General features: G+C 41.2%; 1 protein-coding gene across 4 annotated transcripts; it reads left to right on the forward strand.

Moving 5' to 3' along the window:
- The first annotated feature begins 16,869 nt into the window (after positions 1-16,869).
- ppm1aa (protein phosphatase, Mg2+/Mn2+ dependent, 1Aa) lies at positions 16,870-47,177 on the forward strand. 4 transcript variants are annotated; one of them, XM_078234218.1, is made up of 7 exons: positions 16,870-17,025; positions 21,103-21,142; positions 23,144-24,002; positions 28,358-28,475; positions 32,332-32,443; positions 36,138-36,192; positions 44,809-47,177. In XM_078234218.1, exons 3-7 carry the CDS (start codon positions 23,166-23,168, stop codon positions 44,836-44,838), a joined length of 1,152 nt encoding a protein of 383 aa, XP_078090344.1. In that variant the 5' UTR covers positions 16,870-17,025; positions 21,103-21,142; positions 23,144-23,165; the 3' UTR covers positions 44,839-47,177. The 4 variants fall into 4 exon arrangements, with proteins under 4 accessions (XP_078090344.1, XP_078090341.1, XP_078090342.1 ...); XM_078234217.1 differs by having other exon boundaries at positions 16,878-17,025; positions 44,731-45,693; XM_078234215.1 differs by lacking the exon at positions 21,103-21,142.
- The last annotated feature ends 24,912 nt before the right edge of the window (positions 47,178-72,089 follow it).

Below are 72,089 nucleotides of genomic sequence, written 5' to 3' on the forward strand. Positions count from 1 at the left end.
TTCTCCTGTTTTGCAAGTCTCAGTCCTGAAAGATGAAGCCTTTGAGAATCAGTATTTGTTGCCCTTCGGAAGGTGGTACTGAGCTGCCACCTTGAACTGCTGCAGTCCCTGAGGTGTAGGTACACCCTCAGTGCTCTTATAGAGGGAAATCCAGGATTTTGACCCTGTGACAGTGAAGGAATGGAAATATATTTCCAAGTCAGGATGGTGAGTGACTTGGAGGGGAACCTCCAGGTGGTGGTGTTCCCAGGTATCTGCTGCTCTGTTCTTCCAGATGACAGTGGTTGTGGGTTTGGAAGATGCCACCTAAGGAACCTTGATGAGTTCCTAGTACATCTTGCAGATGGTACACAGCTGCCACTGTTTGTCAGTGATGGAGAGATTGAATATTTGGAAGAGGTAGCAATGAAGTGGGCTGCTCTGTTCTGGATGGTGTCAAGCTTCTTGAGTGTTGTTGGAGATGCGCTCATCCAGGCAATTGGGAAGTATTCCATTACACTCCTGACTTGCGCCTTGTGGATGGTGGACAGGCTTTGGGGGTTCAGGAGTAGAGTTACTTGCCGCAAGATCCTGCTCAGACCAGCTCTGACAGCCAAATCATTGATATGGCTAGTTCAGTTCAGTTTCTGGTCAATGGTAACCACCAGGATGTTGATAGTGGGGGATTCAGCGATGGTAATGCCAGTGAATGTCAAGGGACCATGGTTAGATCTTCTTTTGTTGGAAATGGTCATTGTCTGGTACTTGTGTGGCATGAATATTACTTACCACTTGTCAGCCCAAGCCTGAATATTATCCAGGACTTGCTGTATTTGTACATGGATTGCTTCATTATCTGAGAAATTGTGAATGGCGCTGAACATGGTGCAGTTAGCTGCGAACATCCCCACTTCTGACCTTATGATGGAAGAAAGGTCATTGATGAAGCAACTGAAATGATTAGTCCTAGGACACTATCCTGAGGAACTCCTGCAGTGATGTCCTAGAGCTGTAATGATTGATGCATAGAACTGTATTTGTTTTTTCTAACAGATTAATTATTTGAGATTTAAAAGCTTTGAATGGGTTTCACATATGGAGGATTTTGTTCACCATCAAGTGTGTACAAGTGAGAGCTATATTAGATTGACGTTTGTTTTTATTTCCTTGCCACATGGCGCCTGAGGTCAGCCTTGGTGGATACTGGGTCAGTGGCTATGGAGGTGTGGGTGGGGAGCAGAGGTTGCTATAAAGATGGCATGGGGGTACGAAGAGATATTGACATGGGTGGGATATGAGTTGGTATAGAAGTGGCATGGGGATCTGAGGTGCATGAGTTGGCTTGGAAGTGGCATATGAGCATGAAAGGGCATGGGAATGGTGGGGGCATAAATTGGCCTGGGTGGATGAGGGGAATGGGAGTGGTCAGAGGCATGAATTGGCATACAGATGGCATGGGAGTATGAGGGAACATGGTGGGGAGGGCATGAGGGCTAAAGTCCTAACAGTTTCTAAAACTGCAACAAAATCTCAGAGAACTGAACCAGCCTTCTAACTCCCTTCCATGGTTGTATACCATCTACTTCCAGAGTTGATGGGCCTGGTCTATCTTGTCCCTGCTTCCTAGGATGAAAATTGGATCTAATAGGGCCCTTGGTGGGTGCGCTGAATTGGGAATTTCCTGATTTGATAGCGAAAATCGCCTTAGTAGTGAAAATCCAGCCCATTAACTCTTTTCCTCCCTCCACAGATGCTGCCAAACCTGCTGAGCATTTCTATCATTCTCTGTGTTTATTTCAGGGAAAAGAATATTTGAAAATTCCTCTCTGGCCCCAGAAGGCAATCAAAAATTATTTCCAGAAGATAACAATGACCACAGAGTACATTACCCAACATCCTACCTATGTTTGTAGCTCTATCAGCTTCCTCTAGAAACCTTGTCCTGCTCACTTCAAAGCATTTGCAGTAAATCTGCACCTGCTTCACAAGCCAGCGGCAGTTTCCAAAAGATGAATACCCCTCTGGGAAAAGAAAAACCTCCTGACATCAGAGTGCTGTGCTTATGCAACTTGTATGCTTGTGCTCTTTGTTTCTCTCTGACTCATAAAATTCAAATAACCTGTCCACTTGAATGCAGACTAAGGGCAGAATTCTTCCAACAGGTCCTCAATGGGTTTGATGACAGGCGAGCGCAGAGACTCTGGTGAAAGGCATAAAATCACGTTGCAATTCTCCCAGTGGCGGGTTAATGGTGAGTCACGCTTCCTGCTGTCAGATGGTGCAAAAGCTATTTGCATATCATGAATGCTCATTAAAGCAGCTGGCCCCCAGAATCCCATCAGCCTTTCCAATCTTACATCACGCAAGTGGGCAATCACGTTGACATCAAACTGGATTGATAAAGGCTGGCGTGCACAAGAAGGCCCTCAGTTCACCAGAAACTTCGAGGTGAGTGCAACATAAAAATCCTACCTGCCATTGGGGCGGCACGGTAGCACAGTGGTTAGCACTGCTGCTTCACAGCTCCAGGGACCTGGGTTCGATTCCCGGCTTGGGTCACTGTCTGTGTGGAGTTTGCACATTCTCCTCATGTCTGCGTGGGTTTCCTCCGAGTGCTCCGGTTTCCTCCCACAGTCCAAAGATGTGCGGGTTAGGTTGATTGGCCAGGTTAAAAAAAATTGCCCCTTAGAGTCCTGAGATGCGGAGGTTAGAGGGATTAGTGGGTAAATATGTGGGGGTAGGGTGGGTATGTGGGGGGGATTGTGGTCGGTGCAGACTCGATGGGCCGAATGGCCTCCTTCTGCACTGTAGGGTTTCTATGATTTCTATGATAGTGCTGTACTGCTCCCGCTGTTGGGAGAACTGCCCTGTACACCAGCCTGCCAGGGCAAATCGGTTCCTGCCCTCTATTTACATGCATAGTTGGTCTTCATGGACAGCACCATGCTGCTGGATCCATGGACCCTCCTATGCCACAAACTCAGTTGAGTACTGCGCTTGGGGTTGGGGAGTACAGGCTGTCTCTCCACCTCCTTCCCCCCCGTCCTGGTGCCACACATCAGCATTTATCTCCACTCATGCACCCACTGCAACAAAGGTCCGAAGTTTGACTGGATTGCAAAGTGAGGACAGGGGCTGGGCAGACAAAGACAAGGGAGGCAATGTGGAAGGAGGGCTGTACAAGGAGGGGGTTAGCGGAAGGGCAGGGATTCACGATGGCAGGCAGAGGGGCAAGGAGATGGACCAAGAGGACGAACAATGGAAGGCAAAAGGAAGACTGGGGGGAAAGAAGCTGGACTCCGACATGGCTGCATGACAAACAGACAAACCATGAGACCATAAGAAATAGGAAAAGGAGTAAGCCCCTCAGACTCTCAAGCCTGCTCTGCCTTTCAATAAGATCATGGCTGATCCAACATTCCTCACATCCACCTTCCTGCCCTTTCCTCTTGATTCTTTTACTGATCAAAAATCTATCTATCTCAACCTTAAACATACACAAGGACTGTCCCCGCAGCTCTTTGTGGCAAGGAGTTCCAAAGATTCACAAACCTCTGAAAGAAGAAATACCTCTTCATCTCAAAATAAAGGGGCATCCCTTTATTCTAAGACAATGCCCACCAGTCCTAGATTCTCCCATGAGGGGAAACATTTACCCTGTCAAGCCCCTTAAGAATCCTATATGTTTCAATGAGATCACTTCTCATTTTTCTAAATTCCACTGAGTAGATCCCTCCATACCATGGGTCATGCTCATGAACCTTCTCTGAATGGTCTCCAATGAAATAATATCATTCAAGGAGACCAAAACTGCTCACAGTACTCCAGATGTGGTCTCACCAGTACCTTGTACAGTTGTAGTAAGACTGTCTACTCATATGCTCCAACCCCCTTGAAATAAGAGCCAACATTCCATTAGCATTCCTGATTACCTGCTGCACCTGTGTGCTGGCTTTGTGTTTCATGCACAAATACTCCCAAGTCCCTTTGTGTTGCAGCTTTCTGTAGTTTTTCTCCATTTAAATAATACTCTGTTCTTTTGTTCTCCCTTCCAAAATGAACAACTTCACATTTTTCCACATTATACTCTATTTGCCTACTTTTTGCCCACTTACTTAACCTATCAGTATCTCTTTGTAAACTGTTTGTATCCATCTCGCAACTTACTTTTCCACCTATGAAGGGCTTTAAGAGCTAACATATGTATTACTGGAAGAGAATGCATGCAGACTATGGATTATAGGGTGAGCGCCTGTTGGTGTGGCCCACTTGGGATGGTTCACATGAACACTAAACAGGTTGGGACTGCATGAACATAAAACAGTGCAGCACAGGAATAGGTCCTTCGGCCCGTGATGTAGTGCCAAATTAAACTAATCCTAACTGCCTGCCCTTGGTACATATCCCTCTATTCCTTGCATATTCGTGTGCTTATCTAAAAGGCCCTTAAACGCGCCTATTGTATCTACCTTCAATACCACCCCTGGCAGCACATTCCAGACACCTACCACTCTGTAAAAAAACTTGCCCCTCACATCTCCTTTGAATTTTCCCCCCTCACCTTAAGTGCATGCCCCCTAGTATTAGATATTTCAACTCTGAGGAAAGGATTCTCACTGTCAACCTTATCTATGCCTCATAATTTTATAGACTTCTATCAGGTCTCCCCTCAGTTTCTGCCGCTCCAGAGGAAACAACCCTAGTTTGTCCAGCCGCTTATAGCTCATACCCTCTACTCCAGGCAGCATCCTGGTAAACCTCTTCTGTACCCTCTCCAAAGCCTCCACCTCTTTCCTGTGATGTGGCGATCAGAATTGAATGCAATACTTAACCAAAGTTTTATAAAGCTGCAACTTGTACTCAATACCCCGACTAATAAAGGCAAGCATGCCATATGCCTTCTTTACAACCCTATCTACTTGTGTGGCCACTTTCAAGGAGCTAGGAACTTGAACCCAAAGATCCCTCTGTACATCAATGCTGTTCAGGGTCCTGCCATTGACTGTGTACTTATCCTTAACATTTGATCTCCCAGAGTGTAGTACCTCACACTTGCCCGGATTAAACTCCATCTGCCATTTCTCTGCCCATATCTGCAGCTGATCTATATCCTGCTGTATCTTTTGACAACCTTCTATACTATCCACAGCTTCACCTATCTTAAGTGCTTTGTGAAGGTCACTGTTGTCCATAGTCCTTTGGCAACATGAACTATGACAAAGCTCCTGTTTACCTTCAGGGGCTGGCAGACATGAGTCAGAGAGTGAAGTCATTCTTGCTGTGAAACGGAAAGGAGTCATATATGATGGGCAGTCCATAGAAGTTTGAGAAAGGAGAAAGTGCAGAAGAGCAGTGGCTATGTAGCAGGAGCAATTATTGGAAGAATGGTGTACCCAGCTGCAGGGAAGGGCAAGGGCTGAGTGCTTCAAAGAAAACATGCACACTTTGGTGTGCAAGGTTGTCCTACAGTCGATGTCCCTGGGTGTGGTGGCTCTGTACTGAGTTGCAGAGGGTATGGTTATGGTCGCAGGGGGCAGCTGTAGCTTGTAGATAGGGAACACGTCATCCAGGGGGAAGGGTGATATGAATCTTTCATGGTGGGTTGGAAACCCCTGTGATAGTGCCCACAGCCTACAAATGGGATGAGTACAGGTCCATGTGAGGCATTGGCACATCGTAGGTGATGGGCTCAGGTAGGTAGTGAGTCAAGGTCCACCACCACAATGATAGGATCCAGTATTAGTGTGGGAGGTTGGAGAATAATAGATGGCATCTCTACCTGTGCATCATGGGACTCCAGGTAGATTGAAGGCATGCGGACAGTGAGGGAGGGATGTTCAAACACTGTCCTGTAATAAAGGTGCAGTACTACCATCTTGGCACTCGGGTAAAATGGCATCTTCCAAAATCAAAAGTAGGATTGGTTCTGTCTGAGAGGGGTATGATGAAATGTGGGAGGACCGTGAAGCTGCGATCTGAGATTGCTTCTTGGAACGCATATCTACTTGTCGGGCATTGACAAAGGGCCATTTGAATTCGAAACGTCAGCTCTTTTCTCTCCTTACAGATGCTGCCGGACCTGCTGAGATTTTCCAGCATTTTCTCTTTTGGTTCCACTTGTTGGTGCCAATCCAGGTCAATTACACAGGACTCAGAGCCCGTTGCCCAGGAAGCAAAAGCAAGTCAGATTTCTAATTCAGCACTTTGAAGAGGATTGGCACAACTCAATAGACTCAATAGTCAAATGTTGAAGAAGTACTTAGTGAATGACAGGAATGCAGTCTTGGGGAGTGAAAGCTATAGCACATCAAATCTGCCATCTCACCAGTGAAGGGAGTCACAGGTTGACAATTAATGCCATTTATCAGTGGCCAAATGGATTCCATTCATTTACCATGAGCAAATGAATGCTTATGGTTATGCCATGTCATTGGGTGGAGTTCAGAGCCACGTTGGTTCAATGAAGTAATTCACAAGTTCTCAGGGCTCCAGATGTAACACCTGTGGAATGGAATGCTGCTCACCTCTGTGTGTGTGTGTGTGTGTGTGTGTGTGTGTGTGTGTGTTAGAGTCCCAGTGCTCTTTCGTTCACACCATTGTGCTGAGCACCCTATACCTATTCTGGTCCTCTTTTTTCAGAGAGGAGTCAAAAATGAGAATGGATCCAATGGCCCAGAGATCTTTTCTACGAATACTCATTTGAAACAGGAGGCGAAGGAGGGAAAGATGTCTGCACATGCAGGGAAAATGTGAAGTTGTTCACTTGGTAGGAAGAATAAAAAAGCAACATATTATTTAAATGGAGAACTGCAGAATTCTGAGGTTCAGAGAGTCTTCTAGTGCATGAATCACATGTAGATACAAATAATTAAAGAAGGCTACTGGAATGCTACCCTTTATTAAGAGAGGAATTGAATATAAAGTAAGGGTGTTTTGCTTCAATTATACAGGGCATTGGTGAGACCACATCTTGAACTCTGTGTGCAGTTTTGGTCTCCCTATTTAAGGAAGGACGTAAATGTGTTGGACACGGTTCAGAGGAAGTTTACTAGACTGATACCTGGAATGAGTGGGCTGTCTTATGGGGATAGGTTGGCAGGCTGAGCTTGTTTCCACTGGAGTTTAGAATAGTGGGGGGTTACTTGGTTTAAGTATATAAGATATTATATATCTTATATAAGATATATAGATCTATAAGATATATATATATAAGATATATATATAAGGGTGGCACGGTAGCATAGAGGAGCGGCACGGTAGCATAGTGGTTAGCACTGCTGCTTCACAGTTCCAGGGACCTGGGTTCAATTCCCGGCTCGGGTCACTGTCTGTGCAGAGTTTGCACATTCTCCCCGTGTCTGTGTGGGTTTCCTCCAGATGCTCCGGTTTCCTCCCACAGTCCAAAGATGTGCGGGTTAGGTTGATTGGCCAAGCTAAATTGCCCCTTAGTGTCCCGGGATGCGTAGATTAGAGGGATTAGCAGGTAAATATGTAGGGATACGGGGATAGGGCCTGGGTGGGATTGTTGTCGGTGCAGACTCAATGGGCTGAATGGTCTCTTTCTGCACTGTAGGGTTTCTATGGTTTCTTCTATGGTAAGATCCTGAACAGTCTTGACAAGGTGGGCGTGGAAAGCATGTTACTCACAAGAGGAGCACAGTTTTAAAATTAAGGATCACCCTTTTACGACAGAGATGAGCAGGATTATTCTCTCTCAGAGAGCTGTGCGGTTTTGGTGTTCTCTGGTCTGGAGGTGGGTGGGTCATTGAATATCTTTAAGGCAGTGGCAGGTAAATTCTTGTTCGGAAGGGAATCAAAGGTTATTGGGGGTAGATGGGAATGTAGAATTTGAAACACAAACAGATCAGTTAAGATCTTACCAAATGGCGGAGCAGGCTTGAGGAGACGAATGGCCTACTCCTGCTCCTATTCTGTATGTTCGGATGTAGATCCGTTATTGATAACCCAAATTACTGCTACCCTTCATATGAAAAGGTGTATCCTGATTTCACTCATAAGTTGCTTTTTCTGCTTTATTCTAAATTTAACTTTACGCTTTGTTCTGGATTCCTTCATTGGAGGAATTAGATTCTCTATTTCTATCCTTAAAATATCATATTGACATGCATCATTTTTAATATTAGTACCATTTAAAGTGAAGCACAATTCTGCAGGCTTTTATCTTCATCCAGTACAAGAAAAGTTCAGTTTTATTTTATTCAGTTAAAGTGTCTTTAAAAATGTGAAAAAAAATTCTCAAAGGCCAGCACAATCATTAGAGCAGTAAAGCTGTAATCTCAAGGACTGGGACTAATATCTCTGTTTCTAAATGTTGATATGCAGTTTTAAAGAAACTTTATATCACAGTCTAATAAATCTGCAACAGAAATACACTATTGTAGTTCAATGTGACTTAATTACAAAGAGCTTTCAATTCTGTGGAGAGATTTGATGGGAATTTGCTGCATTGGGAGATAGGAAGCTAATGTAAGTCGGGGAACAAAAATATGGGACCACATGTAGGACAGGATATGGGCAGTGGGGTTTTGGACAGGTTAGAATTTATGGAAGAGGGAATAAAGTAAGAAAATCATTGCAATAATTTAAAGTTGACATGAATGTTTGAGAGCTTTGGTGGTGGAAAGGCTGAGCTAGGAGCAGAGTAATGTCGCAATGGTGGACAGAGGTAAAGATAGGATGTAGAAAAATCAAGAAAGAAAAAACTCTTGCATTTATATAGTGCCTTTCGCAACCACTATAGTCCTTACAAAATGTTGTCCCTGTTGTAATACAGCGAAATGCAATTGGTGCATGACAATGCCATAGAAACAGCAATGGGATAAAGGTCAAGTAAATTGTTTGAGCTCTAGAGTTATGAACATTTTATTTTCTAATAAACATGGACCTAGTTTGGTGTAAAGCTACTGTGAATATGTTATTTTCTGCTAGTATTCACTTGTTCATTTACTTTTTAATACATTTGCTTGGCATTCAAAGTGTAACGTAAGTTTCAGTATCAAATAGTAATGAGATAAATGACTCATGAAATTGTTTTAGTATTGTTGGTTAGGGGAGAAATGTTTACCAGGGCATCAGCAGAACTCTCCTTTTCTTATTTGAATAGTTAAATGGTTTCATTTGCCCTGATACCTAGATCAAATATTGAAACAAAGATGACAAACAGAAGGCCATTTTTGCAGATTACTTCAGCTACTGATTCAATTGGATGCATTCAGAGAATTCTGCTTACCATTGAAAGACAACATAGAAACTTTCACCCCAAAATTTATTTTACACACAAAATCATATGCCAAGCAAGTTTATTAAAAAAGTAATGAATAAATGATTGATGGAAATAAAATTTGCAGTAATTTTACATGAGACCAACTCCATGTATAGTAGAAAATAAATGGTTCACAATTGAGTCATATCTATGGCTATAATTAGGTACTGTTTTTGATGCAGTCGCTTTTAAAATCCTTTCTCCATCAATAATGAAAGTTGCTTGCATTACTTTTTTCACATTTAATGTATTAATTACAGCCTTTCCTCAAAGACACCAGAGGTGCAGACTTGTTAGGAGCGGACACTGGAGTTTGCGGGATAGGAGGGCATGCAGACAATTAGCAACAGCATGGTTGAACCTGGAGCACAGAAGTGAGCACCTGCCAATCCTCCACTTTTTGGAGAAATCTCAAGTAAATTGCATGCAGATTTTTCTCTCTCCCTTGCACTTAACCTTGTGTCCTGTGTTACAGGAAGGGACCCCATCTGGCCTCGCGGTCCCCACTGTTGCTCCCATCCATCCTGCCCCTGACAGCTCAGGAGATTCCTCAGAGGAAGTGGATGAAGGGACGTCCGAGGCCGGCACCAGTTTTGCGTCAGCTTCCACCTCGCAACTCACCATCCCAGAGACTCTCACATTGGTGGGTCAAGTTAATGACGAGGAATCTGGGTCACTATCTGGTGCGCACCACACATCTGCTGATGTACATCAGGTGGAGAAGGAAATGTCCGAGGCCTCTGGCATGCAGTGGCCTGCCGGAGAAGAGGACTCAACTGGTCCCAGGCTACGTGTTGGGCCTCTGCGATCAATTCTCCCTCAGCTGCTGGAGATGTAGCAACACAGCCACAGAATGCAGGAGGGGTTGACAGCAACAATAATAGTGCTTATTTCAAAAGCACTATTATTGGCAACAATAAATGTTATTTTACCCCACACCTGTGACTAACTCGTCTCTAATTAGCCTCTAACAGGCACATACTTACCCCGACGGTTGCCGGACGGACCATGCACGTTGATGTCAGTGGGAGAGGTCCCTTAAGGCACTGCTACTGAGAACATCAAGGCGCTCAAATAATTCACTGGCTACAGCGGGTGGCATGCATTGGCAGCGACTTACAGCATCTGCCATGGCATCCCCAGAACCTACGAGAGATTCTTTCCCACCCTACCCGCCCCGGGTCCCTGCATTAGTGCTCTCTCACCGGCTACCCAGATGTGGGCCCAGGTGCCAGCAGGCATGCGGAGCTCAGGTAGGGGTCAGACTAGTTTGCACCAGGGCATCATCACAATGGCGCATAGCGAGTCATCATCACCCTCGCCCTCCTGCCTACCACAAAAACTCACTAACACAGTGTACCCAGGCCTACCATTCTGGTGTTACAATGTTGCAGGAGATTGTAGGACTCCAAGGGAGGGTGAGGGGGGGGGGGGGGGAGGGTGAGGGGGGGGGGGGGGGGTGGGTGGGGGGGGGGGGGGGGGGGTGAGGGGGGGTGGGGGGGGGGGTGAGGGGGGGGGTGCAGCACAGGCCCTTAGTTACCAAAGCGCATGGTGATCAGGGCCTCCCTCATCGCCCTCGCATGCCTGATCCTTGCTGCCGCCAGCCCTCCAGCACCTGGGTGGTGTTGCTCGTCGTCCTCCTCCTCCTCCTCCTGCTGGATGGCCTCCTCCCCAGCGAAGCCTGGTTGGTCAGCCTCCATATCTTCCTCTTCCTCCAAAAGATCTCTTCACTGCTGCGTCAGGTTGTGAGGGCACAGCACACCACCACAATGCGGAACGATATTGGGGGGATTATATTGGAGGGCCCCACATGAGTGGTCCAGGCACCTGAACCGCATTTCGTGGAGCTCAATGCCATGCTCTAGTATTGAATGGGTGGCAACGTGGGCCTCATTGTATCGGGTCTCCACATCAGTCTCTGGCCCCTGCAGAGGCATCATCAGCCAAGTCCGAAGTCCATGTCCACCACAAGCCATCCCTGCACCCTGGGCTCCTCCTCAAAGAGCTCCGGGACATCAGAACTCCTCAATATGAAGCTGTCATGCATGCGGCCGGGGTGTCTGGCGCAGACATGCGTGATATTCAGCTGATGGTCATACTGCAATTACACATTTATTGAATGGAAGCCCTTTCTGTTCATGAATCTTCCTGGATTCTTCACCAGGGCCTTGATGGCAATGTGGGTGCAGTCTATAGCCCACTGCACATTTGGCATTCCCGCGATGGCCACGAACCCTGCAACCTGGGCTTCCTGCCGGGCCTGGCCCAGGTAAAATTTAATACACTGGCCAGCCTGGGCATACAGGGCATCCATGACCTTTTTGACACACTTATGGACGGATGGTTGGGAAATGCCACAAAGGTCTCCACTGGTGGTCTGGAAGGATATGGTGGCGTAAAAGTTTAAGGTGACCGTCACTTTCACAGGCACTGGGCGTGGGTGACCCACCTGTGCCCCAAGGTGCAAGGTCCTGCAACAAATGGCACAGGTGTCACACTGTCTCCTTTCGGAACAGGAGCCATTGGCAGCATGCAATGTCCAACAGTTGCTTGAAGGATACTCGCATGTGGAACTGCCGGATTCTCCGCTCCCTCCTTCCCCTGTCCCCTTCCCCGGGGCAAATGGTGGCCACGTCCTGCCTCTAGCGGTCATTTCCCTCTACTCTTGAGAGTAGTAAGGCCTGAGCCTCCTCTGCTCGCAATTCATCCTCCTAACATCGCCAACTTAAAAAACTCTTGTTTATATTTCCTCATGGCCTTGCCCAGCCCTGTATCTCTGTAACCTCCACCAGCCCCACAAACCCCTTCCAAATTTTTCATTCCTCCCAAATAAAAACAGAAAATGCTGGCAATGCTCAGTGGGTCAGGCAGCATCTAAGGCTTTTTTAAAAATTCATTCGTGGGAAATGGGCATTGCTGGCTGGCCAGCATTTACACAGCCCCAGTTGCCCTTGAGAAAGAAGGTGGTGGTGAGCTGCCTTCTTGAAACGCTGCAGTCCATGTGCTGTGGGTTGACTCACAATGTCGTTAGGGAGGGAATTCCAGGATTTTGACTCAGCGACTGCGAAGGAACAGTGATATATTTCCAAGTCAGGACGGTGAGTGGCTTGGAGTGGAACTTGCAGGTGGTGGTGTTCCCATGTTTCTGCTGCCTTTGTCTGAGATGGAAGTGATCGTGGGTTTGGAAGGTGCTGTCTAAGGATCTTTGGTGAATTTCTGCAGTGCATCTTGTAGATAGTACACACTGCTGCTACTGAGCGTCAGTGGTGGAGGGAGTGGATGTGGTAGTAATCAAGCAGGCTGCTTTGTCCTGGATGGTGTCAAACTTCTTGAGTGTTGTTAGAGCTGCACCCATCCAGGCAAATGGGAAGTTTTCCATCACACTCCTGACTTGAGCCTTGTAGATGGTGGACAGGCTTTGGGGAGTCAGGTGAGTTATTTGCTGCAGTATTCCTAGCCTCTGACCTGTTCTTGTCATAAGAACATAAGAACATAAGAAATAGGAGCAGGAGTAGGCCATCTAGCCCCTCGAGCCTGCCCCGCCATTCAATAAGATCATGGCTGATCTGACGTGGATCAGTACCACTTACCCGCCTGATCCCCATAACCCTTAATTCCCTTACCGATCAGGAATCCATCCATCCGCGCTTTAAACATATTCAGCGAGGTAGCCTCCACCACCTCAGTGGGCAGAGAATTCCAGAGATTCACCACCCTCTGGGAGAAGAAGTTCCTCCTCAACTCTGTCTTAAACCGACCCCCCTTTATTTTGAGGCTGTGTCCTCTAGTTTTAACTTCCTTACTAAGTGGAAAGAATCTCTCCGCCTCCACCCTATCCAGCCCCCGCATTATCTTATAAGTCTCCATAAGATCCCCCCTCATCCTTCTAAACTCCAACGAGTACAAACCCAATCTCCTCAGCCTCTCCTCATAATCCAAACCCCTCATCTCCGGTATCAACCTGGTGAACCTTCTCTGCACTCCCTCCAATGCCAATATATCCTTCCTCATATAAGGGGACCAATACTGCACACAGTATTCCAGCTGCGGCCCTCACCAATGCCCTGTACAGGTGCATCAAGACATCCCTGCTTTTATATTCTATCCCCTTCGCAATATAGGCCAACATCCCATTTGCCTTCTTGATCACCTGTTGTACCTGCAGACTGGGCTTTTGCGTCTCATGCACAAGGACCCCCAGGTCCCTTTGCACGGTAGCATGTTTTAATTTGTTTCCATTGAGATAGTAATCCCATTTGTTATTATTTCCTCCAAAGTGTATAACCTCGCATTTCTCAACGTTATACTCCATTTGCCATATCCTCGCCCACTCACTCAGCCTGTCCAAATCTCTCTGCAGATCTTCTCCGTCCTCCACACGATTCACTTTTCCACTTATCTTTGTGTCGTCTGCAAACTTCGTTACCCTACACTCCGTCCCCTCCTCCAGATCATCTATATAAATGGTAAATAGTTGCGGCCCGAGTACCGATCCCTGCGGCACGCCACTAGTTACCTTCCTCCAACCGGAAAAACACCCATTTATTCCGACTCTTTGCTTCCTGTCGGATAGCCAGTCCCCAATCCACTTTAACACACTACCCCCAACTCCGTGTGCCCTAATCTTCTTCAGTAGCCTTTTATGGGGCACCTTATCAAACGCCTTTTGGAAATCCAAAAACACCGCATCCACCGGTTCTCCTCCATCAACCGCCCTAGTCACATCTTCATAAAAATCCAACATGTTCGTCAAGCACGACTTTCCCCTCATGAATCCATGCTGCGTCTGATTGATCGAACCATTTCTATCCAGATGCCCTGCTATCTCCTCTTTAATAATGGATTCCAGCATTTTCCCTACTACAGACGTTAAGCTGACCGGCCTATAGTTACCCGCCTTTTGTCTCCTTCCTTTTTTAAACAGCGGCGTAACATTAGCCGTTTTCCAATCAACCGGCACTACCCCAGAATGCAACGAGTTTTGATAAATAATCACTAACGCATCCACTATTACCTCTGACATTTCTTTCAATACCCTGGGATGCATTCCATCCGGACCCGGGGACTTATCCACCTTCAGTCCCATTAGTCTACCCAGCACTGCCTCTCTGGTAACATTAATCGTATTAAGTATTTCTCCTGCTGCCAACCCTCTATCGTTAATATTTGGCAAACTATTTGTGTCCTCCACCGTGAAGACCGACACAAAAAACTTATTTAAAGACTCAGCCATATCCTCATTTCCCACTATTAACTCCCCCCTCTCGTCCTCCAAGGGTCCAACATTCACTCTAGCCACTCTATTCCTTTTTATATATTTATAAAAACTTTTACTATCATTTTTTATATTAATTGCTAGCCGAGCTTCATAGTCTATCCTTCCTTTCTTTATCGCTTTCTTAGTCTCTCTTTGTTGTTTCTTAAATTTTTCCCAATCACTTGTTTCTCCACTATTTTTGGCCACTCTGTACGCAGCTGTTTTTATTTTAATACTCTCCTTTATTTCCTTCGTTATCCACGGCTGGTTCTCCCTTTTCTTACAATCCTTGTTTTTTGCTGGAATATATTTTTGCTGAGAACTGAAAAGGATCTCCTTAAAAATCCTCCACTGTTCCTCAGCTATCCTACCTGCCAGCCTGCTCTCCCAGTCTACCTTAGCCAATTCATCCCTCATCCTATCATATTTCCCTCTGTTCAAACAGAGGACACTGGTTTGGGACCAAACTTTCTCCTCTTCCATCTGAATCAGAAATTCGACCATATTGTGGTCACTAGACCCAAGAGGGTCCTTCACAATAAGATCCTTAATTCTACCTACCTCGTTACACAATACCAGATCCAAAATAGCTCGTTCCCTCGTCGGTTCCGAAACATGCTGTTCAAGGAAACTATCCCAACAGCATTCTAAGAACTCTTCCTCCATTCCACCCTTACCGACTTGAGTCTGCCAGTCAATGTGCATGTTGAAGTCCCCCATGATTATTGCCGTTCCGTTTTTACACGCATCCCTTATCTGCTTGTTTATAGCCCTCCCTACCTCAACATTATTATTTGGGGGCCTATATACCACACCTACTAGTGTCTTTCTCCCTCTACTATTCCTCATCTCTACCCATAATGATTCCACGTTTTGTTCCTCAGAGCCTATGTCATCCCTCAGTACTACCCTGATATTATCTCTTATTAATAGCGCGACCCCACCACCTTTTCCTTCCTGTCTATTCTTCCTAAACGCCTGATACCCCTGGATATTCATCTCCCAGTCCTGGTCACCTTTCAGCCACGTTTCTGTAATGGCCACTAGATCGTACCCACTCGTGCTGATTTGCACCATCAACTCATTTACCTTGTTCCGAATGCTTCGTGCATTCAGGCAAAGTGTCCTTATTCCAGCTTTTATCTGGACCCGCTTTGATGAGTCGCAAACACCCTCTCCCTCTACTCCCTTATCTAAATTACCGCCTTCATTCACTTGCACCCTCTCCTCTACCATTAATTTTGTAATTCCCCTTACCCCTGCATCCTCCACCCCATCAATTAGTTCCTTGATCCTAGTCAACTCTTCTAGCTCCCCTCATAGAAACCCTACTGTACAGAAAGAGGCCATTTGGCCCATCGAGTCTGCACCAACCACAAGCCACTGTGTCTATGTGGCGAGTCCAATTGTGTTTCTGCTCAATCGTAACCCAAACGTTGTTGACAGTGGGGGATTCACTGATGGTAACACCATTAAGTATCAAGGGGCAGTGGTTAGATTGTCTCTTATTGGTGATGATCATTGCCTGGCATTTGTGTGGCGCAAATGCTACTAGTTTTCCTCATATTCATAGAATCATAGAATCCCTACAGTGCAGAAGGAAGCCATTTGGCCCGTTGAGTCTGCACTGACCACAATCTCACCCAGGCCCTATTCCCGTAACCCCACGTATTTACCGTGCTAATCCCCCGACACTAGAGTCAACTCATCTGATGGAGGGGCAGTGCTCCGAAAGCTCGTGCTACCAAATAAACCTGTTGGACTTTAACTTGGTGTTGTGAGACTTCTTACTAGGGTCAATTTAGCATGGCCAATCCACCTAACCTGCACATCTTTGGAGTGTGGAAGGAAACCGGAGCACCCGGAGGAAAACCACGCAGACACAGGGAGAAAGTGCAGACTCCACACAGACAATGACCCAAGGCTGGAATTGAACCCGGGTCCCTGGCGCTGTGAGGTGGCAGTGCTAATCACTGTGCCATTGTGCCGCCCACATTCGCCCTTGCCCTTTCAATACAGCATTTCTACCTGCAGAACAGCATTTCTTGTAACCCAAGTAGTCATCAGCCAATGTAATCATAACTTTTTAAATAATTATATTGTTTCAGGACAAGAGTCTTTTATAATTACTAACAGTGATGGAATATCAGATGAACTGTAAAGCCTTTCTAAAATGGAAAAGCAAGATACACTAAAATAATGAAGACAAGTTCACTATTACTCTTTCACAGACCTCCAAACCATGCCGGAGCTGCGGAAGAAGCCAACAATACGGCGCAGCCGCAGTGGTGGCCAGGCATTCGGCGGTCCGGCGCAGCCGCAGTGGTGGCCAGGCATTCGGCGGTCCGGCGCAGCCGCAGTCGTGACCAGGGCAGACGGGACGATGTCGTTGTGATTCAGTCAGTTCGGCGATGTCTCGGCCTCTTTTTGTTGCCATAGATTGGGACCCTGCTTCCTGGTGAATGTGTTCGTGGTGAAGGACATTCCGTAGTCTGCCTGGAAGTTGGTGAGTGTCCGTGTCTGCGCCACACGCGCCGCGGCTTCGCGTAGAGCCGCGGGAAGCAGGAGAGGGCGCCATGTCAAACGTTAGGCCTCGACACTGAAATTCAGGGTCGAGGCTTTAATTTTTCCGGGTTCTCCCTCCCTGTCTAATCTAAGACACTCGAGACCTTTGCAGCTCCCGAGAACCACTCTTTTGCCTGGGTTTAAAGCGTTGATTTTTTTCCTATAGATTTTCCTGTGTATAATCCTTGGATATTATCGGATTAGGATTCATGTTTGTATGTTTTGTGTTATGTAACTGCGCTTTGACTGAGTGGAAATGATTTACCACTTGAACCCTACGGGAGAACGCACATTATCATTTTGTGGGGACGAATAAATATTTAAATGTTCAATGTGTAAACAAAATTCCAACTATTTGAAACCTACCCAATTGATTGTAAATGTCATCAGATTATCAGTACTCAGCAGGATTTTAAGTACGTTTTTTAAAAAAAGCAGTGATAAAGATTAGTACAATAGCAGTCACTTCAGATGCTAACAGGAGAATGTGTTCATGCATTATTAATTTGTAAAAATTCATTTATGGAATGTGGGCGTCGTTGGCCTAGGCCAGCATTTATTGCCCATCCCTAATTACCCTTGAGAGAGAGGACCACACTGTTATTGGTCAGGAGTCAAATGTAGGCCAGAACAGGTAAGGGTGGCACGTTTCCTTCCCTGAAGGACATTAGTGAACCAGATGGGTTTTTATATCGTTTGACAACGGTGTCATGGTCATCATTAGACTTTCAATTCCAGATTTCTTTGTTATTGAATTCAAATTTCATGATCTGTATGGTGGGATTCGAACTGGGGTCCCCAGAGCTTTTGCCTCCATTTCTGGATTATTACACCAGCAATAAAGCACCACATCACCACCACCCCCTTGATAGATTTTCAGTTGTTAACGTAGCTAAAATATAGTCCCGTGGAAAAGTTATGGCTCAGAAAGAGGTCATTCAGCCTATTGTGCCTGCATCGGCTAAAACAAAATACTGGCCACCCATCCCACCTTCCAGCACCTGGTCTGGAGCAAATCCAGATATTTGTTAAATGAATTGCGGGTTTCTTCCTTGTGTCCCCACTAATCCTTCTACTAATCACCTTAAAACTGTGCCCCACGTAGTTGACCTCTCTGCTAGGGGAAATGGGTATTTCCTGTCTGCTCTCTTATAGGTCCCTCATATTCTTGTACACTAGAATTAATTCACCCTTCCAGCTTCCTCTGTTCTAATGAAAACAACCTTAGCCTATCCAATCTTTCCTCATAGCTGCAATTTTCAAGGCCTGGAAACATTCTTGTAAATTTCTTCTGTACTCTCTCCAGAGAAATTATGTCCTTCCTGTAATGTGATTAGAACTGGAGACAAAATTTTAACTATGACTTAACCAGAGTTTTATACAGTTCCATTAATACATCCCTGCTTTTGTATTCTATATCTTGTCCAATAAAGGAAAGCATTTCAGATGCATTTTTTTACCACCTATCCTACCATCTTTAGAAAACCGTGGATGTGCCCTCCAAAGTCTCTTACTTCCTCTACTTCTCTCAATATCCTCTCATTTAATGTATTCTTTTCCTTTGTTTGTCCTCCCCAAATGCATTACCTTGCACTTCTCTGGATTGAATACCATTTGACACTTTCCTGCTCTCTCAACCAAACCATTGATATAATTCTGGGGTTGACAATCCCTTCACAATCACAGAGCCAAATTGGTAGTTCATGAAGATCTACTTATCATTACTGACCAACATTAGGAAGAGTCCAGATTGGACAGAAATGTGCTCATGGAACAAGAAAATAACATTTGTATCTCTTCAACTTTGAGCATCTTGATTGTTAACAAAACAGTAGCAGAACCTTATATATTTGAAATGTGTTCAGATCACTGTCACCTCCTCTATACTATGTTGGGCTTGAATGTATTCCTTGAATGTACAATAAGTACTTATCCCAGAGATAAATACACTATGATACAATTTCACTTTCCAGATGGCTATTTGTCTAATCCTTCCCACATTTTACAAAAACTGTACAATTAATCCATCTATTCCCTTCTCTCATGATTTCATGTTATTAATTATTTAATACACTGTTCTAGCTTTGTGATGGTGCTTAATTGAAATTGAATGTGGTGGATATGTGAACGTCTTTGTGCTCTCTTAAGGAAGATGCACCAAATTTAATTTCTGTAGTGAAATCTTTCTATCAAAAATATGCCTGTACTATATAGTGTAATGCAGTTTAGATTTATAACGTAATGCATTTTAGATTTGTGCCATTTTTAGTGTAAAACATATGTATATTATGCTGTTACTGGAAAACATTTAAGATGCATTAATTTTGCATTTGTTTATGTTTTACATATCACCAGTTGAATGAACTAGAGTATAACTTAATTGCACTGATTGGTGAAGATATCTTGCCTTGAATTAAGTGACCACCTAATGCATTATAATTGAAACACTTCCATGTAACAAAATGAAATAATCTAGGCTGGGGTAATATTGGAAATGAACAATTTGAAGTGCAGCATAAAGCATGGTTCAACTCTGCTGCATTAGAGACTCATCTGTGTTTATATAAGACTATGATTGGCGGATTGATTTTATTGCTGAAACTAATATTTTGTGAATTGGAATCATAGAGGAACATTCCTAATCAAATTATTCAGAAATGATTAAAAGAATGTCTTCATGTTAGAATAATATGAGCCACCATATCCCATCTTTTTGTATACAAAAATATGTATTTGTCCAGGTATCTTGCCGCCATCTTTAGCCTTGTTAAGTGGCTTAATCCGATAAAAAGGATTAAAATCAATATTATCACATTAAATATAGAAATTAAACTTAGACTGTCATGACTTAAGCTACTTAAACATTGTTAATATGATATGAAGTATGATACTATTTTTATAGAGGAGCAGAGCTAATGTCTATATATCTACATCTGTATATTTATGTATCAAATACTTTGTGTCTGAAAGAACGTTACTTTTGGCATTGGGCGAGTTAGTTTACTAACTCGCTGTTTATATTCAGTTTTCTGAACTGCTTCATTAATTCGGTTCAAATTAGCTCATCAAATTTCATTGAATAGCTGACCGTGGCTCAATGGTGGTATTCTTGCCATTGATTCAGAAGGTGGTGAGTTCAAGTCCCACTTCAACAACACAAACTTAGGCTGATCCTTCAGTGTAATACTGAGGAAATGCTGCACTGCCAGAGGTGCTGACAGGTGATCTTTAAAAATCCAAAGACACCACGTGAAGCCTAGGGAAACTCTCCTGGCCAATCGACAATTGTTTCATGGTCATCATTCAAACTTTATTAATTCCAAATTTTTATTGAATTCAAATGTCACCATCTGCCATGGTAGGATTTGATCCCAGGCCCCCTGGATTACTAGTCTAGTGGCGCTGCTACATACTTATTCCTAAATCAACATCACTAAAAACAGAGTGGCTGGTAAATTATCTCTGCTGTTTGTGGGACCTTACTTTGTGAAAATTGGCGGCTGCTTCTGACACTAATATAGTGACGACACATCAAAAGTAGTTCATAGCCTGTAAGGTATTTTTGTATGTCCTGAGGTTGTGAATGAAGCTATATATGCAAGCTGATGTTAAAAATGCTAATAAAACATTTGTGCACTTGCTCCTCAGAGATGTTCCTTCCTGTACTTGCATACTAATTATCTCCTTGGAGCCCTACTTTTCTGACTGAGTCATTATTTTGCACTTGTGGGGAGCACTGATATAATAATTTAGTTTTTATTATTAGTCATAAAACTAGCCAGTTAAAAATAATCAGTTGTATCATTACTTTAAATACTGTGATGCTAGGATTTAATACTTTTTTGGTTGATTATTAGCCAAGTGAAAATTTTCACAAGTCAGTATTAGCAGTTGGTGACTTTACAAGCCAATTCAACTCCTGCAGTAATGCAGAAGATTATAATGGCCTTCCTCTAAATTTTCCTACTTTTGTGGCCTGGCTAAGAATTGATACCATTAACCAGTTTTTGTGTTGCAGATTAGCGTGCAAATTGTCTAGTGCCAATTCATTAGTTCAGGTTTGTGATGATTCTTAAATGCTTTGTGGTATTGTTAATCGTAAAAGTTCTCCAACAGATTTTTGTTTAAATTCAGAAGTGTTTACAAAATATATTTAGATTTCCCCTGCTCCAGCTTGGAGATATGGTAGTCACCTTACTGTGTACATAACTGTACCAGGCACTGCCTGGGAAACAGAGTAAGGCAGCAGGTGTGTGACTATGTGCAGCTGCATTTTGCATTGCTTGCCTATGTGCAAATTGGAGTATTGGCTGGGGAGTAGTATCAGGATCGGGTAGCTGAAATTAATTTTAAAAACATTATCAAATTATCTTTCTATTTGGCAATTTGTTTATGATATTAAAAAGTCTAATGATCTACACCAGGTGAGGACGGACATTTTTTGGGGACCTTAGACAGATTCCCATATGTTAACTGCATGGAGAGGAGAGTGCTCACATTTAAAATAATTCCTATGGAAATGCACATCCAAAAATAGTGCCATTTATCTGCCCTTGCTGCCCAGTGAAGAAATATTGCAGCAGTTACCGGTAGGAGAGGAGGTGAAAAATAGCAAAAAACAGCTTCCTGTTAAATATGCTTGAGAAAGGCTATTGACCTTTAACAATCAAGATAGTTTCTACCACATCCTGGACAGAATGCTTTTAACTCAAGTGACGCAAGTTTATGAATGATCTTTTTGAGGCTTTTAAGAATAAAAACAGCAGTTGCTACAAATGTACATCACATTTACCAAAACATAGAATAGAATCATAGCATCCCTACAGTGCAGAAGGAGGCTATTTGGCCCATCAAGTTTGTACGGATTCTGACAGAGCATCTTACTCAGGCCCACCCCCTGCTCTATTGCTGTAACTACACAATCCCACTAATCCACCTATCTGTATATTTTGGACTGTGGAAGGAAACCGGAGCACCTGGAGGAAACCCACACAGACATGGGGAGAATGTACAAACTCCACACAGTCACCCAGGCTGAAATTGAACCCAGGTACCTGGCGCTGTGAGGCAGCAGTGCAAGAGGGCGGCACGATGGCACAGTTGTTAACACTGCAGCCTCATAGCGCCAGGGACGAGGGTTCAATTCCCGGCATGGTTCACTGTCTGTGCGGAGCCTGCACGTTATCCCCATGCTGGTTACGTGCATTAGCCATGCTAAATTCTCCCTCATTGTGCCTGAGCCACTCCACACTGGAGTGTGGTGACAAGGGGATTATCACTAACTTAATTGCAGTGTTAATGTAAGCCTACTTGTGACACTAATAAATAAATTTTAAACTTTACAAAATTAACCACTGCTAACATGAAAGAAAGCTTAAGGTTTAAGGAGATGAGCCTTGAGAACAGTTCAAGGTGAAGCACTGGTATTTACATCATGAAATTGTTGTTGCTTGGGAATGTAGATAAGAAGGAATATATCACAATATTAAAGCTTCTTGACTAAAGTGTGTTTTTATTTACAGTTTGGTACGATTATGCTAAATAAGCCTTGTGAAGCTGGTGATCCAATAACAAACAGGCTTTGCCCTAGTGTGTTATCTTTCAAAGTAATTTTTCAAATTTGGAAGGACAATATTGGTACTTGAGTTTAAGTAGATACTGAATGAAAACTGCACATCAATCATTGCACTTCACTAAAATCCTAGCAACTAATTTAATCCTATGTTTATATCTTGTTTTTAATGGTGAGTCATGGAATGCAGGTTGACATTGGAATTAATAACTGATCAGTTATCTGAATTATTCACTGGTCTGTACAGACTTTTAGAAAAACTATAGTAAATGGTTTAAGATACGCTTGCCTTTCGGTGATCCTACATTGTAAACATTTAACATTGTTTAGGAATCTACTTTTTGCTGAAAAAGTTGATTGTGAGAAGTCCAGTTTTCACTAGCTGCAGGTCAACAGTAATTGAGATTACACCCACGTTTCTGCTGTTGTAAGTACATTCATTAAGAGACTGGAAAATTAAAAAAATGTTTGTTTCCTTTCTCTTCAGTGCTGAGCATATTGGTGGAAAAATGGGAGCGTTTCTGGACAAGCCAAAGATGGAAAAACATAATGCCCGTGGTGAGGGAAATGGTCTGCATTATGGACTGAGTAGCATGCAAGGTTGGCGAATCGAGATGGAAGATGCGCACACAGCTGTTATTGGACTACCACATGGACTTGAAGCATGGTCATTCTTTGCAGTCTACGATGGGCATGCTGGATCCCAAGTTGCCAGATATTGCTGTGAGCATTTGTTAGATCACATCACCAACACCCATGATTTCAAAGTTACTGATGGTATGAACGAGCCTACTGTAGATAAAGTAAAAAGTGGAATCCGAACAGGTTTCCTGCAGATAGATGAGCACATGCGAACAATCTCTGAAAAGCGGCATGGATCGGACAGAAGTGGGTCAACAGCAGTGGGTGTCATGGTTTCACCCAAGCACGTTTACTTCATCAACTGTGGAGACTCTCGTGGTTTGCTCTGTAGGAATGGACAGGTTCATTTCTTCACACAAGATCACAAACCAAGCAATCCACTGGAGAAAGAGCGCATCCAGAATGCTGGTGGCTCAGTCATGATTCAGCGTGTAAATGGTTCCCTTGCTGTTTCAAGAGCTCTTGGTGACTTTGATTACAAGTGTGTCCATGGGAAGGGTCCAACGGAGCAGCTTGTCTCACCAGAACCTGAGGTTTATGAAATTGAGAGAATGGAGGATGACCAGTTTATTATCCTAGCATGTGATGGTATTTGGGATGTCATGGGGAATGAAGAGATCTGTGAATTTGTTAAATCCAGGCTAGAAGTTAGCGATGACCTTGAGAGAGTTTGTAACCAGATTGTTGACACGTGCTTATACAAGGTATATATAAGGTCCTTTCCATTTCTATTATACCTTTTCTCTTCATCTTTGTTAAAAATGTACTTCAAGCAAAACATACTTTAATTATTGTTAGTCTGCAGTCCTGAATTACCCCTTCCCATGAGTGTAACTCAGTTATTAACATATTGTATGAGCTGGCAGTAATTTCTGGAGGCAATTGGATCTGCAGCTGCATTCTCCTTAGTCTGGCATGTGCTAAATGGGAGCACTGGCTGGGCAATATCAGGACTAAATAGTTAACATTATTTATTGGCCTGTAACTGATTTTTAAAGAAAGGGTCCGTAATTTCTGTTGAAATAAATGTCAAAATCATTCCTAACATCAGCAAATATACATTTTTGGTTCAGTGGCACAAAGTGTAATATCATAGTGATGGGGTGTCAAACCTTATCATGCTTTCTCAACTGGCAAGTTAGGAGCTTGGGCAGGACATTAATGGGAGGTATTGTATAGAGGTTCCCCACTCACAAGAGGGAAGAGCAACTAAATGTTATTCAAAGCTGTCTACACAGCGAAGTAATATCTGTTTACAGAGCAGCAAATTCATGAAACTAGATTTCATGTATAAAATTAATGAAAAACAATGCTGTTGCTGTGCAATCACTGATCAGAAATCATGTTTTAAATTAAAGATTATCTGCTGACAGCAGCATGCTTTTGTGAAGTAAAGATAAGGTAAGCGGTTGCGTTTACTTTGGGATAGTTGCCAAAATTTTCCTTGGGCTTAGAGCTTGAACTTTGCTAAGGTTGTTTTGTTACCTTGTGTGCTGATCACACTGTAAAGGGAATATCTGATCAATTATTAAGGGATCTCCTTATTCTTCGTTCTGGAATTATTTATGGTTGATGTAGTATTTGAGTAAATGCAAATAACTTTAAGAAATTGTGAGCAGATCCTTGACTTAGAAAAAATATAGACTTGTAATAATTGTCAGAGTCACCAGAGTTGTTCTGCCACAGAGGCAGCCATTCTGCTGATTGAGTCCATACCAGCTCTCTGGAGCAGGCCAGTCAGTTTCACTCCCTCTCTCTACCCCTGTGATCCTGCTTGTTTATTTCTCTCGCTTGTACAACTGTAACAAATCTCCCTTCCCCAATCTCCTTTGCTGAAAAGAGAATAGCCTCACTTGCTTCAATTATTTGCTACTCAAAGTACAATAAAGCATGAGGTTCTTCTTTCTCGGGTTCCTTTGGTATCTGATTTGACCAAAGTAATACATTGAGTCATAGATGCACTAAGCTATTCAGCATTTATGCACCTGAACAAGAACACAGATGGTGAGTGAGGATGGGATGAACAATATCAGACTTGGTGGCATGCTTTAATTTGTTGGTGCTCAGGAATGAAATATGATTTCCAAATTTACCACTTTGTACTGGCCTAGTCATGAGGATGAAATCCCTAACAATTAAGTAAATGTGGATTAAAAGTGATGAAATCCCATTTTGATCATGTTTGCTTCCTTTAAAATGAGCAAAATCAGAGATTTCACCTAATCCATCTAAACCCCCTTAGCCGAATACAGACACTCTTTCAGTTGGTATGTTTCCATTTTGCATGCATTTGTAAAAGTGATGGCTACTTTTGTTTCCTCCCTGCCCCACCCATCCACTCGATAGTAGTTGCATTGAAACAGCACTAGCTTTGTTTATGGGTGGCAGAAAGACCATCCTGTTATCATGTGTGCTCAAGCCCAGAAGCAAAAGAAAGATGTGTACCATATTTGTGCTGGCTAGCCTCTTAGGATGAATCAAGAGGTTATCCAAGAAACAGTTTTAATGGATTTTTAGAGCAAGCAAAACCTTTTACTCTTAAATTATCCTTGGTTCATGACATTTGGGAAATATTAAATTTCAGTTAACCTTTTTATATATTTGTGAAGTGTGCAAAGACAGTGTTACACTACACAAGAAATAACATGCATTTAGATAGCTGACATCCCAAAGTGCTCCAATAGCAAAGGATTATTTTAAAAATATAGGCAATGTGATTATATAGGTAAATGTGACAGCCAATTGGCCCGCAACTGGGCGGCACGGTAGCACAGTGGTTAGCACTGCTGCTTCACAGCTCCAGGGACCTGGGTTCGATTCCCGGCTTGGGTCACTGTCTGTGTGGAGTTTGCACATTCTCCTCGTGTCTGCGTGGGTTTCCTCCGGGTGCTCCGGTATCCTCCCACAGTCTAAAGATGTGCGGGTTAGGTGGATTGGCCATGCTAAAATTGCCCCTTAGTGTCCTGAGATGCATAGGTTAAAGGGATTAGCAGGTAAATGTTTAGGGATATGGGGGTAGGGCCTGGGTGGGATTGTGGTCGGTGCAGACTCGATGGGCCAGATGGCCTCTTTCTGCACTGTGGGGTTTCTATGATTTCTATAACTGAGCCACACTGAATTGTCAGACTAGATTTTGCTGGAACGAGGTCTGAACTCACAAGTATCGACATGGGTTAAAAGTGGTGCCATTGAAACAAACTGATACTAATCATTTATAGTCTGAGGGTCTTTTTTCTGTCATCTGAACACGAGTGATTGTTCTGTCCACTCGTCAGTTTGCTAATAGTGGCTTTACTGCAGTTATTTAACTGATGAACCTTAAATATGATTAGCGTAGTCATAGGAATCATAATAAGCCCATCAATTAATATGCATGCATTGTGAACTCTGTCTCATTAAATTTTCTTTGAATCAAATATTGCTTTAGTTTAAGGTACAATGGTATGAGGAGCCCCATTCCTCCTTTGTTTACTTGCAAATTTTTTTCTGTCGAAAACAAGAACTTATCAGAAAATGCCCAGGATTTGGGGAGATACAAAGACTAATAGAAAATAGTTGATGAAGTTGTGCAATTATGATGATAGTAATAGGAGAACTAACACAAAATGAGTAAGAGGCGGATCGGAAAAAGTAGAATTGCATAGATAAATTAGAATGGAAGAAAAGGATATCCATTGTAATTCTTTTTATTACTGCTTAAAATGCTGATCAAAATTATTGGCTGCTAAATGTTTGGAGATAGTCATTGGAGAAAAAGCACATTAGTTATATCCAGCTTCTTGCAATTGTTTTGTCTTTATTGCAATAGGTTTCAGCTTCCTGTACAGTGGAACTAATATTAACTCTTGTGTAAAGATCATTTTAGGAGTTTTGTGTTAATAGTATTAGAGTGCTGTACATAATCTATTTATAAATTTGAAAGTTTTTCAACAATGTCTATTAATATAATTCTTGAATCTGTGCACACTTCCTGCTGACTTCTATTATAAGTTTAGTAATGGAAACTGCCTGCTTAAATATAGCAGGAGGATGTAATCACAGAATGAGAACTTTACATAGACAGATCCCATTATAAATGTGGATGAAGAAACTTGTATGGAAAAATAGAAATAAGGATAGAACAGAATGTATCAATTTAAAGTGGGGAACTGTATTATGCCCAGTTTTTGTTGGTCGATTATTCTGCACCCTCCTATCCAAATTCATCTGTAGTTGGTGTAACATAGTGGTGAATTGACTAGCTTTTTTTTAGATTTACTGCACCTCTTGCATTAAAAGACTGTGCCAGAGTTGTTCAGTACTATTTTATTAAGGTTTGTCTGTAAAAGACACATGCCTTTCATGTTAGCAAAAAGCAAAATGAGTAGCTAGACAACTCTTCGTTGTAGTTTCAGAACTGGGGTTCAGAAATCTAAGTTTTATTGCTTTTATGAATAATATTCCCCAGTTAATGTTAGCAAAATAAGTCACTTTGAGCATCTAACAGGGAAACTTGCTTTATTATTGCCAGAAACATTCTGTTGAAGCTTTTTGTCTTAACACTCATCAGGATAGATACAAGATTTCAAAGGGAGCAACAATTTACACTGCTTGAGAAGAGGGGTTCTAATTCATTGGCAAGTCTTGTTCAAGATGTTGCCATGGCAAACGCACCAGGGTGTTATTATTCCTCATACAATTGTTCATTTTAAAAAGGTGCAATGTCTGTAAATATTCCTTTTACCTGCAGAAGAGAGGTCCCTGTCTATGCATATATGTAGCTTCTAGAAACCATAAGTCAGCTACATTGCAAGACCGACTAATAATCTTAAATTGGTTGTTTGTGTAGTTTTCAACACATTTGGGATTGTTCAGCATGTGCTGCTGAATTGCAGAATCACATATAATGTTAGACGTGTTCTGAGTTTTTGTAAGCTGGTGAGTTTTTATTTGGTTTGTTTACTAACTATGAAAAGAGGCAAAAACCCTCCATATTCTGGTGTTGAATTCGTTCTCATTTTCTATTTTGAAGTTTTTTAAAAATATGTGTGACTGAGACTATTTTCTCCCCATCAAACAGGGGAGTCGAGACAACATGAGTGTCATATTGATTTGCTTTCCAAATGCACCAAAGGTATCACCTGAAGCAGTGAAGAGAGAGGCTGAGCTGGACAAGTATCTGGAGAACAAAGTGGAAGGTGGAGCATCTAAAAAAACACTTGCTGCTAAGTAAAATAACTTAAATTAAAGTGTTAACCCTCTAAGTTCATTACTATGAACTAGACAGTTAAATTCCATAAATCTTTATCTTCTGTTGCTCCTGGATGAACTTAAGTGATTGTATTTCATTACAGTGCTGAATACAATGCCTAGTATCTGATAGATTTTGTTACAATGGTATAAATTTAAAATTGTACTTTTATAAAACTTACTCTGTGATATCATAAATATAAGTCTGAGCTTAGAGGGGTAACTTATACATAAATACTGTAAGTTAGAGCTTTCAGTTGCATATTTTGTAGCATATATTGTAGTCAGTGCTGTTACTGCTTTATACTAGCACTTGATATTTTGGTTGTGGGGACCATTTTACTTGCAGGACAACTAAACCCCAGTAATTCTAAATTTGCTGCAAGGTTATGTGCCATTATAGTTTTTGTGTCCAATTTAACAATGCACTATGCTGCTAGTGTGATGATTTACTGGTAGTTGGCTCAGGTTTTTGAAGGCTGCCACTGATAAAATGTAGCTGTGCCCTGGAAGTGTTGCCACTTTGATTCTGACAGCCAAAAAAAGTGGAATTGTCACTTGTTTGTGTATGTAACTGTAAAATATGAATCAGAATTTTGCACGAGGTTGAAACAGAACATTCTGTCTGTAATTTGAAGATTATGCACTAACATATCTTCGGCAGAAGTGTGCCATTTTGAAAAAGGTTTATGCCTTTGTTTCAAGTTTTCAAGAGCTTGAGTTAATTCTACGTAGTTTCTAATGTTTTTTCAGTTAGACAGGAAAAAATAATAACCCTAAACAATGTTTATTTACCCATAGCTAACATGAAACAATTATTGGGATAAGATGCCACTTCCTTATGAAAATGTTGAAATTACATTAGTCACTTAATCTTTACTCTTTAACATGATCAGAAATTGAAAACTGCAGGTTGATTGCTACTGCAGTAAAATTTCAGATTTCAAGAATGAAATCTCAGGCTGGAATGTTTTCCACTAGATTTTTCACATCATGTGCAAATGAAGAGGAGACAAGGTAGGTGTGGATATACCTACACACGTGGATCGCAGTAGTTCAGGAAGGCAGCTCACCATCTCCTCAAGGGATGGGTATTAAATGCTGGCCTTGCCAGTAACTCCCACATCTCATTAAATGATTTATTAAAAAATAATGGGTGGGATATTCAAAGTGCATTTCCTAAAGGTTAATGTGAAGTCTACACTGATATGTTTGTAAGGTTATCCCACTTAATGTATACTCTCAGGGCAGCTAGAAACTGAATATTAAAACAAATTGAAGTATGGCAACTGACTGCAGTATAACATTCCTACAGCATCCTTTATTTTTGAGGTGAATTAACATATGATAGGGCACTTTAGATCTGAACTTCTTTCTAAGTTGATGCCTGTATAAAGCTACTGCCTGAAAAGGATTACACTGGCATCAGTTGGGAATGCATGAATCAGACAAAGTAGGGAATAGTTAAAAGTCATCTTACAACCGGTTTCAGGCCCAGATTTGATCTCTGAAACTTGTCCTCAGGATTGATTGGGAAAGTCTTGTCTGTCTTTGAACAAAGTGCTCTGAATATTTGAAAGTGGTTAATGTTAAATATGTGTGATTGGTATAGTTCAGTGAGAGTGCGATGAGCCTATCTATGTGCAAGCCATATTCCATTTTAATCATTCTGTTTTTAAAATTTATGCACCAATTTTTTGAGGATGTTATTTTCATAAAATTCTGGTACTTTAATTGGCAGTTTTACCTCTACCATATAGTCTTGACATTGCATCTCCTATTAGTACATTTTATAAGCTACATTCCAAGTGACTATTAATCTCTTTTCTTTTTGATAAAACAACTTTCTTAATTGTATTTACTTAACAGAATATAAATCTATTTAAATTGTGTTTGGATGGTGTGCTGAGTTGCTGGGATCTGTCATTAACAATAATACATACATAATATACCTGTGAAGGCCTTAAGTGAAGCAATAATGAATAAAGGTGTGTATTTAAGAATAGTGCACATTGTGATATGTATTAGATAAAGTGATATCAAATATGTGCTGCTAATAGTAGATGCATTACATTCCAATAACTTGCATTGAGCACCTGTAATACACACCTTTCACTTGATTATTGCTGTTATATAATGCCTGGTTTTATCTAGAAATGCTAACTTTGCTGAATTTTATGAGCCCTGTCACTCTTGCTTGTTGGCAATTTTTTAAAAATGTTTCAATTCACAGATTTCTCCCTGTAATACCCTGATTTGACTGTTTTATTCCTTCTATTTATCTTGGCCATACCCCGCTGATATACAGCTAAATTTGAAAATTTGTATGTGAGAAGTTGCAGGTGAACCTCATATTTTCCCATTGGTTGGTGCAATCATTATACCATTTAACCCACTTTCAGTTTGGGGGAATGTTTGGATTTATTTAAATGAATACGAAATTGATGCCTAGATTCATGTGGTCGGTGCTTCCTATTGGTCCACAATTTAAAACAAAAATTCTTTCAATTTTATTTACTTTTCACCCTGCCTTCACTCCACAGGGTGAGAGCAGCAGGGACATTTTGTATTTTAATAAACACGTAGGATTTTAAGCAACAGAAAAAGGCATTAAATAATGTGCTTCATAGCAGATGATTTAATAGTAATTTTTCCATTGTGACACTTTAGGTAACATTGAAACATGCAATTGGTTGGCACCCTATAGATAGATAGGTGCAACAAGCATTACACATAGGAAGAAACCAAGTCATGATAATCGCTTGCCAAAATTCATGCCTGTTATAATGGAACTTTATTCTATGGAACTATCTTTTGATTTCCCTTGTCTGTGTCTGGTAACAGCAGTTTATTTGATTTTGTTGCCGAAGAAAAGATGAGGTACTAAATTTATCAACTTTTTGTCATTTTGTCTCAACATCTTTAGTCAAATAAGACTGTAAGAAGGTATGTAAGGAAATATATTGTGACAAAAGAAGTGATTAATGTAATGTAGTCACTTGCTTAATGTTTGCACACAAACTCTAGTGTCACTATCATCTGATATGCCTAATATCAAGTAGTTTAGTTATGGTTTAAAATATATGGGTAGTAAGTGGCTGTGAATCTTTTATTTTTGTATAGTAAATTATACAAATAGGAATATTAAAAAACAGCATACTGATGTAGATAATATGTTAGCCATATTTATAAAGTTATGTTAAAAAGCTATTCTAATAAAGACATTTACTGAATCAATTCTGAGATCTTTGAATTATTTTATTTGGCTAAGTCTTAGGAAGCATTTATAGAATATTTCATGTCAGCTACCCCAATTAGTACTGAAGGCTTTTCTTCAAATTGTTCTATTTAACAACTCTTTGTACTTCCAACAGTAAGTTTTCTCTGTGTTGTAACTACTTGTTGTTGATGTTAAAGAGTCCCAATAAATGTGGGTTATTGATGCTTTCCAATCCATAACCTACTAGTTAAAATGCAGTATTTAAAATGTTAATGAATTGCTTGTTCAGTGTCCTGAAATCATTATCTAATCAGAATTAAAATATATTTCCTTTTAATAGAATGTTCCATTGTTGCATTAGAGCAACAAAGTTCTTAAAAGTCTATGTGATAATTGTATGACCAGAATATTGCGATTATAGCTATCTCATGAGAAACTACATCAAATTTTGTTCTGGTGCATTACATTGATGTTTCATTGTTGCCGCTTAGTTGTTTTAGTGTTTCAAATTTTGAAGTTCTGATATATGCATACAGTTTTGATGTGCACATCCCACTGACCCAGAAGTCCTTCTGATTCCCCAGAAATCTTTGAGAAGCAGGTTGCTGAGGGGGTACCTGGTCTAGTCCAAGTGATGCGTGCTTTGTCGTTGGAGAGCATTCCAAACCTCCCACCAGGAGGTGAACTGGCCAGCAAGTGAGTGTACAATGTGTGGAATCCTAACCTTCAAAAATCTATTTGCACTGTTGAAAGGAACTTAAAGGGGGCTGCTAATCATCTGCAAATATAGTTTCCCTTTTCAGCACAACATGTGGCTCCTTAACTGACATTTTTTTTAATGGTAAGAATGAATGCTATTTCTGGAGCAAAGAGAAGAAACTTTGACCGACAGCATTTCAATGCAGCGTATTTAATTTTGCAAAATAGTGACGAATATATTACAGATAATCTGAAAATGTAACATAGTTAATGGGCAGTATATAATCATTTACATTTTATAAATAGTGATTAACAGTCCCATTTTAACCCCTTACAGTGCAAAATAAAATGAATGTTCTTTCCGCAGAGTTAATGCTGAAAGTTTGTAGGTGCTACAAATCAGTACATTCTAACCTGCATAGTGGCACAAAAACTAGTATTTACTTAAATAAACAGATTGATAACCAATAAATGTTGTCCTTTAGGGGTGGCTTTGATCTGCTAATGTATTTAAAATTTTCAGAATTATTATAATTTTAAAGCTGCACTATCCTTTCTGCTTTGAACTTCGAGTTGTATTAAAAGCTATCAAATTAAACCTGTTGTTTGCCTTCACAAATACAGGACCTCAATGCATTAAAGTTCTATGTGCAACCTCGTCAGGGAGTTCATTCGATTCCTGTTCAAATAGAAATAAAAACGATCCGAATAAAATATGAAAAGGACATTGCAGCTATTTGTGTGAAATTTTGCATGGTTATGGTGGATTGGGAGAAGCAATTTGCATGTCCATTTAATTTCTGTTCATTAGGAAAATATGTTTGTAATCTTTGATTCATAGCATAGTGTAGGTATTTCTTACAACTAATATAGCTAAAACAGTTTCTACTTACAAAGGTATCAGTAATCCTGACACAGCCTTACCTTTTAAGGTAATGACTCGGAGGTCACAGCATGGAAACAATCTGACTTTAATATGAAAAATAGTCTATACATAACATAAGAAATCCAATTATATGATTGTGAATCATCTTTACCGCTCGTGCATTTGTTGTTTTATTTTGGCAGCATGCAATCACGTATGGTAATAGCTCTAATGCTTGCACATCCTGAATAATAATGCATGCAGCTATATGTTTTAAATGATTTTTCTTCTGATAGTGCTATGCAATTAGCAAGTCAGATGAATATTGTTAGGTATGTCACGTATAAGTCATTTAAATTGATACCCAGATGACCCGAACGCTAGCTGCTAGAAAATAGGATTGAGATAACATATAACAAAGTCTGTTAGTTTTCTTTGGCAGAAATTATTGTTTTATAAACTGATTGCACAGAAACTAGAGAAATTTTTATTTTTGTTGCTGATAGTTACTAAATTTATTAAAATTAAAATTATCCACAAATCAGTGTTCTAAATCCTTTTTTTAGTCTAGTTCTAATCCAGCCAACTGCATTTTGAACTTATTTATTTAAAAATAAAACTACTTTTCTTTACTCCCCTCAAGGCCATTTATATGATGTTCTTCCCAACCATAACCATAACTTGTAAATGGAAAGCTATCATGTTCTCATCAATATTTCATTTAAATTGAAATGTATATAGTACTCTCAAAATCTGAGTTGTTCCTGGTTGTGACCATTTGCAGGAATTGAAACACTTCAAGCCTTATAACACTTATGTGCTTTCTGTAAAACTGCAGGTGAACAATATAACATTTGGTGGTAACTTTGACAGTTTGACAGATTAAGATGCAATAATAATAGCAGTTGTATTCATAAAACATCTTTAATGTGGTAAAATGTCCCAAGGCACTTCACATGGAAGTTATCGAACAAAATTTGATACTGAATTATATAAGGTGATATTGGGACAGATGACCAAACCTTGGTCAGAGATAGATTTTAAGGAGCATCTTCAAGGAGGGGAGGGAGATGAAGAGGGGCAAAGGTTTAAGGAGGGAATTCCGAAGTTTAGCGGCTTAGTATTTGAAAGCACAACCGCCAGTGTTAGAGCAATTAAAGTGGGAGAAGCACGGGACAAGAATTGGAGGATCGCAGCAAATTACAAGGGGCTGCAGGGCTGGAAGAGGTTGCAGAGATAGAAAGGGACGAGGCCATGGGCGGAGATTAAAAAACATGGGTGAGAATTTTAAAGTTTGAGACATTGTTTAACTGTGGGCCAACATAGGTCAATAAGCACATGAATATGGGTTAATAGAAATTGAGTTAGGATATAGTCACAGAGCTTTTGGAGGGTGGAAGATGAGAGGCCATGATGGAGAGTGTTGGAATAGCCAAGTCTATAGGTATAAAAGTCCTGGATGAGAATTTTGGCTGCAGTTGAGCTGAGGCAAATGCAAAACTAGCAGTGTTAAGGGGTAGAAGGAGATGGTCTTAATGGACAGGATATGTGGCTGGTAGCTTAATGCAATGTCAGATACGACAGCAAAGTTATGAGTTGTCTGGCTTAACCTGAGACGTTTGCCAGGGGAGGGGATAGAGTCAGTTGCTAGAAAATGGAGTTTATGGTAGGAACTGAAGACTGGCCTTCCCAATATTTAATTGGAGCAAATTTCTGAATGGTGGACTAGCAATGGACGATTTAGAGGCAGTGGTGGAGTTGCAAAGTGAAGGTGAGACAAGGAAGCTGGCTTTGCGTTTCCGGGTGATGCTGCTGAGCATCAGCAATAGGCAGAGACCAAGAAAAGATTCTTGAAAGATTCCAGAGGTATTGAAGTGGAAAATGAAGCCATTGCAGGTAACTTTCTGGCTACAGTTTGTATATGAATGGAACCACACAAGGGCATTCCCATTCAGTTGAACAAACCTGGTTTTGAGAAATATTCAGTAAAACAAACTTTAGATTAAATTCAGATACATTCTTAAACTGGAGAATAATACTATGAAGTAAAAATGATTCTGGCCAAAATTCTTGTAAACACCAGCAGTGATGGTTGCTTTTACGAACTTTGCTGAAAACCATTTTGACTTTGTATATCAATTTGTGTGGAGCACTTAAATGGAAGCCATTCCCCATGGAGTACTAACATACTGTTGCAATTTATAAAGGTTAATAAAACTGAATAAAATTGTGAAGTGAATATGATTTGCCACACAAAGGCAACAAAAATGGAGCTGTACGTACAGGTCCTCCTATGGCAATTGAAAGTAAGTGGTGTTTTCATTTGCTATTGTAATTTAACCTTTTTTTTTCAAACATTTGATAGTTCAATCATCTGACGCTCTATAGTTGTTACAAATGACTTTTCAATGTAAATTTTATAAACCTTTAAGTTGCTCTCACTAGTATAGAACCATCTAAGTGTTGTGTACTTCACTAAGTTGTAATAAAGCTGCTGCACGATTTGCTATTTTGAATCTTCTGAGATCAAGAAACTGACATGCCAGTGAATGGTTGAAAACAGTTTGGATGGTGAGAATACTTATTTTGAATTGATATATTGTCGTATGTGCAGCACTGTTATTTATTTTAGTAACATCAGGTAGTGAGAAGACAAATTAAAAAGTTCTGAATGATTTGTTGAACTTTTGATTTTAAAAGATTATTTACAAATCATTCTGCAACTTCAGAAACGTTTTTTATTTTACGTAAGTATTCTTTTTATGGTGATATATTGTATATGCAGCTCAAAATAAATTTTAACTTCAGTCTTTTAATTTACTTTAGGCGGAGTGTTATTGAAGCAGTTTACAACAGACTGAATCCCTATAGGGCTGACGCAGTGAGTAACCACACTTCTAAAGCAAATGACTTAATATTTATTATTTCTGTCTAGGGAACTTGTCCACAAACCCCTTTATTTATTGTTAGAACCAATTGATGTCAATAGCATTATGATATGGATTCCGAGCCTCTAAACAATACGACAGCTGAGGCATACCCTGTAACTGATAGAAGTTTGACTTGATTTCCTTGTTTTTGCATTGAGTGCCCTAGTCATAAAGCTGTGTGCTTTTTTAACTGTCTTATCAACTTGCCCTGCCTGCAAAGATTTGTGAATATGAACCCCAAAGTCCCTCTGCTTTTGCATCCTCTCAAAATAGCAATGTTTAGGCTATATTGCCTCTCATGTTCCTCCCAAAGTTAATCACTTGACACTTAATTGCATCTGCTATATGCCTACCCAATTCACTAGTCTATGTCCTGCTGAAGTCTGCTACTATCCAGTTTGCTATTTACTATGTTGTCATGTTTTTCACTGCATACTTCTCAGAGAAAGCATCTGTTCACCACTGCACACGCCAAACCAGTTGTCATTTACATACCCAAGTTATCATCATCCCTTTAATACATCGTTTTCCAATTGTTCAAATAAGGCGCCGGAGTGTGGCGACTAGGGGATTTTCACAGTAACTTCATTGCAGTGTTAATGTAAGCCTACTTGTGACACTTTAAATGGTGCTTTATCAAACATCTTTTTAAAATTCATATGTAAGCATCTACACTATCTTCACCAAACATCTCTTGTTACTTTATCAAATAATTCAATCAGTTTGACAGACATGATCAGTCTTCAACAAATTCATTATGGCTATCCCTTTATGGACCCCTGCTTCTCCAAGTGAGAATTAATTTTTTTGTCTCTGATAATGGTCTCACAGAATCACAAATTGTTACGATGCAGCAAAGAGGAGTTTGCACATTCTCCTCGTGTCTGCATGGGTTTCCTCCGGGTGCTCCGGTTTCCTCCCACAGTCCAAAGATGTGCGGGTTAGGTTGATTGGCCATGCTAAAATTGCCCCTTAGTGTCCTGGGATGCGTAGATTAGAGGGATTAGCGGGTAAAATATGTAGGGATATGGGGGTAGGACCTGGGTGGGATTGTGGTCGGCGCAGACTCGATGGGCCAAATGGTCTCTTTCTGTACTGTAGGGTTTCTATGATTTCTATGAAAAGGCCATTCGGTCCATTGTGTCTGCACCAGTTCTCCAAAAGTGCATCATGACTTAGTGCCACTGCCCGTTTGTTTCTACAGTGCAGAAGGAGGCCACCCGGTCCATCAAGTCTGCGCCAATCACAATCCCACATTGTTTCTGTTCAAGTAATCATTTAATGCCCTCTTGAATGCCTCGATTGAACCTGCCTCCACCACACTTCCAAGCAGTGCATTTCAGACCCGAACCACCCATTGTGTGAAAAAGTTTTTTCATATTCACATTTCCTTCTTTTTACAAATCGCTTAAATCTGTGCCCTCTCATTCTTGATCCTTTTATGAGTGGAAACAGTTTCTCCCTATCTACTCTGTCCAGCCCCATCATGATTTTGAACATCTCTATCAAATCTCCTCTTAGCCTTCTAATAGTTTCCCCACCACTAAAATAGGGGGCAACACGGTGGCACAGTGCCAGGGATCTGGGTTCAATTCCGGCCTCGGGTCACTGTCTGTATGGAGTTTGCATGTTCTCCCTGTGTCTGCGTGGGTTTCCTCCGGGTGCTGTGGTTTCCTCCCACAGTCCAAAGATGTGTGGGTTAGGTTGATTGGCCAGGTTAAATTGACCCTGGTGTTAGGGGGATTCGTGATGTGGAGATGCCGTGGTAGTCATGATGTGGAGATGACTCACATTATCTGTCTCTTTAAGACCTGGTTGGCTGTAGGGATTCGCATTCTAATCAGTATTCTGTAACTTGATTTTGTGTCTCTGTGTCCTGTTTGAGAGCAGATTTCCACTCCATCTGACGAAGGAGCAGCGCTCCGAAAGCTAATGGTATTTGCTACCAAATAAACCTGTTGGACTTTAACCTGGTGTTGTTAAAACTCTTACTGTGTTAGGAGGATTATCAGGGTAAATATGTGGGGTTATGGGAATAGGGTCTGGGTGGGATTGTGATTGGTGCAGACTTGATGGACCAGATGGCCGCCTTCTGCACTGTAGGGATTCTATGATTCTATTCTATGAACTTCTATTTATAAGAGGAAAATATTTAAGATGCTGGAAATGTGAAATAAGAACAAAAAATGCTGGAAAGCTCAACAGATTTGGCAGCATTTGTAGAGAGAGAAAGAGTTAACAGTCCAGATCGATGACCTTTCATCAATGTTTGTTATTGTTATTTGTCCACGCACATTCATCTGCCATCAGAGTAAATTTCAAATACAACATTGCTTCTGAAATGTCAAGCTGACCAAATGAGATACAATGATAGTTAAACAGCAAGGTGCCAAGAAGTGCTTCTGAAGGAATAAAGCACCTGAAATTATCACTTTATTACATCCTGTAATTACATTCTGCAATTTGCAAAAACTCTGGTAATTGTGACCAATTTAAAAAAAACAGTATATCTAATGCAGGCAGAATTGCTTAATTTTTGACACATTAGAGATTACACATCCATGGTGAATGGAGGCTTGACCCTGTCATCCGTCACAATGACAATCTTCGAATTATCTTCTTCCACCATAAACTGCAGCACAACCAGTCCTACTACCTTGCTTTGCTTGTCAACATCTGTTTCCTTCAAGTAAAAGACCTCTTTGTGACAAGCCATTTTAATTCTGTGTTCCATTCTAATCTTTTTGCAGGGTTTAAAAAAACCAATCCAAAGTGCAATCATTGGCTAGCAACATAAGTTAATAAGTTCTCTGATAGCTCCTGCACTTCTTCGCATAGTAAGAAGTTTCACAACAACAGGTTAAAGTCCAACAGGTTTATTTGGCAGCACTAGCTTTCGGAGTCTCAGGCTCCTTCATCAGGTGAGTGAGGAGCTGTGTTCACAAACTAGGGCATATACAGACACAAACTCAATTTACAAGATAGTGGTTGGAATGCGAGTCTTTACAGGTAATCAAGTCTTAAAGATACAGACAATGTGAGTGGGGAGAGGGCCAAGCACAGGTTAAAGTGTTGTGCATTGTCTCCAGCCAGGACAGTTAGTGAGATTTTGCAAGCCCAGGCAAGTCGTGGGGGTTACAAATAGTGTGACATGAACCCAAGATCCCGGTTGAGGCCGTCCTCATGTGTGCGGAACTTGGCTATCAGTTTCTGCTCAGCGATTCTGCGTTGTCGTCTGTCGTGAAGGCCGCCTTGGAGAACGCTTACCCGAAGATCAGAGGCTGAATGCCCGTGACTGCTGAAGTGTTCCCTGACTGGAAGGGAACACTCCTGCCTGGTGATTCTCGAGCGGTGTTCATTCAGCTGTTGTCGTAGCGTCTGTATGGTCTCCCCAATGTACCATGCCTCGGGACATCCTTTCCTGCAGCGTATCAGGTAGACAATGTTGGCGGAGTCGCAAGAGTATGTACCATGTACCTGATGGATGGTGTTCTCACGTGAGATGATGGCATCCGTGTCGATGATCCGGCATGTCTTGCAGAGGTTGTGGCAGGGTTGTGTGGTGTCGTGGTCACTGTTCTCCTAAAGGCTGGGTAGTTTGCTGCAGACAATGGTCTGTTTGAGATTGTGCAGTTGTTTGAAGGCAAGTTGGGGGTGTGGGGATGGCCTTGGCGAGATGTTTTTCTTCATCGATGACATGTTGAAGGCTCCGGAGAAGATGTCGTAGCTTCTCCGCTCCGGGGAAGTACTGGACAACGAAGGGTGCTCTGTCCGCCATGTCCCGTATTTGTCTTTTGAGGAGGTCGGTGCGGTTTTTCGCTATGGCACGTCAGAACTGTCGATCGATGAGTCGAACGCCATATCCTGTTCTTATGAGGGTGTCTTTCAGCGTCTGTAGGTATCTGTTGCGATCCTCCTCATCTGAGCATACCCTGTGTATATGGAGGGCTTGTCCGTAGGAGAAGCTACGACATCTTCTCCGGAGCCTTCAACGTGTCATCGATAAAGACGAACATCTCGCCAAGGCCATCCCCACACCCCCACTTCTTGCCTTCAAACAACCATACAACCTCAAACAGACCATTGTCCGCAGCAAACTACCCAGCCTTCAGGAGAACCGTGACCACGACACCACACAACCCTGCAACAGCAACCTCTGCAAGACATGCCGGATCATCGACACGGATGCCATCATCTCATCTGAGAACACCATCCACCAGGTACACAGTACATACTCTTGCGACTCGTCCAATGTTGTCTACCTGATATGCTGCAGGAAAGGATGTCCCGAGGCATGGTACATTGGGGAGACCATGCAGACGCTACGACAACGGATGAATGAACACCACTCGACAATCACCAGGCAGGAATGTTCCCTTCCAGTCAGGGAACACTTCAGCAGTCACGGGCATTCAGCCTCTGATCTTCGGGTAAGCGTTCTCCAAGGCAGCCTTCACGACACACAACAACGCAGAATCGCTGAGCAGAAACTGATAGCCAAGTTCCACACATATGAGGACGGCCTCAACCGGGATCTTGGGTTCATGTCACACTATCTGTAACCCCCACGACTTGTCTGGGCTTGCAAAATCTCACTAACTGTCCTGGCTGGAGACAATACACACCTCTTTAACCTGTGCTTGACCCTCTCAAGACTCTCATTCCAACCATTACCTTGTAAATTGAGTTTGTGTCTGTATATGCCCTGTTTGTGAACACAGCTCTTCACTCACCTGATGAAGGAGCCTGAGACTCCAAAAGCTAGTGCTGCCAAATAAACCTGTTGGACTTTAACATGTGAGCAGAGAATAAAAATTGCAGGTCTGAACCTTAGCTGAGGCTGAAGCCATGTAAGATTAACTAAAATTTGAAGCAACAAGTAGTAATATTGAATCTAAGATTTTACTTTGTTTCTCAAAGATGAGCATACAAAGAACAAAGAAAATTACAGCACAGGAACAGGCCCTTCGGCCCTCCAAGCCTGCAAAAACCATGCTGCCCAACTTAACTATGGTCCCCGGAAGGGGACCATATCCCTCTATTCCCATCCTATTCATGTACTTGTCAAGACGCCCCTTAAAAGTCACTACCGTATCCGCTTCCACTACCTCCCCCGGCAATGAGTTCCAGACACCCACTACTCTCTGTGTAAAAATTCTGCCTCGTAAATCTCCTTTAAACCTTGCCCCTCGCACCTTAAACCTATGCCCCCTAGTAATTGACTCTTCCACCCTGGGAAAAAGCTTCTGACTGTCCACTCTGTCCATGCCTCTCATAATCTTGTAGACTTCTATCAGGTCTCCCCTCAACCTCGGTCGCTCCAGTGAGAACAAACCAAGTTTCTCCAACCTCTCCTCATAGCTAATGCCCTCCATACCAGGCAACATCCTGGTAAGTCTTTTCTGTACCCTTTCCAAAGCTTCCACATCCTTCTGGTAGTGTGGCGACCAGAATTGAACACTATATTCCAAATGCGGCCTAACTAAGGTTCTATAAAGCTGCAACATGACTTGCCAGTTTTTGAACTCAATACCCCGGCCGATGAAGGCAAGCATGCTGTATGCCTTCTTGACTACCTTCTCCACCTGCATTGCCACTTTCAGTGACTTGTGTACCTGTACACCCAGATCCCTCTGCCTATCAATACTCTTAAGGGTTCTGCCATCTACTGTATCTCTCCTATCTGTATTAGACCTTCCAAAATGCATTACCTCACATTTGTCCGTATTAAACTCCATCTGCCATCTCTCCGCCCAAATCTCCAACTGATCTCTACCCTGCTGTATCCTCTGATGATCCTCATCGCTATCCGCAAATCCACCAACCTTTGTGTCATCCGCAAACTTACTAATCAATCCAGTTACATTTTCCTCTAAGTCATTTATATAGATATTATTACAAACAGCAAAGGTCCCAGCACTGATCCCTGAGGAACGTCATTTGTCACAGCCCTCCATTCAGAAACGTGCCCTTCTACTGCTACGCTCTGTCTTCTATGATCGAGCCAGTTTTGTATCAACCTTGCCAGCTCACCTCTGATCCTGTGCGACTTCACCTTCTGCACCAGTCTGCCATGAGGGACCTTGTCAAAGGCCTTACTGAAGTCCATGTAGACAACATCTACTGTCCTACCCTCATCAATCATCTTCGTCACTTCCTCGAAAAACTCGATCAAGTTCGTGAGATACGACCTCCCCTTCACAAAACCACGTTGCCTCTCACTAATACGTCCACTTATTTCCAAGTGGGAATAAATCCTGTCTCATACATTCTTTTCTTTTTTCGATTATCCTTTTTCCCTTCCAATTATTTTTGCACATATTTTTGAATAAGTCAGATAAAAGGGTCTTGTATCAAGCCTAGGCTTGCATTAAAGTTTAAGGTTTATTTATTAATGTAGGCTTACATTAACACTGCAATGAAGTTACTGTAAAAATCCCCTAGAAGCCACACTCAGGCGCCTGTTCGGGTACACTGAGGGAGAATTTGGCACTTAACCAGCACGTCTTTTGGACTGTGGGAGGAAACCAGAACACCCGGAGGAAACCCACACAGACATGGGGAGAACGTGTAGACTCCACAAAGACAGTGACCCAAGGCCAGAATCGAACCCGGGTCCCTGGTGCTGTGTGGCAGCAGTGCTAACCACTGTGCTACCATGCCGCCCTAGCATTCCTCACTTTAGCAGGTGAAATGTAGCATTTACAGTTCATGGAGTTTTAGAAAGAGGATGGAGAAGGAGCTAAGCACTCACATTAAAAGATTGCCAACTTGGAAAGTATCAAAGAAGGTTGGCGGGGGGGGGGGGGGGAGGGAGGTGGCGATATAGTGTTGCTATTACAGGTGGGCAGTTTGCTTCTGGAACAAAATAATTGCCTCAAATTAAGTGAATAAAAGTTTCCAGTACTCATGTGATACCTGTGTGCCACCATATGCTGCCTTTATACTGTGCATTTTGCACTAAGTGTTTTTAAAATAGTGGGAGAAAAAAGTCTACATCTGGGATAATAGTTCAAGCAGAAGTTCCTCCTACATGTGCTCTCGTTGCATTTAACCCACCCTGTAGGTTTGAGGCCAGACAACAGTATGCTGTCTGCATGCTTGCTTAAAGCATGCGTTGACCTCCACCAGCTCTTATGCGCATTGACCTAAACATAGAAACTAGGAGCTGGTTGTTCAGCCTTTTGAGCCTGTTGCACCAGATCTGATCAGGGTATGTAATCTAGTTGTAACTTCTACAGCTGCTGTCAGAATTGGTGGATATAGTGTAAAAAAGTTATAAAATTTCAGGCTCTCTCTTAAAACAAGTAAAGCAGAAATATTCTTGTGGCTAGCTTTTCAGATTGTGTAGCCTTAAACCAATAGAATGAGAACAAAATTAATTGCATCAATTATTTGTTTGTAATCTCCTTTCTTGAAAGCTTAGGTCACATCACTTGTGTTGAAGGTGATAGAGTCATAGTTACAAGGGTGACATAACTTCTTCAGATTGAATTGATGGAACAAGATATACTAAGTAGTCAGATGTATTATATACTTACCCCTCAGGCCCCTACCCAGACCTTTCTCTCCACTATACCTTTGTCGCTGTAAGATTACAGCTGTCTCCCAAGCAAATACTTACAGCTGTAACTGGAAGGATTGACTCAACAATGGTCTTTGTTGTTCTGTGACCAGCCGATTTCCGAAGCACAATATTGGTTTCACCAGTTGTATATTTTTAATTTTCTCTTCTCACTTCCTACTGATTTGCATTTCCTGTCTGCCCCTCCTAAGAAAGTTTTCTACTAAGTGTGTGATGCCCCATCAGAACTGGAAAATTCTGTTTGATTAGATCTGATGCACTGTCCTTTGAATTTTAAGTGCTATGGCGATAAATTCCTTTTAACTACAGTTATGTTTAAAGGTTTAATTATAAAGTCAAAACAGAAAGTAACACTTGTGAAATTTGGAATTTAAGTTTTAAGTTTATTTATTCGTGTCACAAGTAGGCTTACATTAACACTTCAATGAAGTTACTGTGAAAATCCCCTAGTTGCCATACTCCAGCGCCTGTTCGGGTACACTGAGGGAGAATTTAGCGTGGCCAATGTACCTAACCAGCACAATCTTTGGAGTGTGGGAGGAAACCGGAGCACCCGGAGGAAACCCACGCAGACACGGGGAGAATGTGCAGACTCCACACAGACAGTGACTCAAGCTGGGAATCGAACCTGGATCCCTGGTGCTGTGAAGCAGCAGTGCTAACCACTGTGCTACTGTGCCGCCCATAGAATAGCTACTCAGTTTCTTTAGTCAATATTTGATCACTGGTATAAAATGAATCATGCGAATGGGCAGGTTGACTTTGACTGAGGTTGTTAAAATCCAGAGTATTGGCTACTTGGAATTTATATTAAATATCTACCACCAAAATTTAAGCTTTTCATGTTATTTTAATGAAAACTATAAATCCAGTCAAAGTTATTATGGCTCTTAACTCTTTACAGTCTGGGTTGTCCAGATATTTCTGCAAATTTTGGCACTCCAGACTTTAAAGGGTTATGCTTCTGTTTTTTTCTATCAAGGATCCTCAATCCCCTGATGAGATGTGGTAACTACCAATCACGAAGCTTGCATACGTCCACAATCAAGGCCATCACATATCCACGAATCACACGTCAGCAAAACATTGTTTGATTTTGCGAAGGAAATTTAAAAAGGGTGTGAATACAATACCAGAATTCAGTGACCAGCCACGATTCACCCAGGATCTGATTTAATTACAGTGGCTGAAAATACGGAAGATTGAATTATTTCTGCTATAAATTGGGCATTGTTTGTTTTAATCTTATTGACTTAAAAGTGCAATTCTTTGAAAAAAACTTGCTTCTGTTTAATGGAGTATGACCTCTGTACAACATGTACTGTATAGAAAGTCACTGATATTCCCGTGGTACAGAAATAGCAGCCATGTATTTATTTGGTTTATCAAAAGACGAATCCTCTTCATCCAAAGAAGTTTTGTTTCAATCTTTAAATTGAGTCTTGGGTAAGCTGTTCATCAAATTATGTCCCAATACCAGAGATTATGAATACTCTGTAAAATTTTAATTTTGGGTTTGGCAGACCAAGAGCTTGTAGAGTTGCTCAAGTGTTGGGTATGTCACAGATTAAACTTGAATCATAACGTCCACATTACTGTAGGTATTTTAAAGCTGACATTACACTGTTGGGACAAGTGATTTATTGAGGATTATATAATGCCCTGTCTCTAATTTTGAAAAGTCTAGCTACGGTATGTATATTGTTAAATGGCAGAATACCCATGTTCTTGCTGTTAAATAAAATATCTACCACACTCTAGATTTTCACAGCATTGTACTTTAGTTATAATATTGTATACTTTATTGCTGCCTTTCAACTTTGACGCCTTCCACTTCCAAGAATTAAAATGTTACTTATTTACCTTCATGGATTTAAGCCTTCATTTATCTATAATCAGTTAGATGGATGCAAGACCAAACCACAAACGTTGAGAATTAATATTGCTGCATCAGCTGATAGATAGCGAAAGTTAGGTTTTTTTCCTGTCCAGCAGATGGCGACCTTTTACTGGGTCATTTTACTTGGCCAAATCAGCTGGCTGGTAGCATGCATTGGCCAGTGGGTTGGATTATCCTCTTATTCAGCCAGCACTGAGATGGTAATTTGTGACCACAGATCGAAAGTAAGTTGGACTATTGTTATGCTTTGGAATGTCAAAGTACTTTATACCGGAGGGATGTTGATGCAGAAGAGATTTACCAGGATGTTGCCTGGTTTGGAGGATATGGACTATGAAGAAAGGTTGAACAAACTTGGATTCTTTTCATTGGAGCGATGGAGGATGAGGGGGGACCTGATAGACGTTTACAAGATTATGACAGGCTTGGACAGAGTGGATAGTCAGAGTCTTTTTCCCAGGGCCGAAGGGTCAATTACTTGGGGGCATAGGTTGAGAGTGAGGGGGAAAAATTTAAAAGCAATGTAAGGGGCAAGTTTTTCACACAGAGGGTGGTGAATGCCTGGAACGCGCTGGAGGAGGTGGTGGAAGCAGATTCTATAACAACGTTCAAGAGGCATCTAGATAGATACATGAATAGGCAGGGAATAGAACGCTATGGACCACATAGAGGCAAGAAAATATTAGAGAGGCATCTGTGTCGGCACAGACTTGGTAGGCCAAAGGGCCTGTTCCTGTGCTGTATTGTTCTTTGTCTTTTGTACTTCCACCATTGATCAGAAGCATGTAAAAGCTTTGTATATGAACTCTAATCATTAACCAAAGCTTTTAGTTGTTTCCTATTATGTATTAATGATATAATGATAAGAATGTCTTTCTAAAATTGTAGGAGTGAGGATTGGATGCATTATTGCACTTCATTAAGCAATCATTACTATCTGACAATCCAGGCATTATATAACAACCTCTAAATGTATCCTTGAAGGGTAAATAATACACTTCTGGATTAATTTAGGCTGGTCTTGTATCCCAAGTAATTCAAAATTTTTAAAAAATGCTTTCAATGTTTATTTGTATTTAATACTTTATCAAATATTTAGTAACAGGATTACTTTCCCATTGGGCTAAATCTTTCATTAATTGTTTTCCAACAGTGAAGGATTAAACAAAACAAAAAGAGGTCTATTTCAAGGTGGGAAAGTTTTTTATACAAGTGTGTTGTCCTGAGGATGTGTGTCTTGATGGTACGGATTGTCTGGAGGTTTATCTGCATTTTCAGTGGGTTTAACTACATGGAAAGGAATTGGTTATGACACTGGATCAGGTTTCCATATACCACTGTGAGCAGACAGTTTAATACAAGTGACTATTGAATGAGCTTCCAGCTGTTTTCATGTTCTGAACTAAAAATGTAGATTGTGACATTGGATTTTCTTTTAATCTTGTCAGAGCAAAAAAGGTTTTCTTTTGTTATCATGGTTTAAAATTGCATTGTACAGAGCGTCAACAGAATTAAGTGATAGTAAAATAGATGCTTTTTTGGTTTTGGTGTAGTGCTACTTGGTTATAAAAGATTCAGCAATCAATCTTTGAGGACAGTTTTTAAGTTTCTTTTAATACAATGGCTATAATTCCCAAGCCAACTAAGGAAAATTGAGCAAAATGTTTGAACTTCTCTACTTGCCCCCTAATAAAGCAATTTTATTTTTGCATAAATATTGCTACTTCACTGTATTTTGCATCAAATTAAAAATCTGAAATTGCTTTAGAAGCAGCTTCATCCGAGTATTCTCCCATTTTCCCTTGATTGTAATATTGTGGTGCAGACCTGACTTGATCAATTTTTCCCCTGACCAAGATGAATTTCAGCAGCGTTTTGAACTCAAGTCTTCTGATTGAATGGAGTCCACTGCTGTGCTATACAAATAACATCTTCAGAGATCTAGTAGCAATATTGTGATTACAATAATGCATTGGTGCATTCCAATCATCTTGCTATTGTGAAATTTGCAGTTGTACAAGAGATGGCTCCTGAAATAATATCTTACAGAACTTGTGCAGAAAATGATGAAGCCATGTATTACATGCAAGATTAATAAATTTAATACATATTTGAATTGCCCTCTTAATTGTTAGAACTTGTGATTTTAAATAAAGGCTGATTTCTGACCTCCACAATAAAATATACATTGCTAGCAATACTGCTAACTAAAATACACTTTATTCCCAGGTGGATCTTCTAATTTGAGTGGTTTGGAAACTATATTTATGTCTGGGAAGATGAACTGTCATTTTTTTATGAAATTAAATTTAAGTTAAATGAAGGATATGTTTGTTATGTGTAGTCTGAGATATAAATATCTTCAAGCGATAACTGGTTATGGAAATTCTGGTCAGTTTCAAAATTAGATTTTCACTAGGTTGTCAGACAGTTCATGGCCTATTCTACTTAGAATATTTGGACTATTTTTTCAATCAAAAATTAGTTTTAATATATTTCAGATAATTGATTGGCATTAAAATTTTCATTGGAATACCATAACTCTAAATTGCATTTTTATTTCTGTACACAAGTGTTTGGGAAATACTGTTATAAGTATTTGAAACACTTTAAAAATTGGTTGCTGTGGCTTTTAAGAGGGCACACCAACTCAGAACTTCTCATCCTTTGCTTCAAGTTTTTGAACAACCACAGATTTGATCTAAAGCATAGTTTATCAGAAAAACAAAGTGGAAATTGACTTTACTCACAGTTGTGTTATAAATGTCAGATAAATGAACTTTCCTACCCTCTGTTGCTTAGGTTGTGTTGTCAGACAATGTAACTGTAATCACACCAGTTTGCCTTACTAAGTTCTAGAATAACATTTGTCTGAGCACATTGCAAAAGAAGGGATTGTATGCCGCATCTGTCTAAAACTTGCTGTGCCTGTCTTAGAAGAAAACTTTGTGAATTGCCATAGTCATCCTCTACAGATATATTGTTTGTTTATCGTGTCCATTATCAGCTTGCATCTACATTTTGCTAGACTTCACTTGCACATTGATATATATTTTTTCAGATTAAAAGATAATGGCATTGGAAAATATTTTAATAACTTTAGCATAGAAAATAATTACGCTATCAGTGAGAAGTAATTTAAATTTTCTATTCCGTTTATCTTACACTAGAAATGCATTGTTTGACGTGTAGAATTGTGTAACAATACTTGGTACATTATTGTTCACAACAATTAAACTGTTATTGAAATTGAGATTGTGTTTACAAAAAGCTTGTTAATTGTATATTTTGTATAATGTACTGATTCCAACTCCAAAGGAAATACTGTGTGAATTTAGTTCCTAACTGTGAGATTGTACTATTTGTTTGGAGTCAATTGAACAAATTGCATATGCCTGTGTTATGTTTGCAGACTGTGGTGGTTTGAAATATATTTATGGCTTGAAGGTGCCATTAATTAAAGTGTCAGGCAATTGCATTATATTTTTGTGTTTTTATTAGAGTTAAATCATGAAGATTGCATAAATGGGGGTGATGAAAAATTTTGTTTGTGATTTAATCATGAAAGACTGTTTAAACAAGGCAAAAACTTAATTAGTGCTGTAGAAGATTTACCTATTCACCTGAATTTATAACAAAAGTAACATGCAAAATGGCTTGCTATTTATATTTTAAAAAATTCAATGGGAAAACATCGTTTGTGTGGTGCACCATTGGTTTATAAGTTTTCAACATTGCACAGTATAAGATACGGTTTTGTGATCTAAATCCCTGAGCTTCCGATCCTCAATGCAAGAATTGGAGGATAGACACTGCACCAGTATAAAGCGGGGGGTGGTGGGAGGGAGAAAGTCAATCACCCTGTGGTGGTGTTCTATATCCCCTCAATAATAGTTGAATCAAGAGCAATATTGGTCCAAAGATGTGCAGGTTAGGTGGATTAGCCATGTTAAATAGTCCATTAGTGTCCCAAGATGTGTGGGTTAGGGGATTAGTAGGGTAAATACGTGGGGCTATGGGGATAGGGCCTGGGTGTGATGCTGTGTTGTAGAGTCGGTGCAGACTTGATGGGTCAAATGGCCCCCTGCACTGTAGGGAATCTATATGACCTGTCTGTGCATTATTGTAGTGTGTGACCACAGGTGCATATATTTCTTCACGTAGTTGACGTTTCGTGTGCAACTAGTGAAATTTGCTGTTGGCACTTTGCTTGTGCTGCATATCAGTATGCAAATTTCTTATAACTTTGCACCTGTTTGGCTCAAATCTCACATTCCTAACTCCGAATCACACTATACAAATACTGTATGTGACAATTAGTTAGCAGCTAATCTCCAATTGTGCAGCACGAAGAAAAATATGAAATAAAAATGGGTAGTCAGCAACACCCTTTTAAAAAGGGGCCTAATAAATTGTTCAAAACATTTTATGAAACTTCGGAATATCATTTCTTTGCTAAGTTGACCGTTTGCCATCAGAACTAGTTTGTAACATACACGTACATAGATATCGGAGCCCCGGGACCATGTTAGATGCCAGGTTCTCAGATGTATGATTTGGTTTGTTGACAAAGCACCATCCAAGGATCTGTTCCTGAAACTCCTAGAAACTATGATTTACCCCCCAGTTTGGACATTCACACAGCACGGCAGAGTTTGTTGTTTGTAATCTCTGTCCCTCTAGTGAAAAGTTACTGAAACAGAAAACCCTAGGCTCACAGTGGAATTTGGAAAAAGATTTTGGGTCCAAATCAATTTCTCGTGTATTTTTTCCACCAGTGTAGTCAACTTTTCATTGTATGGTTCAAATGAAAAATTATGTTTTGAATGTCTCACCAAAATAATTTTACACTGGTTTAGCACAAATCAGTTGTGGGTATAGAATTGGAATACTCGCTCATGGACATCTGGATTTATTTGCCATAGTTTGAAACAATCAGTGCTAGTTTCTTCCTCTTTTATAGATGCTGAATTCATTCCTATGGCGAGTGTAACATACTGCTTTAAACCAGTTTCACTTTATCTAATATGTTGTATTTGTAACACTAAATTGTCTTTCAGTAAGAAAATTCTGTTCAGCTTCACTGAGTAGTGAAACACAGTATTGCATGGATCTGCTTGTAGTGATCAACCTGATGTAAGAACAAGTCTTTTTTTTCTATTAAAATATAACATTAAAGCAAGAACTCAACTTTTTCCATAAAAACTTCGAAAAGCAAAGTTCCAGTTGTCAAATACAGTAGGGAGTTGGAACATGACTACCTGAACATTTAAAAAGAAAACCGGTGATTGGGGAATGACTGTATTGTGATGTAAATAGTTACAGCAGCTGTTTTTACTTACGAGCAATGATGCTGGAGGTACCAACCATCTTAAAATGTGGATGGCAATTGGAATAGAAATACTAAATTTAAAACATTCTTTCAAAATGTTTTGCATAAGCTATTTTAGGAACTATTAGAAAGATATTGGGTAAAAGTGAATGGAGAGAAAGCAAAAACTTCCGTGACATCAATGTCGACAAGTGCATCCCAATCAATGAAAATCTGTTTTAGTGCAATCAGTGTTTTAGGAAATATGACCACTAATTTGCACACAGGATTTCATCAGCAGCATTGAGATAAACAAATGGGTATTAATATATAAAGATTATTGTTAAAGGATAAATGTTGACAATGACAGTGGGGGAACAAAAAACAGGTTCTTTCACATTCACCTGAGGTGGCAGACAGAGTTGATTTAATGTCTCCTGAGAGGTAGCATCTCTGACAGTGCAGCACTCCACTGCACTCAGTGTCAGCCTCAATTATGTACTCAAATATTAGAAATGACGCTTGAACTTATGACTTTCAAACTGTGTGAGTGTGCTACAAGTGAGCCAAGGATAACACTGGAAAATGTAAATTGGTAAATGGTAAAAATATTTTTGGCCTTCACTGTAGAAAATTGCATCTTAATTGGGCAGAGAATCAATGTTACTACAGTACTAAATACTAATATTTGTGATGTATTCATCTGCTTGTCTATCCCAAGAATGGTATGTTAAAAATAAACCTAATTATCTACCTGCCATAGTTAAGGAAAATCCTTTAATATTTTCCACGAATTAAAGATAAATTATTTCCCTTACAGGAAAAAAATTCTCAATTATTTAATTCTCCCTCATTTCCACAATACATTAATTCTACTGTCATTCAAGCAATGCTGAGAGGTTCTGTAGTCCACCTTATAAAAATTGCAATTTAGGAATCAGTTAAATTTTGCAAGACCTTGAAATTTGTCTTCCTATTCTGGATAAACGTCAGTAGTGATAGAACACATTTGCTGTATAAATACACTATTATGACCCAGCATTAACAAAAACTAACTTATTTGTGGCTGGATATCCATGCTAGTAATATTTTATAATATATTGCACAGAAAAGATTGAATTTGAGAAATGTAAATGTAGCATAATGAAATTATAAGCGGATAGAGAAAAATCATGCTAATACAATAATTCAATCTTGAAAAAATCTTACCCTGTTTCCAAATGTATTAATTGTGGAGTAAAAATGGAGCACCTGCTGTACTTTTTAAAGTCCAACATGTTTGGTGAAATCTATACATTCCAGTGTGTAATATTTTACGTGTGACATGTACATGGAGCTTGCTGACTGGATCTTCCTCTTGTATGTTATACCTTTTAAAATATCCCAAAATCAATCTCATCACAATGAGAACATCATAGGGATAAATGTGTGATGCATACTTGATTATCCACAGTTAGAAAGACTTGCAATTATATTGCATCTTTCACCATCCAAGGATGTCCAAAGTCCTTTACAGCCAATGATGTACTTTGCAACAGTAACTAGACTTCAAGAATGTGGGGAACGAGGCAACCATTTGTACACAGCAAGTTCCCACAGATAGCAACGCGATTATAATCAGCTAATCTGTTTTTGTGATGACTAAGTGATAAATATTGGTCACAATGTAATGATTAACTTCCCTGCTCCTTTTTAAAATAATGGCTTATGATCTTTTATATCCACCTGAATGAAGAGACTGAATTTTGGTGTAACATCACATCTGAAAGGCAGCACCCCTTAACAGTGCAGTATTTTCTCAGTACTTTACCTGCCTAGAATGTTAGTGTTCAAGTTAAATTCCCAATCTCAGTAACATTGTCTTCTGCAGAAAGCTGCCAGGTTCCTAGTCAGTATCTGCTCACAATGTGAGGGGATTGGGAGAAGTCTGGTAGGGCTACACTTGCATCTAGTGCCTGCTTTATTGAATTTGTGTGAATATGGGATGGAAAAGCAGGCAGAAAAATGCAGCAATTTTAAAATTGACGTATGACAAATGAACTCCAGCTTGGATGCATTAGTTCCAATTAGTGGTTTCATGTTTATGCTGGAGGTTGTGCAAGTAGCATAAAGAGTGTTAATTTTTAGTCTCATTGTCAAAACTTTTCAGTGTTGATAATATAGAAATATAGTGAACAAATGAATTGCAAGCACAAATTCAATTTGGAGGATGTGACATTTCCCAATAAGGGAATCAGGTGTGAGAACAAAATATACAAGGTCATAAAGTCTAGGAAAAGGTAGAGGAGGATTGGCCTTGGTGATTAAGAATGAAATCACTTCAATGGTAAGAGGATATAATGAGAGGTGAACAGGCACAGGAGACTAGGCTGAATTAAGAAATAGAAAAGAGAAAAAGAATGACATTTAAGAGTGCTTTTAAAGACCACTGGGATTCACAAAGTGTGTTACAGATAATGAAGTTCTTTTGAACTGTAGTCACTATTGTAGAAAATGTGGTAGCTAATTTGCACAAAGCAATTTCCTACAAACTGCAATGTGATAAGGGCCAGATAATCATTTGTGATGTTGACTGAGGGATAAATAATGGCCAGGACGACAGATAATTACCCTCTAATAGTGCCAATGGGATCCTTGCATCCAGCCGAGAGAGCAGACAGGACCTCAGTTTAATGTTTCATCTACAAAAATAGCACCTCTGACACTTCAACACTCCCTCAGTACTGGACTGGAGTGCCAGCCTAGATCTTTATGCTTAAGTAATTCGTTTGAACCTGCAACCAACTGAGCCGTGGCTGACGCAAAACAATTTCAGACTGGTGTGAATTATGTTTAGGCCTTTTGGTCATGGCTGTGAAATGATAGGAAAAATATAAAGATTAGACAAATGGTGTTTTAATGTAGGATTTTAACTTTCATATGGATTGGGAAAAGCAGATCAGCACATGCTAGAAAGGTAGCGAATTTCTTTTGCGCTTGGGATAGTTTTCATCAACAGTATGTCCTTGAACACCAGGAAGTGTATATTAACTTTAGAAACATCTATCGAACAGTAATCATAATGTAGTGCTTGAAAGGGAGAAATGCTAAACAGTTGCTAAGATTCAAAATTTAGGTAAGGCTGACTTCAACTAAATGAGATAGATTGTCCATAGCAAATTGGGTAAATCTGGTCATGGGAGAAGAAACTTTCCTTGTAACAACAGACGGGTCAGTGTAACATCAGTGGTGGCTAAAGTTTTAGAAATGATAATGGGAAGAAGAATGAACAGACACTTGGAAGTATGTTAATTAAAGGGAACCGGCACAGATTTGTGAAAGACAAACTGTACTTGACTAATTGAAATTTTTGTTGAGGAAACACAAAAGTTGATGAAGGGGAAGGAATGGGTGTCGTTTGTCTGGATTTTAAGAAAGCTTTTGACAAAAAAAAAATTAGGCTTGTTAACAAAATTGAGGCTCAGAATAGGAGGGTCTGTCAATTTGGAGGAAAAACTGGCTTAATGACAAAACAACGAATTGTGTTAAGTGGTTTGTTTTTCAGACTGGAGAACAGAAGATAGTGGTGTTTCCCAAGGGTCAATGCTAGGACCACTGCTTTTCATATATTATATGAATGACTTAAATACTGGAAATAAATGTAAAATTTCAATTCTGGTCATTCTAAACTTTGTGGTGTACTCAACAGTAACTGCAATGGGAGATAAGCTAGCAGAATGAGCAGAGAAGTGGCAGATGGAATGCAATATAGAAAAGTGTGAGGACATTAGAAGGAATAGGGAGAGACAATATAGGCTTAACGATAGTTCTAAAAAGTAAAAGTGACAGAGGGGCCTGTGCATTGAAGGTGGCAGGATATATTGAAAGTGTGGTTAGCAAAGCATATGGGATTTTGAGCTTCCAAAAGAGTTTTGAGTACAACAGATTATTTACTGTCAGAGACCAGATTAGAAACTCCAAGGTGATATTATGAATTTAACCTAGACCCCCCCAACTATTTTTGATTTTGCCATTAATGAGAGCATAAGGTGTTTCACTCCAGGTGTATTCTATTGACCCACTAGGAAGCTTTTATTAAGACAAACTTTATTTAACTATACATTTTAACTTTTTAAAAAACGACAAGGTATAATTCTTAATTACTAGCTATCTCTACTAGTTCCAATCTAAGCAATCTCCCTCAGGTGTAACTCCTTCAGAATCAGTTAGCAAAAACACAGGCTTGCCAGTCCTCAAGCCTTTTAACACATCTGACCAGAGATAGAGATACATGTCTTCTGACTCTGACAACAGCCTCCAGAGAAAGACTTATCTTCACACAGCAGAACTCGAGAAAAAGGGAGAGAGGGAGCAAACACCTGACAACTGCCTGCTTGTCTCTCTGTAAGCCTAGCTCCATCCATTTACGTGACTTTCTCTTGTCAACCAACCTAATTAAACCTTACCCTGAAACCTCAGGAGATGACATTAAAAATAACAAAACAATATTATCTCAGATTAAAACAAACACCCCAGTTATTCTTCTGCATGCTCAACATGTGGGTTGCTGGTTGTAGACAATTGGCACCGTAATCAGAGTTGAAGTATAAAATAGTCCCCTCACAAGAATCATGACACATATTTCTTAAAGGCACAGTATTGTCACATTACTTCATTTTTGTTGACACACTTTAGAATGGATGTGAGGGTTTCTGCGAGGGTATAGAAGTGATTTGTCGGATTGGTTCAAGAGATGAGGGATTTTAGCTGCAAGGTTAAATTGGAGAAGCGGGGGTTGTGCTCCTTGGTGTAAAGAGGATTGATAGGGGTGTACAAGATTATGACAGGTTTGGATAAGGTGAACAAAAACTTCCCAGCACAGTATGGTACAAGCACTAGGGGAACACAACTGGAGGGGGTTTTGCTCAAGAGTTGCAGAGAGAAAGTGAACTTAAATAGTGAGTAGTAATGGACTTGGATGTTGTTGTCCGAGGCTAGTGGAAGCAGAGGTGATGAATGATTTGTACAGGGAATTGGATGGGCATCTTACAAGGCTACAGGAATACGGTAGGCAAATTAGACCGAGTCCATGCCACTTCTCTATAGATCAATACAATGATCCAAAATCTCCGCCACCATTTCTGTAATCAAGGGTGGTAATGTAATCCAAATGCCCAGGCTAATGCTCCAGGGACATGGGTTCAAATTTCACCATGGCAGCTGATGGAAATGAATAAAATCTGGATTGCAAATTTAGACTTCGGTAATGGTGACCATAAAACTATCAATTGTGGTAAAACCCTCTGTTGTTCACTAATGTCCTTTTAAGGAAGGAAATCTGCCATCATTTTGTGACCTGGCCTACTTGTATCTAGATCCATGACAACATTCTTGACATGTAACCCGCCCTAAGCCACACAGTTCAAGGGCAATTGGGGATAGACAACAAATGCTGGCCTTGCCAGTGATGCCCACAACCCATAAAAGAATAGAGAAATTAAAAGATTGACTCTGAAGTCGAAACAGGTAAAAGCGATTCAATGTAGGTAAATGGGAGGCTACCCATTTAGAAATGAAAAGGATAGATCAATATATTTTCCTAATGATGAAATGCTAGGAACAGCGGAGGTCCACCTTGGAGGTCAAGGTGCAGAGATCATTAAAATGTAATAAACAGGGACAGAAAATAATCAGGCTAATTGAATACTGACCTATGTCTGGAGGACTAGACTACAAGGGAGTATATGTTGGGTTTTAGTTATACAAAAGCTTGGTTAGACATGGAGTACTGTGAGCAGTTCTGGGCATCACACACTTGGGAGAATATAATGGGCTTTAAGGGAGTGAAATGTAAAGTTGGCAGAATAATACCTGGATTCCAAGGATTCATTTATGAGGGGAGATGACATAAATGTGGGTTGTATCAGCTGAAATTTCGAAGGGAATGGTTGTCAAAGTTTTCAAGATATTCAGGGGAAGAGATAAAGATAAACAATTTTCACTGATTGGGGCGGGGGGGGGGGGGGGGGGGTGGCGGCAGTCTACAATTAGGGAACTGTTATGATCCAGTAAGGAATCAGTATTGTTTAGAGTACACGAAGTTGGAAATTCCAGTTACCCATTAGGAGAATAAAACCACAAGATTCCTTGATTTTCAATAAACTAATTAAACTACAATACAAAGTCAGGAAAGTTAAATAATATGCAATATCCAGCTTGTACTCTAACATTCAGAATTAACATGAGGTAAATATGAAACAGACCATTGTAGGGTGGTCGAACACCCAACAGTGCACAAGAAATGGCAGATGCAACCAAGATTCTATGGATTTCTCAACAGATGTCAGGGTCCACTAAAAGCTACTATATTATTAAAATTCTGTCTCTCTTATGAGGGATTCCAATGCTTCACTTTAGAATTTTAAGCTCCAGAATTCCCTGAAAAGCTGTTCTGAATTGGACTGCCTAGTATTTCCCAATGGTTCGATCTGTCTTCCTAAGACTACATTCCTCATGGGATTGAGAAAACTACACTTCTGCCTCGAATTACTGGCACTCTTCCAACTCATTCACAGACTGCTAGCTTGCCTTGCTATGCAGACACTACCCTGGGTTGCTCTAAACTCCAGTCTGCTGGCTGCCCAGAGCTATAAGTGGCTTCCCAGGGCTTCTCCTGAACCCTAACTGCCCAGAGCATGCTAATAGCAGCACCATTTCAATATCCAGCCTCTTCCCCTGCTGCAAAGCACTCTGATAAATTGAAGCCTGAGAATCTTCTTCAGCTTCACCCATCTCCATGATGACATAGCTTTCAAGATTCACTGAAACTAATTTAGCTCCAACTCCCAGAACAAAATATCTTTCTGGATTGACCTTCTTTGAAAGCAGTGTAGACACCACAGCCGGAATTTAGCTTCAAGGAGTCCAGAGTAACATGGAAGTAATAGAATTGCTGAAATAAAGTTTTTTTTTAAAAAAGTAAAAGTTTATTAGTCACAAGTAAGGCTTATATTAACATTGCAATGAAGTTACTGTGAAATTGAAATATCAATTACTAACCATGCAGCTAATGCTAAATTTCATGTAATATTGGGCACGGTTGAGATAGTCACTGTGAAGTCAAGTTGTATTTGTTTATTAAAGAAAATTAACCAAACATACTTCTTTTTAACTGTTTGTGAATCGCTTTTTGGTGATGACATACTTGTAAATTCTTGCCTATCAGCTGAGTTTTTTTTTAAATCAAAAAGAAAGTTATCTCCCCTTCCTGAAGATGTGACTTTTATAGTGTCACAGGTGCTGACAGTTCTTTCCTACCTGTTCAAAATGGATTGCCTTTAAGGGTAAATCTGAAAGAATATCAATATGTTATTAATTGGACTGGTTGGTGGGATGGGTGGGGAGGAAGACATAATGCTGCAGATCAGCCCATTTCTATCCATGTGTACACTTTGAAGATGGGTGACTCGGTAATAGGAGGGTGAAACCTTACTAGAGTTGCTCTCCCCCCCCCCCCCCCCCCCCCGCACGTCTTGGCTGATTCATTTATATTACAGAAAAATCAAAGGCCAAAGTTATCATAGCAGAAATGAGCTTACTCAGCACAGCTCAAGTTTACACCATGTGTTGCATATGTCTACTCAGCGTTTTTTCAATTGGTATAATACTATTGACACCAGAGGGTGCTGAAGTGCTTCAGGATATAACTTTTGATTATACTTTGTGGAATATTCCTGTTGTCATTCTAGATGGGAGTTGTAAAATTCAATCAAACTTAAGGTAAAAGCTTTGTCTATGTTCCCTTTAGTATTTAGTATTAGCTGCACTGTTATTTATTCTGATATTTCAACAGTTCTGTCATGGCTAATTCAACTTCCATGTTACTTTTGATAATTGCTGCTCCAGTCATTTCTAATGAATTGGGCTAGCATTATTTATTGACCATTATTGAAATAATTTTTCTATTCTGCAGCTAAAAAGTCTTTCACATTTTAGTATGAGTCAGAACCCCAGTCACTTGAGAGCTTGAAATTAATGCTGTTCAGTCACCCGAGACTATGCTCTAGGGGTGCTAATACTATTTATTAACTGGGTAAATTATATTTCCTTCCATTGTATTCCAATGCCTGTCGATGTAACATTATACCCGAGGGCAAAACCCCATACCAAATCGCAGACAAAGAAACTAAAGTAATGACTGGCAAATTACTCATCATGTTTCTGTCAGTGTTAAAAGTCAGAAGAACGTGTGAAATAAATGCACCTGGTCTAAATAATTACAGACCTGAAAGAAAAGGTTTACGTGCAACATGGCAAGGAACGCTAAATGGCAGACTAATTGTTTGCAGAACGGAAAAATCCTGCTGCTGATGAGTTTGAAATCGGTTCGATTAATGCAATCTTTCTGCCAGTTTTGTTTAGCCATGTCATGGTCTGTTTCCTTTAGTAAAGCCATTAAGTCTGACTAATGCAGCCGCCCAGCAGTTAGCCCTGTCTTCCCTGGGGCTGAGGATATAATGTCAGTGGGCTACGATCCAATTCACTCTGAGCTGGATACATTAAATCTTTTTACTGCAGGTCTCGTCAGGCAAGGCCAATCGTCTGCTATCAAATGCTTTGAAAGCATCCTAGCTCATAAAAGCAATTTCATGTGCTCATTGATACAGAATGAATTGTTGCTAACCCTCCAAGGCATATATTCAAGGTCAAACTACTGATTTTTTTTTGTAAAAAAAAATGGCTTGTATCAAAATACGGCCTTTAGAAAGAATTTGGTGATGGTGAGTATTTGTCTGTGTATGTTTGTTTGTGTCTTACCTAGTGTTATGTCACACTACAGCCTGGGGTTTGTTTTCCAAAGAGACCATCAAAATTTATCACTTATTCACAGCTACACAATATGATTTAAACAAACAAGATTAAGCTACAGATACTATTCAGCTGTTCTTGGTGTACAGGGATTTGTATCCTGCACTGAAGTTATCCTAACAGCTATTAGAGAATTTAGCCACTTGCTGCATTCGACTCCCATTGTGTAAACCTATCTAGCGTGTTTTCCCTCATTGTTGGCTCTTGAATTAAGTATAATTAGTTTTTTTTTGGCATTTAACCTATTGAGAAACAATGCCATCAGAAATAGCTACATTTGTGTGAATGTTGCATGTTACACAACAAAAATTGTCTTATGGCTGTGCATATTCTTTCTGATCATCACATTATGGTAGACATGATTACCGGCTGTTTTGATTCGCAGTTTGTCTTTTGAATGGTCCATTTACCCTTCATTTGTCAAAGATAGATCAATTAACAAATCAAATATTGACTTCACCATTCATACAGTTTTAAGATTCTATGAATTGAAATATTGTTTTCATTCTCCCAATTAACATTTTTATGACTACAAATTCTGCCCCTGCCACCCCATTCCTTACCTTGGTGTTCACATGCCAGAATCTCTAATTACTTAATCAGAGGCCTGTAAATTGTGGGTTTCTGGACTTCATAATTAGATGTAACCCGAAGATGTGCTGGGGAGTGACCCCCAACCCACCCTGAAAGTCCCCATGGAAGAATTGCCAGCAATTGTCCAGAAGTTCAAACTTCCATTGGGCAATTGTCCTGAAATCAGAGCAATCAAAAAGTACAATATAATACACAAATTTCGGATTGTTCCGACTATATTGCAGCATAATAGTTACCCAAGAAAATTTAGAAGTATTAAAACCACTTCCAACTCCTGGGTAACTATAAATGTGACGTACCACAGGACTCGCCTGACCACCTGAACATTCCACCTCCACTGACCACTTAACCGCCAGGTCGACCAACCCCTCTGACCACTAATTTCCTCTCCCCAGCCTTGCAACCCCCCCAGTGCCCACCCAACACCCCCGTGACCAACCAATCCCACTGAACATCTGATCCCCATCCCTCCCAATGAGAACCAACCCCCAACCTCCCCACCAACAAGCTGACTCCACCATCACGTGATCAACCAATTTTGCACTGACCATCTGATTCCCTGACTATCTGACACCCATCCCCCAACTGATCCACCAGATGACATCCATCTGACACCATCAGCACCTCCCGACTGACCCCCCTCCCATACCACTGACCACCCAACTCACAAACCCCCACTTACCACCCGAACCTAACCCCCATCGACCAACCTGTCCCCCCCCTACTAACCACCCAACCCCGACATTCCCCAAGTGACCGACCTCCCTGCCCCCAAAGTAACAATTTGACCACCACACCCTGCTAACCACCTGATCACCAACCCCCAGCACCCACTGACCACCCAACCTTCATCCACCCCCTCCCCACAACCACCCAACACCTTCTTGATCAACCACCCATCCCCCACCTCTGCGACCACCTAATCAACCCCCACCTTTAAAACTTACCTTCTCTCTGGCTTCTGAAAGTAGCTGGACCTTTGGCTGCCATTAACCAGGTAGGTTTAGTGCTGCTAAAAAAAAAAGAGGATGTGGCTTCCCTACCTCTGACTCTCTAGCCCTTGAACAAAGAACAGTACAGCACAGGAAACAGGCCCTTCGGCCCTCCAAGCCTGTGCCGCTCCTTGGTCCAACTAGACCAATCGTTTGTATCCCTACATTCCCAGGCTGCTCATGTGACTATCCAGGTAAGTCTTAAACGATGTCAGCGTGCCTGCCTCCACCACCCTACTTGGCAGCGCATTCCAGGCCCCCACCACCCTCTGTGTAAAAAACATCCCTCTGATGTCTGAGTTATACTTCGCCCCTCTCAGCTTGAGCCCGTGACCCCTCGTGATCGTCACCTCCGACCTGGGAAAAAGCTTCCCACTGTTCACCCTATCTATACCCTTTATAATCTTGTATACCTCTATTAGATCTCCCCTCATTCTCCGTCTTTCCAAGGAGAACAACCCCAGTCTACCCAATCTCTCTTCATATCTAAGACCCTCCATACCAGGCAACATCCTGGTAAATCTTCTCTGCACTCTCTCCAATGCCTCCACGTCCTTCTGGTAGTGCGGCGACCAGAACTGGACGCAGTACTCCAAATGTGGCCTAACCAGCGTTCTATACAGCTGCATCATCAGACTCCAGCTTTTATACTCTATACCCCGTCCTATAAAGGCAAGCATACCATATGCCTTCTTCACAACCTTCTCCACCTGTGTTGCCACCTTCAAGGATTTGTGGACTTGCACACCTCGGTCCCTCTGTGTTTCTATACTCCTGATGACTCTGCCATTTATTGTATAACTCCTCCCTACATTATTTCTTCCAAAATGCATCACTTCGCATTTATCCGGATTAAACTCCATCTGCCACCTCTCCGCCCAATTTTCCAGCCTATCTATATCCTGCTGTATTGCCCGACAATGCTCTTCGCTATCCGCAATTCCAGCCATCTTCGTGTCATCCGCAAAATTGCTGATTACACCAGTTACACCTTCTTCCAAATCATTTATATATATCACAAATAGCAGAGGTCCCAGTACAGAGCCCTGCGGAACACCACTGGTCACAGACCTCCAGCCGGAAAAAGACCCTTCGACCACTACCCTCTGTCTCCTATGGCCAAGCCAGTTCTCCACCCATCTAGCCACTTCTCCTTGTATCCCATGAGCCTTAACCTTCTTAACCAACCTGCCATGTGGGACTTTGTCAAATGCCTTACTGAAATCCATATAGACGACATCCACGGCCCTTCCTTCATCAACCGTTTTTGTCACTTCCTCAAAAAACTCCACCAAATTTGTAAGGCACGACCTCCCTCTTACAAAACCATGCTGTCTGTCACTAATGAGATTGTTCCGTTCTAAATGCACATACATCCTGTCTCTAAGAATCCTCTCCAACAACTTCCCTACCACGGACGTCAAGCTCACCGGCCTATAATTTCCTGGGTTATCCCTGCTACCCTTCTTAAACAACAGGACCACATTCGCTATCCTCCAATCCTCAGGGACCTCACCTGTGTCCAAAGAAGCGACAAAGATTTCCGTCAGAGGCCCAGCAATTTCACCTCTCGTCTCCCTGAGCAGTCGAGGATAGATGCCATCAGGCCCTGGGGCTTTGTCAGTTTTAATGTTCCCTAAAAAACCTAACACTTCCTCTCTTGTAATGGAGATTTTCTCTAACGGGTCAACACCTCCCTCCGAGACACTTCTGGTTAACACGCCCCTCTCCTTCGTGAATACCGATGCAAAGTATTCATTTAGGATCTCCCCTATTCCCTTGGGTTCTAAGCAAAATTCCCCTCCTTTGTCCCTGAGAGGTCCGATTTTCTCCCTGACAACTCTTTTGTTCCTAACGTATGAATAGAATGCCTTAGGATTCTCCTTAATCCTGCCTGCCAAGAACATCTCGTGACCTCTTTTTGCCCTTCTAACTCCCCGTTTGAGATCTTTCCTACTCTCTCTGTATTCCTCCAGAGCTCCATCTGTTTTCAGTTGCCTGGACTTAATGTACGCCTCACTTTTCATTTTAATCAGATCCTCAATTTCCCTGGTTATCCACGGCTCTCGAATCCTACCTTTCCTGTCTTTCCTTTTTACAGGCACATGCCTATCCTGCAGCCTTATCAATAGTTCCTTAAAAGACTCCCACATGCCAGACGCGGACTTACCCTCGAACATCCTCTCCCAATCAACATCCTTGATTGAAGGTCCCAGGAGTCTGCTGCCCTACACAGTTCTCGACCAGTCTGAGTCGCAAGGTCTGGCCAGAAAAGAGTGGCTGGAATTCTAGGTAAGTAACTAGGAGTGGAGTGGCAATTTGACTCTGTGGAAGTTCAGGCCCATAGTTTCCCCAAAAGTCAACCACATCAGTTAAGGACAAGTTGCCTTTCTCCTCCTCTCTTGACCTCACACTTGAGTGATGAAACACATTTTCTATTCCTTCAGGAAGCCAAATATAAAGTATATATATAATGAAAACACTGATTGTTACCCCCCACAACCTTCACCATGCTACCGATGTGCTCAAAATGCATTAACTTTGAACTAATCCTTCAGAGTCCTTGTTCGACTTCCACAGACCTGAGTATTGGAAAGACAGTTAGCAATTTCACAGATGATGCAAATATTAGGAAGAACCCTCTGTGAGAAAAGCAGATTGCATTCAGATCTAGAGGTGATAGGAGATGGCATTCAATAAAGATAAATGTGTTGGGCATAGGCTAGGGCAAACCCCAACATTTGCACATCTTGTGGAGTTACAAACTTAAGACTTTGGAGTAGAAGAAATAACAAGGTGTTACAGTACATGTCTCTGAAGTTTCACAATCAGTATTGTAAAGTTATAGCAAAATCAAATTGAGCATTGTCTGAGCAATGCGTCCCAATTTGATTGTTAAAGGTTTAGATTTTACCCATGTGATTAATCTATTTCAGTGGGATAAGGGACAAGGACATACATATGTTAAGTAACTGGATGAGTTGCCAGGAGTCTTCTTTTCCACAGAGTGCCTATGGAACCAACGTGTGGCCTATGCATTCAAAAAGGAGCTGGACAAGTTCTGAAATGTGGCTGACAACAGAGAGCATATGCCTATGCAGAGTATTCCAATTCTCTTGCTGCACCTGTACACAGGGTACGGTCAATGTGAATCCTGGTAACTGGTTTCCTACACTTCACTGCTGACCACACAATCCAAGCCAATGACTCAAACCAGTCAGCCAGCTGAATGGGTGTTTAGTGCCTTTGCCTCTGTTTCCTGCTACAACAAAAAAAGGGAGAGCAAGCTGCTGCTCTGTCGCTGTCAGTGATGGTGGATGTTTATATCAGGACCTGCAATTAGAGCCAGAGGTTTACACAATCTTCAGCTGCTTCATCAATGACCTTTCCTCCATCATAAGGTCAGAAGTGGGGATGTTTGCTGATGATTGCACAATGTTCAGCACCGTTTGTGACTCCTCAGATACTGAAGGAGGAATTTCTTCTCCCAGAGGGTGGTGAATCTCTGGAATTCTCTGCCCACTGAGGTGGTGGAGGCTACCTCGCTGAATATGTTTAAAGCGCGGATGGATGGATTCCTGATCGGTAAGGGAATTAAGGGTTATGGGGATCAGGCGGGTAAGTGGTACTGATCCACGTCAGATCAGCCATGATCTTATTGAATGGCGGGGCAGGCTCGAGGGGCTAGATGGCCTACTCCTGCTCCTATTTCTTATGTTCTTATGTTCTTATGAAGCAGTCCATGTTCAAATACAACAAGATCTGGACAATATCCAGGCTTGGGCTGACAAGTGAAAAGTAACATTCGTGCCACACAAATGCCAGACAATGACCATCACCAATAAGAGACACTCTAACCACTGCCCCTTGACATTCAATGGTGTAACCATCACTGAATCCCCCACTGTCAACATCCTTGGGGTAACGCAAATATTAGGGAGGACCCTGTGTGAGAAAAGTAGATTGCGTTCAGATCTAGAGGTGATGGGAGATGGCACTCAATACAGATAAATGTGTTAGGCATAGGCTAGGGCAAACCCCAACATTTGCACATCTTGTGGAGTTCAGAAACTCAACTGGACTCGCCACATAAACACAGTGGCTACAAGAGCAGGTCAGAGGCTAGGAATACTGCGGCGAGGAACTCACCTCCTGACTCCCCAGAGCCTATCCACCATCTACAAGGCACAAGTCAAGAGTGTGATGGAATACTCCCCACTTACCTGGATGGGTGTAGCTCCAACAACACTCAAGCAGCTTGACACCATCCAGGACAAAGCAGCCCACTTGATTGGCACCACATCTACAAACATTCAATCCCTCCACCACCGATGCTCAGTAGCAGCAGTGTGTACTATCTACAAGATGCACTGCAGCAATTGACCAAAGGTCCTTAGACAGCACCTTCCAAACCCACAACCACTTCCATCTAGAAGGACAAGGGCAGCAGATAAATGGGAACACCACCACCTGCAAGTTCTCCTCCAAGCCACTCACCACCCTGACTTGGAAATATATTTCCTTCACAGTCGCTGAGTCAAAATCCTGGAATTCCCTCCCTAACGGCATTGCGGGTCAACCCACAGAACATGGACTGCAGCGATTCAAGAAGGCAGCTCACCACCACCTACTCAAGGACTACTCGGGACGGGCAGTAAATGCTGGCCAGCCAGCGACGCCCTTGTCCCACAAATGCATTTTTAAAAAGCATGGAAATAGGCCCTTTGGCCCAACTTGTCCATACCACCCTTTTTTAACAACTAAGCCAGTCCCAATTGTCCATATCCCTCTATACCCATCTTACCCATGTAACTGTCTAAATGCTTTTTAAAAGACAAAATTGTACCCACCTCTGGCAGCTCGTTCCAGACACCACCCTCTGAAAAAATTGCCTCTCTGAACCCTTTTGTATCTCTCCCCTCTCACCTTAAACCTATGCCCTCTAGTTTTAGACTCCCCTACCTTTGGGAAAAGATGTTGACTATCTAGCTGATCTATGCCCCTCATTATTTTATAGACTTCTTTGATCAACCCTAAACCTCCTACGCTCTAGGGGAATAAAGTGCCACCAGTATATCCAGCCTCTCCTTATAACTTGGCTCCAAAGTTTCCCCAATTTCCTAAAAAATGGCAACTTGTCACCAAGATGGGCCTTACAAATTGACAATTTCTCTTTCAGAAAGAAAACAATTAGTGAAACAAGTCTTTGGTTTATCCCACCAACTTTGATATATTTTTGCAAAATGTCCCTAATGTAAAATATATATTTATGGCAGACCCATAGATTAAAGTCAGAAACCTAGCACACATTGGGGTGCTAATATATATGTCTAGCGTATATATGAAGCAGTGATAAGTCATAACTGACTGGATGGTCACCTATCAATCAACAACTTAAAAAAAAATGTAACTTTTTGCTACTCCCTTTGAACTTGAAGCTGGAGATTTACAAGTAGTTGCCAATCTACAAATTCTTCTTAGCACTGCATACAGCCTTTTGATTTAGGATGTGTACTGGGGTGTACAGTAACAAGAAATCCATTTCAGTGTGGTACGCTCTATTGTGGATCTGGCACTATTGTGACAGGGCAGGCAGCTGTGTATCTCCCCAACCCAATCAGATTGATTAATTCTTCATGAGCAATGAGGTCTAAAGCAGGAAATACAAGTTAGAATATTTAATTCAATGCCGAATCAAAACATTAAAATCCCATTAAACTAAGTTGTCACTTTTTTTTTGAAATTCGGTATTTAATGGGCAAGTACAGCAACTTCACCTATTCCATGTGTTGGAGAAAATTCAGAAACCAGCAAAAGGTGACTAAAACAAATGGGAAAAAAAATCAGAGAATGACGGAAAACTGGCCCAAAAAAATATCAAAACAGAAAGTATAAGCTACATGTATAGAAAAAGGAAGTGAGCAGCCAAAGTAAAGGTCGATCCCTTAGAGGGTGAAACTTGGAACTAACAAAGGGAAACAAAAAAATGACAGAGACTTTTATTAAGTATTTTGTATCTATCTTCACAGTAGAAGATACAAAAGGGATACCAGGAGTGGTAGGAGTCAAATGGAAGGAAGAACTGAAAACAATTACGAGAGAAAAAGAACCAGGAAAAATTGAACTAAACGCTGAGAAGTCCCCCGAACAAGATGGTCTTCATCCTAAGGAAGTGACTGCAGAGATAATGAATGGACTGGCTGTAATCATCCAAATTTTATTAGTGTTCTTCGAAAATGTTACAAGCAGAATTGATAAGGGGAACCAATAGGTGCATGAAATAAGACCTCATGGTGTTGGAGATGATGTATTAGCATAGATAAAGAAAAAAATGACAGATGGGGTCTAATGTGGGAAAACATCAGGTTGTCGACTTTGGCATAAAGAATAATAAAGCAGAATATAATTTAAATGGAGTGAGACTACAGAATGCTGCAGTACAGAGGGATCTGGGTGTCCTTGCACATGAATCACAAAAGATTTGAATGCAGCTACAGCAAGTCAAAAGGAAGGAAACCGTTGGCTGTTATTACAAGAGGAATGGAATATGAAAGTTATACAAAGCATTCATGAGTTTGCATCTGGAGTACTCTATACAGTTTTGGCCTCCTTGATGATGGATATGCTCGCATTGGAAGCAATTCAGAGAAGATTCATTGCACTGATTTCTGAGTAAAAGGGCTGTCTTATGAGAAAAACTGAAATGAGGATGACTTATTTCACTCAACAGGTCATGAACCTGTGGAATCCACTATCCCGCACTGCAGTGGAGGCCGGAACACTAAACTATTTTGAGGAGATAGATAGGTTTTTAATTAGTAACGAGATGAAGGGTTATTGGGAGTGGGCAGGAAGGTGGAGATGAGGCCACAATGAGATCAGCCATGATCGTATTGAATGGCTGTGCAGGTTCGAGGGGCTGAATTGCCTACTCTTAGTTCTTATGTTCTTACATGCTCAAGTCCTGGAGTAAAACCAGAATCCACAGTCTTCTGATCCAGATGAAGGAGCTACCACTCAGCCAGGCTGACCCTGAACCTGCCTACAGCAGTTGTTTAATTGGTAATCTTTATTTCTCAGTCAAAAGGTTGTGAATTCAGGAAAAACCACAAGTTTGAGTAAATAATCTAAGTAGTGTATGAATGAGGGAGTACTGCATTGTTTGAGGTGACAGCTTTTGATTTAAGCAAAGTGAGATGACATACAAAAACAATAGATAGGAGCAGCAGAAGACCATGGACCCTGTTGAGCCTGCTCTGCCATTCAATATGATCATGGCTGACGTTGGGCTTCAACTCCACTTTTTGGCCCACTCCTCAAAATGCTTTGATTTACCAAGAAACCGAGATGAGGGGCAGCATAGTGGCACAGTGTTTAGCACTGCTGCCTCACAGCGCCAGGGACCCAGGTTCAATTCCCAGCTTAAGTTACTGTATGTGTGGAGTCTGCACATTCTCCCCGTGTCTGCATGGGTTTCCTCTGGGTGCTCTGGTTTCCTCCCACAGTCTGAAAGATGTGCCGGTTGGGTGCATTGACCTCACTAAATTCTCGCTTAGTGTACCCAAACAGATGCTGGAGTGTGACGACTTGTGGGTTTTCACAGCAACTTAATTGCAGTGTTAATGTAAGCCTACCTGTGACACTAATAAATAAACTTAAACTTAATGAGTGTGACTCCAAAAGCACTCAAAAAGCTGAACTCCATTCAGGACAGGGCAACCAGATTCATCAGCATAGCATCCATTAACTTAAACACTCACTCCTTCCACTGTGGCAGCAGTGTATATAACATCTAAAAGAAATTCATTAAAGCAACTCACCAAGGTTCCTTCGACAGCAGTTTTCAAACCTATGAAGTCTACGCTAGATGGATAAAGTTAGCAGACACATGGGTGCACCACCACTTGCAAATTCCTCTCTTAAGGTGCACACTACCCTGACTTAGAACTATATTGCCATTCCTTCACTGTCGCTGGATTAAAATCCTGGAACTCCTTCTCCCTAACAGCACTGTGGGTGTTCCTACACCACATGGACTGGAGGGGTCCTAGAAGGCAACTTACCACCACCACCTCAAAGCCAACTAGGGCTGGGCAATAAATGTTGGCTGAGCCAGCGACCCACACATTCTGTTAAAAAGAAAAATAGAATTGATGGCAAATGCTGACTGTCTCAGCATCACAACTGGGCCTATACTTTTCTTGGGTGCTGCACTTTGACAGGCCAGCAGGAGAACCTGCTGCTGCAAACTAATTTTCTGCATGATATTCCAACTACTTATATTTATGATGAAGAGATGGTGTAGTAGAACTTAAATCAGATGACATAGTGTACCAGCAAAATACAAACCTTTTTTTCTGAAAGATTACTGCGAACAGCTTCACGTAATGGAAAATTATTGGAGAAAAGAAATATGGCATGTTTCTGGACAGGGTCAAACCCCATGGTTTAAACAAAGAATTTAGAACATTATTGGATACTATGATTTGAGTATTTATTTTATTTATTTCACCGTAAGATGGTTTGGCTTCTCAATATAGTAAATCCATCCCGTGAAAGATGTAGAATTGTTTGAACACAGCAAAGGGCTTTTCTTGAACCTGAGAGACTAGCCCTGTTGCCGAGGGGATGGAGAAACCAACTCAGTGTCAGAAGAACTGATCTCTAATCAACAGGAGCTGACCACTTCAGCGATGGGATGCAAAGGTGTCACAGTGGTTAGCACTGCTGCCTCTCAGCGCCAGGGACCCGGGTTCAATACCAGCCTCGGGTCACTGTCTGCGTGGAGCTTGCACATTCTCCCTGTGTCTGCATGGGTTTCCTCCAGGTGCTCTGGTTTCCTCCCACAGTCCAAAGATATGTGGGTTAGGTTGATTGGCTATGCTAAATTGACCCTAGTGTTTGGGGGATTAGCAGGGTAAATATGTGGGGTTGTGGGGATAGGGCCTGGGTGGGATTGTGGTCGGTGCACACTCGATGAGCCGAATGGCCTCCTTCTGCACTGTAGGGATTCTATGATTTTACAACACTGCTGGCATCTACCTGAGAATATGCAAAATTGCATAGGTATGTCTTGTCTACAAAAAGCAGGATCAAATCCAACCCAGCCTATTACCACTCCCCCACCCCCACCCAGTCTACTCCTGATCATGAGAAAAGTGATGGAAGAGGTCATTATCATTGCAACCAGAAGGCATTTATTCAGCAATAACCTGCTCACTGACACTGAGTTTAGGTTCCACCAAGGCCACTGAGCCCCTGACCTCAGTCTTGGTCCAAATATGGACAAAATGTTGAACTCCAAAGGTGAAATGAGCTTGCCTTCAAGTCAAGATTTGGCCAAGTGCAAGGAGCATGAGCAAAACTGAAGTCAATGGGATTCATGGAAAATTCCTCTGGTTTGAGTCATACCTAGCACAATTGAACATGATTGTATTTGTTGGAAGTCTATCATATCAATTTCAGGATATCACTCTGGGAATTCCTCAAGGTAGTGTCCCAGGCCCAACAATCTTCAGCTGCATCATCAGTGTCCTTCCCTATATCATAGGGTCAGAAATGGGGATGTTTGCTCATAATTGCATAATGTTCAGCACCATTTGTAATTCCTCAGATACTGAGGCAGTCTGTGTCCATGTGCAGCCACACCTGGACAATATTCAGGCTTGGGATGATAAGTGTCAAGTAACATTCATGCCACACAAGTGCCAGGCAATGACCATCTCCTGATAGAATTTAACTATTTCCCTTGACATTCAATGGCTTGGCTGAATCCCCTCCAGTTTCAATATTCTGCAGGTTACCATTGACCAGAACTGAACTGGACCATCCACATAAATACTGTGGCTACCAGAGCAGGTTTAGAGGCTGCAATATGAAACTCACATCCTAACTTCCCAAAGACTGTCCACCATCTACAAGGCACAAGTCAGGTGTGTGATGGAATACTCTCCACTTGCCTGAAAGAATGCAGCACAAACAACACTCAAGAAACTTAAGACCACCCAGGATAAAGCAGCTTGCTTCATGTGCACCCCATTCACCCGTTTAAACACTCACTCCCTCCATCATCTATACACAGTGGCAGCAGTGTGTACCATCTGCAAGAAGCACTGCAGCAACTCACCAAGATTTCTTTAATAGCATCTTCCAAACCCACAACCTCTACTACTCAGAAAGACAATGGCAGCAGACATATGGAAACACCACCACCTGCAAGTTCCCTTCCAAGCCCCACTATAATGAAAGTGTGCAAATGATATGTATATCTTTTGTGTGTTTTTTTAGATTCCAGGAGAATGTTCAGCTTTTTTATACAGGTAGTCAGCATGTCTGAACTGAATACAGCTCAGAAGCTGGTGAAACAGGATAATTACTCATTTCAACCTTGAGAGTGATTACGTTAAGTAGAGCTAATGGACTTGTGTTTACTTAAGTTGCACTGGAATTTCAGACTTAAATGATTGACAGGGTCATGTGATGTTATGGTTTATGTGCAGTCCTGGATCTGTAGCAGGAAAAAGAAACAGGCTTTTGCAGAAAAGAGTTGGAGTTTGGCTGTTCTGAAAGCTCAACATCTCTCTGAAAACTCCAAGGCTGTCCATACTCATTAAAGCAAG

This window comes from Mustelus asterias, chromosome 18 (assembly GCF_964213995.1).
Source record: "Mustelus asterias chromosome 18, sMusAst1.hap1.1, whole genome shotgun sequence".
Taxonomy (NCBI): Eukaryota; Metazoa; Chordata; class Chondrichthyes; order Carcharhiniformes; family Triakidae; genus Mustelus; species Mustelus asterias.

Coding starts and splice junctions, on each gene's coding strand:
- ppm1aa (XM_078234216.1), top strand. CDS start 23,166: ATGGGAGCGTTTCTGGACAAGCCAAAGATGGAAAAACATAATGCCCGT. Junction 28,476..32,331: donor TCTGGAGAACAAAGTGGAAG/GTGGAGCATCTA, acceptor CTGATTCCCCAG/AAATCTTTGAGAAGCAGGTT. Junction 36,193..44,730: donor ATCCCTATAGGGCTGACGCA/GTGAGTAACCAC, acceptor AACTCTTTACAG/TCTGGGTTGTCCAGATATTT.